This window comes from Triticum dicoccoides, chromosome 3A (genome assembly GCF_002162155.2).
Source record: "Triticum dicoccoides isolate Atlit2015 ecotype Zavitan chromosome 3A, WEW_v2.0, whole genome shotgun sequence".
NCBI classification, from domain to species: Eukaryota; Viridiplantae; Streptophyta; class Magnoliopsida; order Poales; family Poaceae; genus Triticum; species Triticum dicoccoides.
The window spans coordinates 539,941,980-540,014,068 of NC_041384.1; positions in this window are offsets into that span (position 1 = coordinate 539,941,980).

Below are 72,089 nucleotides of genomic sequence, written 5' to 3' on the forward strand. Positions count from 1 at the left end.
CAGTTCACCATCATATGTCTTCATGAAGAGAGTGGGGTCTAGGGAACCAGGTATGAAGCCTTTGCTCTTCAGGAAGTATTTGAGTGTGTCATACCAGGCCCGAGGGGCTTGTTTGAGGCCATACAGTGCCTTGTTGAGCTTGTATACCATGTCAGGATGTTTTGGATCTTCAAAGCCAAGCGGTTGTGCAACATACACTTCTTCTTCAATCTTGCCATTGAGAAAAGCACTCTTCACATCCATTTGATATAGAAGTATGTTATGATGATTTGCATAGGCCAGCAGTATGCGTATGGCTTCAAGTCTAGCCACAGGAGCAAATGTTTCATCGAAGTCAATGCCTTCCACTTGAGTATATCCTTGAGCAACCAGACGAGCTTTGTTTCTGACAACTTGACCATGCTCATCTTGGTTGTTTTGATATATCCATTTGGTGCCTATTATATTGTGCTTCCATGGATCAGGACGCTTAACTAGTTCCCATACATTATTCAGCTCAAACTGTTGAAGCTCTTCTTGCATAGCTTGAATCCATTCAGGTTCCATGAAGGCTTCTTCAACTTTCTTGGGTTCTGTTATTGAGACGAATGCGAAGTGCCCACAGAAATTTGCTAGCTGAGTTGCCCTTGAATGAGTGAGTGGACCGGGTGCATTGATGCTATCAATTATTCTTTCAATCTGCACTTCATTGGCAACACGAGGATGTACAGGGCGAAGACTTTGCTCTTGCTGATCATTGTCGTTGTTAGAAGGAATATCTTCAGGCTGAGCAATGTTGATCAGGTGCTGAGATGATAAGTTCTTCTTCAGGATGAGCTTCAGAAGGTATAATTTCTCCAGTTCCCATCAGCTTGATTGATTCACTGGATGGAACTTCATCTAGCACATTTGGCAGTTGCTCTCTTTGTGAACCATTGGTCTCATCGAACCGCACATCCACTGTTTCAACCACTTTGTAATGAAAGAGATTGAAGACTCTGTAGGAGTGCGAATCCTTTCCATATCCAAGCATAAAACCCTCATGTGCTTTTGGTGCAAACTTTGAGGTGTGATGTGGGTCCTTGACCCAGCACCTTGCGCCAAATACTCTGAAGTAACTGACATTTGGCTTCTTGCCAGTAAGGAGCTCATAGGATGTCTTGTTCAGAAGCTTGTGAAGATAAACACGATTGATTGTATGGCATGCAGTATCAATGGCTTTAGGCCAGAATTTTCTTGGGGTCTTGTATTCATCTAGCATCGTTCTGGCCATCTCAATGAGTGTTCTATTCTTGCGTTCGACAACGCCATTCTGCTGTGGCGTGTACGGGGCTGAGAATTCATGTGTGATGCCCAAGGTATCAAGATATGTATCAAGGCCAGTGTTCTTGAATTTAGTGCCATTGTCACTTCTGATGTGCTTTATCTTGGCGCCATAATTGTTCATAGCTCGATTGGAGAAGCGTCTGAAGACATCCTGCACTTCAGTCTTGTAAAGGATTATGTGCACCCAAGTGTATCTAGAGTAATCATCAACAATAATGAAGCCATAGAGGTATGCAGTAGTAGTAAGAGTTGAGTAATGAGTGGGACCGAAAAGATCCATGTGAAGCAGTTCGAAGGGTCGAGTAGTGGTCATGATTGTCTTCGAAGGATGTTTGGCCCTCGTCATCTTCCCTGCTTCACAGGCATCGCATAAGTGGTCTTTCTTGAACTTGACGCCCTCGATGCCTATGACATGCTTCTTCTTCGCAAGGGTGTGGAGGTTCCTCATGCCAGCATGCCCAAGCCTCCGATGCCAGAGCCAGCATTCTGAAGCTTTTGCTAGAAGACATACGGCAAGCTGTGGTCCTGCTGAGAAATCTACTACGTACAGATCATCTTTTCGATACCCTTCAAACACTAGAGACTTGTCAGATTCCATTAGTATAAGGCAACGATATTTTCCAAATATTACGATCATGTTCAAATCGCGAAGCATTGAGACAGACATTAAGTTGAAGCCAAGGGATTCAACAAACATGACTTTGTCCATGTGTTGATCCCTTGAAATTGCAACTCTACCTAGACCCAATACCTTACTTTTACCAGTGTCAGCAAATGTGATGTGGCTCTTGTCGGATGGACGTAAGGTTGAGTCCATAAGAAGACTTCTTTTGCCAGTCATGTGATTTGTACACCCACTATCAATAATCCATTCTGAAGATGCTGGTGTCGTACCCTACAGTGCAGTTAGGGGGATAGGCTTCACCAAGAGCATTGTGAAGCAAAAACATTTGACGAACCAATGGGTTATGAAAGCTTAGATCCAGATTAGGACTAATAGGGAGAGTAGCAAGCGATTCAGGAATGAAGTACATAGTAAGACCATTCGGGCATTTGATCTTGCGCCCTACAAGATGTTTAAGGTCCCCAGCAATGGAGTGAGACGATTTTGGTTTTCTGCTGGTCCCTACAAAAGAGAGTTAAGCTTTCTTAGCCACCCACATCTTCAAGGGTGGCTGAGAAGCAATAAGTCTAAGTGCAGCATCTGAGAATTTTGGCTTTGGAGCCCTAGCAAACAGTCTTGCAGGCGGACAATAGTACTCATAAGAGTAAGCAGAATAGTTCTTGGTCTTATGAACATGACGGTTTGATGAACCGCTCTCATATTCATATGCCTGAGTATGGTTTCCCTGCAAAACATTTGCGTTAGTGCGACTCAGGTGAGTCCTCTGTCTGTATGAAGCCTTTGGACCATATGAAGCCTTTGGTCTGAGGTTTGTCTTGTTCACGTGAGGTGTCATGATGACATTCAGAGGAAGATTCTCCAGACACCTTTTCGGAACCCAAATCTTCTGCATAGGCAGTCCATTCTTGCAGTTAGTACCAATGTACCTGGCAAACACTTCACCATTCTGATTCTTAAACAATATATAGTTTGCATCAAAGGATTCATCAATGATAATGGGGTTAGCACAAGTGAAGCCAGATAGACTGGATGGGTCTGCTGAAGGTTCCTTTGCAGCAACCCACATGGTTTTGGGGTACTGCTCAGGTTTCCAGTAAGAGCCATCAGCATTCATTTTCCTTACAAACCCAACACCCTCTTCCCTCGGGTTTCGGTTCAGAATCTGCTTTTTGAGGACATCACATAGTGTCTGATGCCCTTTAAGACTTTTGTACATCCCTGTTTCAAGCAATGTCTTCAACCTAGCATTCTCATCAGCAATAGCAGTGGTATCCTCAGCAGAGGGGTTAGTTACCACATCAACAGTTGAAGCTATTGCAACAGTAGTAGCAGTAGAACATTCAGCAACAAAAGTAGCATTATCACGCTCAATGCATTTAAGACATGGTGGTTCAAATCCTTCCTGAGCGGTACTGATCTGTTTGGAGTGAAGTAACTCGTTTTCCTTTTGAAGATCTTCATGAACCGCTCTCAATTTCTCAAGATCTTGCTTCCTTTGAAGATAATCATAGGAAAGCTTTTCATGAGTTGTTGAGAGAGTTTCATGACGACTTTCAAGTTCCTGATACTTAACGTTAAGATTTTTATGTCTTCAATTAAGGATTCAGATCGAGTCATTTCAGCACCTAATAGATCATCGCTTCTGTCTAACAGTTTTTGAATATGTTCCATAGCTTTCTGCTGTTCAGTTGCAATTTTAGCAAGTGTTTTGTAGCTGGGTTTTGAATCACAATCAGAGTCATCGTCACTAGATGTTTGATAGTGAGTAGTGCGTGTGTTTACCTTGGCACCGCGTGCCATGAAGTAGTAGGTAGAAGCAGAGTAGTCCTTGTCATTTGCGTCGGTGTCGGTGACAAGGTCATTGTCTTCAATATTGAAGATGGACTTGGCAACGTATGCTGTAGCCAGACTTGCGACGCCTGAATCGGACTCCTCCTCAGACTCCACCTCCGCCTCCTCAGAAGGGGACTCCTCCTCTGAGTCCATTTCCTTGCCAACAAACGCACGTGCCTTGCCAGATGAGCTCTTCTTGTGTGATGAAGACTTTGAGGAAGACTTGGACGAAGACTTTGAGTATTTCTTCTTCTTCTTGTCGTCAGAGTCATATTCCTTGCTCTTCTTCTTCTTTTTGTTCTCATTGTCCCACTATGGACACTCAGAGATGAAGTGGCTAGGTTTCTTACACTTGTGACATGTTTTCTTCTTGTAGTCGTGAGCAGAAGCTTCATCATTCCTTGAGCTTGATCGGGAAGACTTTCTGAAGCCTTTCTTCTTGGTGAATTTTTGGAACTTCTTCACAAGCATAGCAAGTTCTCTTCCAATGTCTTCAGGATCATCAGAACTGCTGTCAGATTCTTCTTCAGATGAGGAGACAGCTTTTGCCTTCAAGGCACGAGTTCGCCCATAGTTTGGACGGTAGATATCTCTTTTCTCAGAAAGCTGAAACTCATGTGTGTTGAGCCTCTCAAGTATGTCAGATGGATCGAGTGTCTTGAAATTAGGACGTTCTTGAATCATCAGGGCTAGGATGTCAAACGAACTATCAAGTGATCTCAGTAGTGTCTTGACGACTTCATGTTTGGTGATCTTAGTAGCGCCGAGGGCTTGAAGCTCATTTGTGATGTCAGTGAGTCGGTCAAAAGTGTGCTGGACATTCTCATTGTCATTTCGCTTGAAGCGGTTGAATAGGTTGTGAAGGACACTGATTCTCTGATCTCTCTGGGTTGAGATGCCTTCATTGACCTTGGAGAGCCAGTCCTAGACCAGCTTAGATGTCTTCAAAGCACTCACAGGCCATACTGTCCTTTGGTCAGGTGACCACAGATGATATTCTTGGCAGTAGAGTCCAGTTGAACAAATTTCTTGACATCAGCGGCAGTGACACCTTCTCCAGCCTTGGGAACGCCGTTTTCGACGACATACCATAGGTCGACATCAATGACTTCAAGATGCATGCGCATCTTATTCTTCCAGTAGGGATATTCAGTTCCATCGAAGACGGGGCACACAGCAGAGACTTTAATTATCCCTGCAGTCGACATAGCTAAAACTCCAGGTGGTTAAACCGAATCACACAGAACAAGGGAGCACCTCGCTCTGATACCAATTGAAAGTGCGTTATATCGACTAGAGGGGGGGGGGTGAATAGGCGATTTTTATGAAAGTCTTCAAAACATGGAAGTTATGAAGACAAACGATAGAAATAAACCTATTACCATGCAGCGGAAGGTAGACTACACTAGACAAGCCATAGTCAAGTATTCAATGAAGTGAAAGCACAATGACTTAATAGCAGCAATGTAGTAAGGATCAGGTAGGAAGATATTATGAAGCCATACAGAACATGCAGTCACTCAGTGAAGACAAAAGATAGTGCAAACATACAATGACTTCACAAGGAGCAACAGTAAGTAAAGGGAAGGGAAGATGAAACCAGTGACTCGTTGAAGACAATGATTTGTTGGACCAGTTCCAGTTGCTGTGACAACTGTACGTCTGGTTGGGGCGGCTAGGTATTTAAACCTTAGGACACACAGTCCCGGACACCCAGTCCTGAACACGCAGCTTAGGACACCCAGTCCTCACCGTATTCCCCTTGAGCTAAGGTCACACAGACCTCGCCCAATCACTCTGGTAAGTCTTCAAGGTAGACTCCCAAACCTTCACAGACTTTGTTCACCGGCAATCCACAATGTCTCTTGGATGCTCAGAACGCGACGCCTAACCGGCTGGAGGATGCACAGTCCTCAAGTGTAATAAGTCTTCAGATCACACAGACAAGCAGACTTAAGTGATGCCCAATTCTCTCTGGCTCTGGGTGGTTAGGGCTTTATCCTCGCAAGGAATTCTCTCTCAAAGGCTTCGAGGTGGGTTGCTCTCAAACGACAAAAGCCGTACTCTCAATCTAAGCAGCCAACCATTTATGGTTGTGGGGGGTGGGCTATTTATAGCCACTTGGCAACCCGACCTGATTTGTCCGAAATGACCCTGGGTCACTAAGGAACTGACACGTGTTCCAACGGTCAGATTTCAAACTCACACGACAACTTTACTTGGGCTACAAGCAAAGCTGACTTGTCTGACTCTGGACAAGATTCGCTCTCATAGTCTTCACTCGAAGACATAGGTTTTGGTTAGGCATCACTTCAGTCATTCTGACTGGTTCTCTTGGACCCCACTTAACAGTACGGTGGTTCCTATGACTCAACACAAAAGAAAAAGAACTACGGAAGATCTAAGTCTTCAAGCTCCATAGGCTTCATGTGGTGTCTTCTCTTGTCATAGTCTTCAATGTGAATATCTTCATATACCACCTTTGACTTCAATGTCTTCATACATTTTTAGGGGTCATCTCTGGTAGGAAAACCGAATCAATGAGGGACTTCTACCTGTGTTATCCTGCAATTCTCACAAACACATTAGTCCCTCAACTATGTTTGTCGTCAATACTCCAAAACCAACTAGGGGTGGCACTAGATGCACTTACAGGGGCGCCCCCTAGGGCGCGCCCCTGCCTCGTGGGCCCCTCGAAGTTCCACCGACGCACTTCTTCCGCCTATATATATCCACGTACCCCCAAACGATCAGGGACGGAGCCAAAAACCTAATTCCACTGCCGCATCTTTCTGTATGCACGAGATCCCATCTTGGGGCCTGTTTCCGAGCTCCGCCGGAGGAGTCATCGATCACGGAGGGCTTCTACATCATCATCCAAGCCCCTCCGATGGAGTGTGAGTAGTTTACTTTAGACCTACGGTTAAGAAGATTTACATTGAAATTATGCCAAGTAGCACTCCGCATCAAAAATTCTATTTTTATCATTTACCTACATGAGGACGAGCAGGAATTAAGCATGGGGATGCTTGATACATCTCCAATGTATCTATAATTTTTCATTGATCCATGCTATATTATCTACTGTTTTAGACATTGTTGGGCTTTATTTTCCACTTTTATATTATTTTTGGGACTAACCTATTAACCGGAGGCCCAGCCTAGAATTGTTGTTTTTTGCCTGTTTTAGGGTTTTGAAGAAAAGGAATATCAAACGGAGTCCAGACAGAATGAAACCTTCGGAAACGTGATTTTCTCATCACATAAGATCCAGGAGACTTGGACCCTCCGTCAAGAAAGCCACGAGGTGCTCACGAGGGTAGGGTGCGCGCCCCCCCTAGGGCGCGGTCCCCTGCCTCGTGGGCCCCTCGAAGCTCCACCGACGTACTTCTTCCTCCTATATATATCCACGTACCCCCAAACGATCAGGGACGGAGCCAAAAACCTAATTCCACCGCCGCAACTTTCTGTATCCACGAGATCCCATCTTGGGGCCTGTTTCGGAGCTCCGCCAGAGGAGGCATCGGTCACGGAGGGCTTCTACATCATTATCCAAGCCCCTCCGATGAAGTGTGAGTAGTTTACTTCAGACCTACGGGTCCATAGCTAGTAGCTAGATGGCTTCTTCTCTCTTTTTGAATCTCAATACAATGTTCTCCCCCTCTCTCGTGGAGATCTATTCGATGTAATCTTCTTTTTGCGGTGTGTTTGTTGAGACCGGTGAATTGTGGGTTTATGATCAAGTCTATCTATGAATAATATTTGAATCTTCTCTGAATTCTTTTATGTATGATTGGTTATCTTTGCAAGTCTCTTCGAATTATCAGTTTGGTTTGGCCTACTAGATTGCTTGTTCTTGCCATGGGAGAAGTGCTTAGCTTTGGGTTCAATCTTGCGGTGTCCTTTCCCAGTGACAGAAGGGGCAGCAAGGCACGTATTGTATTGTTGCCATCGAGGATAACAAGATGGGTTTTTTATCATATTGCATGAAACTATCCCTCTACATCATGTCATCTTGCTTAAGGTGTTACTCTGTTTTAACTTAATACTCTAGATGCATGCTGGATAGCGGTCGATGAGTGGAGTAATAGTAGTAGATGCAGAATCATTTCGGTCTACTTGTCTCGGACGTGATGCCTATATACATGATCATACCTAGATATTCTCATAACTATGCTCAATTTTGTCAATTGCTCAACAATAATTTTTTCACCCACCGTAGAATACTTATGCTCTTGAGAGAAGCCACTAGTGAAACCTATGGCCACGGGTCTCTTTCTCATCATATCAATCTCCATCACTTTACTATTGCTTTGCTTTTACTTTGCTTTTACTTTATTTACTTTGCATCTCTATACCAAAAATACCAAAAACAAATTATTTATCATCTCTATCAGATCTCACTTTCGTAAGTGACCGTGAAGGGATTGACAACCCCTAAGCACGTTGGTTGCGTTGAGCTATTGTTTTTGTGTAGGTACGAGGGACTCGAGCGTAGCCTCCTACTGGATTGATACCTTGGTTCTCAAAAACTGAGGGAAATACTTATGCTACTTTGCTGCATCATCCCTTCCTCTTCGGGGAAATCCAACGCAGTGCTCAAGAGGTAGCAAGAAGAATTTCTGGCGTCGTTGCCGGGGAGTCTGCGCAAAAGCCAACATACCAAGTACCCATCACAATCCCTATCTCCCGCATTATATTATTTGCCATTTGTCTCTCGTTTTCCTCTCCCCCAATTCACCCTTGCTGTTTTATTCACCCTCTCTCTCTATCCTCCCTCTCTATTTGCCTCTTTTACCCGTTTGCTCTTGTTTGCTCGTGTGTTAGTTTGTTTGCTTGTCGTAATGGCTAGTCTCATATCTTCTCCGTTGTCTCCCGAGAATGAAGTTCTAAATTTTAAACAAAGGGAGGGATAAAATCTAAAAGATGCTTGGTATAGAATTTGCAATGCTCAAAATAGATCTACCAGGAAGCAATCTACTTCAGTTCTTCTCCGCAATTTTTATGTAGGTGTTAATCCTTGGTATAGATATATCCTTGATACCATTACCGGAGGGAATTTCTTGGGTAGCCATACTTTTGATTCTTATAATGCTATGTTAGATTTATTTGGCTCACCACCTCTTTTGGTTAATGGAACTATGTTAACTTTGGAGCATGTTATGCAAAGACTTGAAATTATTGAAAAAAAGTTGCTACTATTGAATTAATTGTAAATCTAGATAAAATGATCCACAATCAAATTACTCAATATGGATCTAAGTTAGGAATGACTTTGAAAAATATTAAGGAAAAGGAACCCATAGTTAATGAGAAGATAAACTTAGATTCTACTAGAAATGATAAACTTGAGAGTATCATTAAAAACTTGGGAACCGCTTTTTCTTCCGTAAAGAATACTCCAAGTCCTCCTAATAAAATTTCCAAGCTTATGTATGTTCCTAAAAATAAGGGTGAATCATCTAGTAAGGAAACTGCGGATCTTAAATCTATAAGTATTCATCCCAATCTTTTTGCTATCATTAAGGAACAAATTGCTACAAATGAATTTTTCGATCTTGTGCCTAAGAGTTTGATAATTACTAGAAAGAAAGAAATTCCTAAGGGAAATAGATGCCTAATCGAAGAATTGCCTACCAAAGATGGCAATACCTAGATCTATTCTTGCTTGTTATGCCTAGCTACGGGCGTTAAACGATAGCGCTTGTTGGGAGGCAACCCAATTTTATTTTTATTCCTTTCTTTTTGCTCCTGTTTGGTAATAAATAAATTATCTAGCCTCTGTTTTGGTTGTGTTTTTTGTGTTTAATTAGTGTTTGTGCCAAGTAGAACCGTTTGGAAGACTTGGGGAAAGTCTTGATTGAACTTGCTGTAAAAAACAGAAACTTTAGCGCTCACGAGAACTGCTGTCATTTTTAATTGGAAAGTGCTATTTAGTTAATTCTTTTTGCAGATTATTAATAGATAAATTACTCACGTCCATAAATTTATTTTAGAATTTTTGGGGTTCCAGATCTTGCGCTAGCTACAGATTACTGCAGACTGTTCTATTTTTGACAGATTTTGTTTTTCGTGTGTTGTTTGCTTATTTTGATGAATCTATGGCTAGTAAAATAGTTTATAATCCATAGATAAGTTGGAATACAGTAGGTTTAACACCCATATAAATAAATAATGAGTTAATTACAGTACCTTGAAGTGGTCTTTTGTTTTCTTTCGCTAACGGAGCTCACGAGTTTTCTACCTTAAGTTTTGTGTTGTGAAGTTTTCAAGTTTTGGGTAAAGATTTGATGGATTATGGAACAAGGAGTGGCAAGAGCCTAAGCTTGGGGATTACCATGGCACACCCAAGATAATCTAAGGACACCTAAAAGCCAAAGCTTGGGGATGCCCCGGAAGGCATCCCCTCTTTCGTCTACTTCTATCGGTAACTTTACTTGGAGCTATATTTTTATTCACCACATCATATGTGTTTTGCTTGGAGCGTCTTTTATGATTTGAGTCTTTGCTTATTAGTTTACCACAATCATCCTTGCTGTACTCACCTTTTGAGAGAGCCATACATGATTTGGAATTTGATAGAATACTCTATGTACTTCACTTATATCTTTTGAGCTTTATAGTTTTGCTCTAGTGCTTCACTTTTATCTTTTAGAGCACGGTGGTGGATTTGTTTTATAGAAACTATTGATCTCTCATGCTTCACTTAGATTATTTTGAGAGTCTTAATAGCATGGTAATTTGCTTAAAATCCTAATATGCTTGGTATGCAAGATTAATAATAAAACTTTCGCATGAGTGTGTTGAATACTAAGAAGAAATTGATGCTTGATAATTGTTTTGAGATATGAGGATGGTGATATTAGAGTCATGCTAGTTAAGTAGTTGTGAATTTGAGAAATGCTTGTGTTAAAGTTTGTGATTCCCGTAGCATGAACGTATGGTGAACTGTTATGTGATGAAGTCGGAGCATGATTAATTTATGGATTGTCTTCCTTATGAGTGGCGGTCGGGGACGAGCGATGGTCTTTTCCTACCAATCTATCCCCCTAGGAGCATGCGCGTAATACTTTGCTTTGACAACTTCTAGATTTTTTCAATAAGTATATGAGTTCTTTATGACTAATGTTGAGTCCATGGATTATACGCACTTTCCTTCCTTCCACCATTGCTAGCGTCTCCAATACCGCGCACTTTTCGCCGGTATCATACACCCACCAAATACCTTCCTCAAAACAGCCACCATACCTACCTATCATGGCATTTCCATAGCCATTCCGAGATATATTGCCATGCAACTTTCCACCATTCCGTTCGCTCCATCATTGTCATATTGCTAGCATGATCATGTAGTTGACATCGTATTTGTGGCAAAGCCACCGTTCATAATTCTTTCATACATGTCACTCTTGATTCATTGCACATCCCGGTACACCGCCGGAGGCATTCATATAGAGTCATATTTTGTTCTAAGAATTGAGTTGTAATTCATGAGTTGTAAGTAAATAAAAGTGTGATGATCATCATTATTAGAGCATTGTCCCAGTGAGGAAAGGATGATGGAGACTATGATTCCCCCACAAGTCGGGATGAGACTCCGGACGAAAAAAAAGAGGCCAAAAAAAAGGAGAAAGGCCCAAATAAAAAAATGAGAGAAAAAGAGAGAAGGGACAATGTTACTATCCTTTTACCACACTTGTGCTTCAAAGTAGCACCATGATCTTCATGATAGAGAGTTTCTCATTATGTCACTTTCATATACTAGTGGGAATTTTTCATTATAGAACTTGGCTTGTATATTCCAATGATGGGCTTCCTCAAAATGCCCTAGGTCTTCGTGAGCAAGCGAGTTGGATGCACACCACTTAGTTTCTTTTGAGATTTCATATACTTATAGCTCTAGTGCATCCGTTGCATGGAAATCCCTACTCACTCACATTGATATCTATTGATGGGTGAGGGAGTCCTGGATTAGGGGGTGTTCAGATAGCCGAACTATACCTTCAGCCGGACTCCTGGACTATGAAGATACAAGATTTAAGACTTCGTCCCGTGTCCGGAAGGGACTTTCCTTGGCGTGGAAGGCAAGCTTGGCGATACAAATATTCAGATCTCTTACCATTGTAACTGACTCTATGTAAGCCTAACCCTATCCGGTGTCTATATAAACCGGAGGGTTTTAGTCCGTAGGATAACATACACATCAACAATCATACCATAGGCTAGCTTCTAGGGTTTAGCCTCTCTGATCTCGTGGTAGATCTACTCTTGTACTACCCATATCATCAATATTAATCAAGCATGACATAGGGTTTTACCTCCATCGAGAGGGCCCGAACTTGGGTAAAACTTCGTGTCCCTTGCCTCCTGTTACCATCCGGCCTAGATGCACAGTTCGGGACCCCCTACCCGAGATCCGCCGGTTTTGACACCGACATTGGTGCTTTCATTGAGAGTTCCTCTGTGTCGTCGCCATCAGGAAGGATGCCTCGCCCCGTCTTTAAAGACAGCACCGTTGCTAAGGGAGCTTTGGCTATCGGCCAAACCCTCCGGCTAGGTGGTTTTCTTATGACCGCCTGTTCGGCTTCTGCACCGATGATGACCTCTCGAGCCATCGAAAACAATCTTCATGTCAGTTCGGAACTCGCCGAGCAGTTAGATCCAATGGAGCTTTCTTCCATAAACGAGCTCTTGGATTGCTTCGCCGCCCTGGGAGTCGCTACGGATTACGACCAGATTGGGCCTAAAACCGATCTGAGAGAGATTAACTCTCCCCAAGTCACCCACCACGTTGCCGTGGTAGAGGGACAGTGCGGTGACCCTTTGTCTATCTTAAGGACTCGCTACGTCCGGATTCCCGATCCCTCCAAGCCGGATACCCGCGGAGGGGAGGATATCACTCAAGACCTGAGCTTAGAGTCAGGCGACGGGCTGGATTCATTGGACAACACCCAGGGATCCAAATTTTCGGGTTCAAAAATTCCTCGGCCTTTGAGCCTCAGACGGGGTGAGGCTTCAGATTTAACTCCACCCACCCACCCCAACATAAGCGATCTATCCAAAATCAGGCAAGAGCCCGACAAAACAGTACATCATTACTGGGCTAGATTCCTCCTGGTTAAGAACAGGCTAAGGGACTGCCGCGAGGAAGACGGAATCTTAATCTTCTGCAATAATTGCACGGACAAGGGAATACTCAATGCCATAAGTCGCCGTGATATCACACGTTTCGCTGACTTGGCGTCCATTGTACAAAAGTATTGTGCGATGGAAAGCGCCTGGAAAACCAAAATAAAATTTTGGGACAATCCGGCCCTAAATACAAACCCAGTCCGAAATAAAAGGGTGCAGCATAACCAGACACCCAGGTCAAATACCAAAAAGCAAAAATCCTCTATAGGGCATGGAGCTGTACTGGAAGGATGGCTTAACGGACCCTGTAAAATTCACAGTACAGAGGATGCCACACCAACTCACAGCCTTAGAGCATGTTGGATACTCCGGCAGGTGGCCAAAATTGGCGAAAACCTCCTAATTCCGGAGGCCACAGAAAGCCACCCCAGAGACACCCATATGGTATTAACAGTCTTCGAGACTTTCGCATCAAATAATATGCGAAAAAGGACACTCCGCGGCCTTGTCGAAGTCTACCAAGTAGCAACAATGAACCCATGGAGTGACATGGCTATTACCTTTAACGCCAGTGATGAACCTAAATTCCGAACAGCCCGAGCACCAGCCGCATTGGTCCTCAGCCCAATAGTGGACGACTTTCGTCTTACCAAGGTACTCATGGATGGCGGCAGCGGATTGAACCTCATTTACGAGGAAACCCTTCAAAAAATGGAAATAGACTGGAACCGCATTGAGCGAAGCAGCACAACCTTTAGAGGAATAATCCCCAGTCGGGAAGCGCGCTGCACAGGAAAAATCACACTAGATGTGGTGTTCGGCACGCGGGATAATTACAGGTCTGAAGAGATCACGTTCCATGTGGCTCCGTTCAGCAGCGGTTACCACGCTCTGCTAGGGCGGGAAGCGTTCGCAATCTTCCAAGCAATACCCCATTACGGGTACATAAAGCTCAAAATGCCCGGGCCTAATGGGATCATCACTCTAAGTGATCCGAACATAGCACTCCGTGCCGAAAACAAGACAGCCGCACTGGCCCTCGAGGCACTATCCGAAGCCCTAGCGGCTGAGGAACTGACTGCGCTGCACTCTACGGTGAATAGGGACGATGTGGTACTCGACAAAAGATCCAAGTCCACCTCCTTTAAACCGGCGGACAAAATAGTCAAATTCCAAGTCCATCCAACGGACCCAAATAAAACAGCTTCCATCGGGGCACAGTTAAACCCTGATGTAGACACCGCACTGCGAGAGTTCCTACGAGAAAACTGGGACATTTTCGCCTGGCACCCTTCAGACAGGAATCCCACGCAGGCTGGCCGAGCACAGCTTAAATATCCAAATAGGATTCAAACCTGTCAAACAGGCTCTTCGACATTTTTCCGAACCTAAGAGACAGGCTATGGGAGAGGAGCTAGCAAAGCTATTGGAGGCCGGATTCATCAGAGATATAAAACATCCGGACTGGCTAGCAAACCTGGTGATGGTACCAAAGAAGGACAAATCCTGGCGCCTGTGCATTGATTTTAAAGACCTTAACAAGGCTTGCCCAAAGGATCCCTTCCCCCTCCCCCGCATCGATCAAATTATCGACGCTACCGCAGGACACGATTCGTTGTGTTTCCTCGACGCATATTCCGGCTACCATCAAATCAAGATGGCAGAATCTGACCAATCCGCAACGGCATTTATCACACCATACGGCCCATTCTGCTTCAAAACAATGCCCTTCGGGCTCAAAAACGCCGGCGCAACATATCAGCGCATGATTCAGACATGTCTGGCAAGCTAGATCGGCAAAACAGTGGAGGCATATGTAGATGATGTGGTCGTCAAAACAAGACATGTCGAATCTCTAGTAGACGACTTGAGGTTCACATTTGATAACCTCCGAACATACGACATCAAGCTCAACCTGGAAAAATGCGTTTTCGGCGTTCCAGCCGGAAAGCTCTTGGGCTTCATTGTATCCGGTAGAGGAATCAAAGCAAATCTGGCCAAGATCCGAGCTCTGTCGCAACTGGATATCCCAAGGGACCTCAAACAAATACAAAAATTAACCGGATGCGTGGCGGCTCTAAGCCGCTTTATCTCCCACTTGGGAGAAAAAGCCCTACCCCTTTACCGCCTCCTTCGGCACACCGAACACTTCGAATGGACGGATGCAGCCACGGCCGGACTCGAGGAGATAAAAGCCATACTTGCAACAAACCCAGTCCTGGCCGAGCCAAATATTGGTGATCCAATGCTATTATACATTGCAGCAACACATCAGGTTGGAAGCACAGTGCTCGTCGTCGAACGAGAAATGGACGGACACAGATCCCCCCTTCAAAAGCCGGTCTATTATGTGTCCACTGTCCTCACTCCTTGCAAATCACGGTACCCGCATTATCAAAAGATCGTGTACGCGGTATTCATGGCATCCCAGAAGCTACGACACTACTTTCAAGAGTGTTCAATAACAGTAGCCTCGGAAGTACCACTCAATGATATTATAAACAACCGTGACGCAACGGGCCGGATTGCAAAATGGGCCATTGAGCTCCTCCCGTTCGACATAACTTATAAGCCATGGCGAGCCATCAAGTCGCAAGTCTTGGCCGACTTCGTCGCAGAATGGACGGAGGCCGAACTCCCTAAAGAGTACGACACATATTCAAATTGGATCATGCATTTCGACGGCTCCAAGATGTTGGCCGGACTGGGGGCTGGCGTCGTTTTGACGTCCCCCATAGGAGACACAGTTCAATGCATACTCCAGATTATGTACACGGACTCCAACAACACAACCGAATATGAGGCCCTTTTACATGGTCTCCGGATGGCAGTATCCATGGGCATTCAACGCCTAGAGGTGCGCGGGGACTCGAACCTCGCTATATCCCAAATAAATGGAGACTTCGATGCCAAGGATCCAAAAATGGTAGCTTACCGCAATGCCATCCTAAAAATGCCAGCTCGGTTCGAGGGGCTTGAATTTCACCATATAGCCCGGAAAAATAATCAGGCGGCGGATGTCCTGGCACGCATCGGCGCAAAACGCGATGTAGTCCCCCCAACATCTTCCTGGAAAGGCTGTTCAAGCCATCCGTAGTATGGGAAGGGGAGCCAAACAATAGCAACCCGGACCCAACCGCACTACCCGACACCGAACATTCTGACACAATCGAAGGCTCTGCCAATGAAATAACACCTTCAGCCCACGTAATAATGGCCGTCATCGCCCCGTGGACAGAACCATTCCTCGCCTACCTCACTAGGCAGGAACTCCCCGAGGACCAAAATGAGGCACGCTGCATAGTGCGGCGATCCAAAGCCTACAGAGTCCACGAGGGAGAGCTTTATAAGAAAAGCACTATCGGAGTCCTTCAAAGGTGCATATCCGAAGAGGAGGGGCGGAACCTCCTGGCTGAAATTCATGCCGGACTGGGCGGTCATCACGCTGCAGCTCGGTCCCTCGTAAGCAAGGCCTTCCGTACAAGCTTTTATTGGCCGACGGCCCAGGCAGACGCTCAGGACTTAGTCCAACGATGCACCGGTTGCCAGCTCTTTGCAAACCAAAGCCATATGCCACCCACCGCCCTCCAAACCATCCCCATTACTTGGCCCTTCGTGGTCTGGGGGCTGGACATGGTTGGACCCCTTAAAGGCGGAACCCACAAGCAAAAATACTTACTGGTCATGGTGGATAAATTCACCAAATGGATAGAAGCCAAGCCTGTTAAGACGGCCGAATCCGGACCGGTGATAGACTTTATATCCGGGGTCGTACACCATTACGGCATTCCCCACAGCATCATCACTGATAACGGCACAAACTTCACGGCCGACGAGGTAAAACTCTGGTGCAAAAACATGGGCATCAAGCTCGACTATGCTTCCGTCTATCACCCACAAACTAACGGCCAGGTCGAACGTGCAAATGGTCTTATCATGAGCGGCATTAAACCCAGATTAGTGCGGTCCCTCAAGGAATCTAACACGCACTGGGTAGAGGAGCTCGACTCCGTACTCTAGGGACTGTGGACCACACCGAATCGCACCACCGGATACACACCATTCTTTATGGTGTACGGCGCAGAGGCGGTTTTGCCCTGCGACATAATTCATGACTCTTGTCGTGTGCGCATGTACGAAGAAAGAGAAGCCGAGCTCGATCGACAGGACAACTTAGACGCATTGGAGGAGGAGCATGACGTGGCAAAAGCCCGTTCCGCATTCTATCAACAACAGGCTCGAAGATACCAAAGCAGAGAAGTACGGGCCAAAAATTACAACGTTGGCGAATTAGTTCTACGACTACCGGACAAGAAAAAGGACAAACTCAAGCCCAAGTGGGAAGGTCCCTTCATAATCGACCAAGTCCTGACTGGTGGAGCGTACCGCCTGCGAGATGCATCGGATAACCGACTCGAGCCGAACCAATGGAACGCAGCCCGTCTCCGAAGATTCTATGCCTAGCGCCGGACTCTATGTTTGTCTCCTTCCTCTGTCCATTTTTTATATGCTTTCTATCTTGCATTTCTCTTCTTCTTTTCTCTCTCTCTTATAGCCCTTAAAGGCTCATACAGTGACGCGCCATCCGCGCTCATTAAACCTGGGGGCTTCTTTAAACAGAAGCTTATTCATACGGGCTTCATGCCCAACACATGCGTCACACTTCCGCATGTACCTTTTATTCACCATTATATGCATCGATATGACTTAAGTTTTGGCCAAGCTAGGTTGCCTGGCTCCTGTGCTTACCCCTACGTTCCCGATTGTTCAGCTAGGTGGTAAAGGGAGCACCTCTATGATTGTTACTGCCGGGTCAGCCGGACGTGTACCTCAGACTGGGTGAAGCTGAAAGCTAGCGTTCTTAAGGGAATATTCGGTCGGTGAACTAAAGAAGATCTTTTTTATTTTTTACGCCCCCAGATGTTTTTCCTGCGTTTCTTTTCGCAGCATGGACATGAACCTTAGGGCATGCCTCCCAGGGAAAGGAACCCCTAACGGAACTATTCTCCCTGGAAGATGTTTCTTACTAACCATGTAATATAACATAACTAGTCGGGCACTTGTCTGTTCACGCACTAATGACCCCTACGCCTGGTCTTCATGCATTCCCCGGTTCCTATATAACCGCGTGGGAATTCGGACTCACTCCGGACCGTCAGGTCCCGAGGCTGAAGCGAAAAGGTCGGCCATGACAAATGATCTACAATCCGGCTAGAAGGCATTATAAATGTCAACTAAATTACATAGTCATTTTGACTGATCGTATTCCTCTTCAATACCATCTAACAGGCTGTCTAATTTACAGTCCTGCTGGGAATACTTTGCGGCCAACTCTACTTGGCCGTATACTAAGCTTACAGGGATCTCCTTCCCATCGGGCCCTATAGGACCGACCTCGGCCATGTGGTTGGGGTCAGCCTTTGCGTACCGTGTCTTCACCATGGCCCAGGCCTCCCTAGCGCCTTGACGGCAGGCTGATATCTTCCACAATCGGAAGCGCCGCCGTGCTCCTTTTAGCTTCTCCGCAATCTCTCCAAGACCTTCGGGCATGGAGACGGATGGCCACAGGGCCTGGGTGACGCCTCGCATCGCCTGCCGAACTCGATCGAGCAGTTGCGAGAGCTCGGGAAGAAGGTCACCCGTAGAACCAGGCATCTCCTCTCCAGGACGGCCTATCAACACACCTACAGACATTGCTCTGTTAGTCGACTTCCCCGCCGAACTTTCTTTTAAAAGGTTCGTTCAAGCACTTACTAAATATGCCGCGCCGAAGCCGCTGATTCTCCTTCACGGAGTCTGACAGCTGGGCACGAACATCTCTCAGCTCGACGCCCAGCTTGGTGTTGGCATCTCGGAGATCGTTCTTCTCCCCCATCACCTTCAACATCACCCTCTCACCAGCCTTTAGCTGGCGTAGGAGATGTTGCCTTTCTGGATCCAATCCGGCGCCATCTGCAATTTCATTTGTCAGATTCGCACCAAAGTCGTGCTTCGCAAAATACTTATCTTTCAAAGTGTATATTACCAGCGGGGGCCTCCTTAGGCTCCCCTGCCGCGGCTAGTGCGGCCTCAAGTTGGGCTTTGCACTCTTCCAGCTCCTTGGACAGTAGGGAATTCTTTTCTGTAAGAACCTGCATAACAAATGATCCTTAAATCAGTTATTTCAACTGTTTCAAGTCTCGGGGGCTACTGGTATATATATAATTACCAAAATTTTCTTACCCTTATGTCTTTTACATATTGCTCCGTGGCTCTGGTTAGACCATTTTGAGCGGCACGGAGGTACGCATCTCCCGACTTAAAGGCATCTAACGCCTCTTGGGAGAAACAAGCATCGCGAAGAATTGTCCGGCGACACCTGTGGTTCATGGCACTCTCCACCTCAGAGTTGGTGGCAGACAACCTGTCCACATCCTCCGTCGGAGGAGCGTCCGGTGCGCGCCTTGTGTTCGGCCCCGCTTCCGGGCCAGGCTTTGGAGCCTGGCTGGTGGAGGCGCGATTGGCGGTCTCTCCGAATATAGTTCGGCGAGGTCTCTTTGTCCTGAAGAGGGCACAAGTGTTAATATGCCCTGAAGGTACAACACCTAGGATAAGGGGGTGCGCCATACCTTTGCGCTGACGCCCTGGTCCGGACTGCACCTCTTTTCTGCCCACGGGGCCTTGCGGCCCCTCGTTGGCTTGTCGCCGCAGGTTCGGCCTCCCGTTTCTGGGAGGCCGGGATTAGCCCTGGATAATCGGCCGTAATGGCCACCAGGGCATTGTCCTTGCTCAATTGATGGAATACCCCATCAATCAGATCCACGGAAAGCTCCGGATCCTCTTGCGAGTCCGGGTCGAGGGACCGTCCTGGGTCCTCGGGTTGTGGAGGAGGGCTGTTTATTTCTTTAACAGCCTGGCGCAGTTCCTGCATCGAAATCGCTAAGATTAAATATTTAACAATGGGGATATAAAACGGATGGGCAAGATGTGATCACTCACCCAGCTTGGAGGATTGTACATGGAAAATCCACCCTTTGGGTTAACACGGAGAAAATCCTCCTCTTCTCCCTTGTACAAAGGGGACAAGGTCTTTATTAGAGTCGCAGCCGAATCCAGCCCCTTACGGCCGTAGCGGGCGGTGTCGTCCTCCCCATTGAAATCCCACATGGGGTGGCTTCTATACTTTAGCGGTTGCACCCCTCACGTGATGCATGCGGCCATGACCCTGATCATGGTTAGTTCGGAATGAGCTAACAATCTTATCTGGCCCATCAGGTAAACAACGTCCCTATCACTTTCCCTCTGAGGGCTCCGTGGGCGCCAGCTTAGGCGCTTCTTTAAGGGAGCATTGTTGAATTCAGGGAGGCCGATCCGGACAGGATCCGGCAGCGGGATGTCTTCTATGTAAACACATTCCGAGGGCCAGTCTTCGGACGCCTTCTTTGGGGTTCCGGACAGATAGCCGGTCCCGGCGACACGCCATACTTCGGCTCCGCCCACTTGATACATAGACCCCTTCTTGGAACGGGGCACGAGGCAAAATAGCTCCCTCCACAGTCCGAAATGGGCTTCAACACCCAAGAACAGCTCGCAGAGAGCTACAAAGCCCGCGATATGCAATACTGAGGCATGCGTGAGATGATGTAGCTGGAGGCCGTAGAACTCCAGCAGCCCCCGGAGAAATGGATGGATGGGAAATCCGAGCCCCCTTATTAAATAAGGGATGAGGCACACCCGCTCTCCTTTGGAGGGATTAGGGGTGCTCTCCGCTTGCCCTCCGCCGTTATAGACGGCAAGACCAGCTCGAACCGGGATCATATGGGCCGGGGGGAGAAATCCCTTGGTCTGGAGCGTCACTAACTCACTATGCGGGATGGAGCATCTTTCCCAATGTCCAGGCTTAGGGCTGGAAGGGCGGGAGGAGGAGTCGCGATGGCTGGCCATGGTGGAATGGATCTTTGTCGAATGAGCTCTGATGAACACTCGCGAAAGGGGGAAGGTGTGGTTTGGATCTAAATCCTCGTCTCTTTAAATAGGTCAACTTGTTTACGCGGCTAGGGGTGTGAATGTAAAAACACTCAGACGTTTCATATTCGTTTGACACGTGGGGAGCGGCCATTATTGGGCGCAGAAGCCCAGGAGTGCAACATCTACAAGAAACCGGACTTTATTCAACAGGAGCATGGAATTTGGAGGAGAATCCGCCTTGCAATGCCGAAGACAATCTACGCGTTGGACTCATCATCATTGAAGCCTGGTTCGGGGGCTACTGAGGGAGTCCTGGATTAGGGGGTGTTCGGATAGCCGAACTATACCTTCAGCCGGACTCCTGGACTATGAAGATACAAGATTGAAGACTTCGTCCCGTGTCCGAAAGGGACTTTCCTTGGCGTGGAAGGCAAGCTTGGCGATATGGATATTCAGATCTCTTACCATTGTAACCGACTCTATGTAACCCTAACCCTATCCAGTGTCTATATAAACCGGAGGGTTTTAGTCCGTAGGACAACATACACATCAACAATCATACCATAGGCTAGCTTCTAGGGTTTAGCCTCTCTGATCTCGTGGTAGATCTACTCTTGTACTACCCATATCATCAATATTAATCAAGCAGGACGTAGGGTTTTACCTCCATCGAGAGGGCCCGAACCTGGGTAAAACTTCGTGTCCCTTGCCTCCTGTTACCATCCGGCCTAGACGCACAGTTCGGGACCCCCTACCCGAGATCCGCCGGTTTTGACACCGACAATGGGCATCTCCATAGCCCGTTGATACGCCTAGTTGATGTGAGCTATCTTCTCCCTTTTTGTCTTCTCCACAACCACCATTCTATTCCACCTATAGTGCTATATCCATGGCTCACGCTCATGTATTGCGTGAAGATCGAAAAAGTTTTGAAAATGTCAAAAGTATGAAACAATTGCTTGGCTTGTCATCGGGGTTGTGCATGATTTAAATACTTTGTGTGGTGAAGATAGAGCATAGCCAAACTATATGATTTTGTAGGGATAGCTTTCTTTGGCCATGATATTTTGAGAAGACATAATTGCTTTGTTAGTATGCTTGAAGTATTATTATTTTTATATCTACATGAACTTTTGTCTTGAATCTTTCGAATCTGAATATTCATACCACAATTAAGAAGATTTACATTGAAATTATGCCAAGTAGCACTCCGCATCAAAAATTCTATTTTTATCATTTACCTACATGAGGACGAGCAGGAATTAAGCATGGGGATGCTTGATACATCTCCAATGTATCTATAATTTTTCATTGATCCATGCTATATTATCTACTGTTTTAGACATTGTTGGGCTTTATTTTCCACTTTTATATTATTTTTGGGACTAACCTATTAACCGGAGGCCCAGCCTAGAATTGTTGTTTTTTGCCTGTTTTAGGGTTTTGAAGAAAAGGAATATCAAACGGAGTCCAGACAGAATGAAACCTTCGGAAACGTGATTTTCTCATCACATAAGATCCAGGAGACTTGGACCCTCCGTCAAGAAAGCCACGAGGTGCTCACGAGGGTAGGGTGCGCGCCCCCCCTAGGGCGCGGTCCCCTGCCTCGTGGGCCCCTCGAAGCTCCACCGACGTACTTCTTCCTCCTATATATATCCACGTACCCCCAAACGATCAGGGACGGAGCCAAAAACCTAATTCCACCGCCGCAACTTTCTGTATCCACGAGATCCCATCTTGGGGCCTGTTTCGGAGCTCCGCCAGAGGAGGCATCGGTCACGGAGGGCTTCTACATCATTATCCAAGCCCCTCCGATGAAGTGTGAGTAGTTTACTTCAGACCTACGGGTCCATAGCTAGTAGCTAGATGGCTTCTTCTCTCTTTTTGAATCTCAATACAATGTTCTCCCCCTCTCTCGTGGAGATCTATTCGATGTAATCTTCTTTTTGCGGTGTGTTTATTGAGAACGATGAATTGTGGGTTTATGATCAAGTCTATCTATGAATAATATTTGAATCTTCTCTAAATTCTTTTATGTATGATTGGTTATCTTTGCAAGTCTCTTCGAATTATCAGTTTGGTTTGGCCTACTAGATTGGTTGTTCTTTCCATGGGAGAAGTGCTTAGCTTTGGGTTCAATCTTGCGGTGTCCTTTCCCAGTGACAAAAGGGGCAGCAAGGCACGTATTGTATTGTTCCATCGAGGATAACAAGATGGGTTTTTTATCATATTGCATGAAACTATCCCTCTACATCATGTCATCTTGCTTAAGGTGTTACTCTGTTTTTAACTTAATACTCTAGATGCATGCTGGATAGTGGTCGATGAGTGGAGTAATAGTAGTAGATGCAGAATTGTTTCGGTCTACTTGTCTCGGACGTGATGCCTATATACATGATCATACCTAGATATTCTCATAACTATGCTCAATTTTGTCAATTGCTCAACAGTAATTTGTTCACCCACCGTAGAATACTTATGCTCTTGAGAGAAGCCACTAGTGAAACCTATGGCCCCAGGTCTCTTTCTCATCATATCAATCTCCATCACTTTACTATTGCTTTGCTTTTACTTTATTTACTTTGCATCTCTATACCAAAAATACCAAAAAAAATATTATTTATCATCTCTATCAGATCTCACTTTCATAAGTGACCGTGAAGGGATTGACAACACCTAAGCGTGTTGGTTGCGTTGAGCTATTGTTTTTGTGTAGGTACGAGGGACTTGAGCGTAGCCTCCTACTAGATTGATACCTTGGTTCTCAAAAACTAAGGAAAATACTTACGCTACTTTGCTGCATCATCCCTTCCTCTTCGGGGAAATCCAACACAATTCTCAAGAGGTAGCATCGTTCCCTTCCTAGGCCTCGCCGTCGTCCACCGCCCTGGTGCTCTCGGCGCGCTGTGGTCAACGTGGTCAACGAACGACATCCATCGGACGTGTACTGTACGTGGAGAGGCTGACAGCTGGGTCCACGGCCACACACAAGGAAATGCCTCCTTATTACGCACAAAATAATGATTCCTCCACCTGACATCTGGGACCCACCGGAAGGGCCTCTGTATTTCGCGGAAAAAATGTCCCCCCCGCTGACAGGTCGGACTCACCAGCTATATCTTCGCACGCAAGGAAGTGCCTCCTTATTACACACAAAAAAATAAACACTCCCCCTGCTAGCTGGGACCCAACATAGTGGGAGGCTGACATGTGGGCCTACTAAGTTGACGGGGACGGAGGTCTTTGCCAACTTAGTCAATATGAACGATTCTAGCTCCAGTGACCGTACGATGTCCATCCAACAACCGTACTGCTTCTTCAACCTCTGGTCTTCTTGTTCCAGCCGCCCAAAGCAGCGCTGGTCGTGATGCCTGCTCCTGCCTCCCATGGCCGGTTGTGCTACCGCGGAGGCCTCACGGCCCCTACTACTCCCACCGCTGGCCAGGCCCTGCGGCGATGGCAGCCTCACACCGCAGCCGAACCAGTGAACCCTCATACTCCTCTCCGCGTGGGCATCCACTGTAGAGTCTTCCCCGGCTCCGTGTCGTCCCCTTCCTAGGCCTCGCCGTCGTCCACCGCCTTGGTGCTCTCGGCGCGGCGTGGTCAATATGGTCAACGAACGACTTCCATCGGAAGACTACTGTATGTTGAGAGGCTGACAGCTAGGTCCACGGCCGCAGCAAGGAAGTGCCTCCTTATTACGTGCAAAATAATGATTCCTCCACCTGACAGCAGGGACCCGCCGGACGGACCACCATATTTCACAAAAAAATGTTTCACCCATGACTGCTGGGACCCGCCGGACGGGCCACCGTATTTCACAAAAAAATGTTTCCCCCATGACTGCTGGGACCCACCAGCTACATATTCGCACGCAAGGAAGTGCCTGAAGTCGGGACCCAACCGGCCGAAGCGTACGTAGCATTGTCATTCTGCTCGCGAACATGTACATACATACGATTGGTCTGTCTGCAGGCTGCAGCGATGAACCGTGGCCGTGCAAGGAAGGGCACGTGTCGTAGTAAGGCGCGCACATAGCATGTACACATACGTACATCGGCCAGGGTGCAAGAAAGTAAATACGGCCACGTACGTACATACGGGCGGGGCCTCGAATGCCTACTCGCGCATACGTACGGCCAAGGCTCGTGTACATGGCTGGGTTGGAAAGGAGAAACTGCGTCGTCGTCGTGTTCATGGGGAGGCAATGGAATGTGTCGTGTTCATCGGGAGGCGACGGAACACGCGTTGTTCATCGGGAGCCAACCGGCTTGGACAGAACAACCGATGGAAACGAGGCCTGGCGTACCACAGAACGGAGGAAATGACCTTGTGTTCAACCGGCCACGGTGGAAACAAGAGCCTATTCATCGGGAGGGGTCTGGCGTACTGCAAAATGGAGGAAACGGACCTCCTATGGTGGAAAAGGGGTCTTGTTGATCGGGAGGGGTGTGGCGTATCGCAAAACGGAGGAAACAGACTTGTGTTGGAGCGCTAAGGTCGAAATGGGGGTCCTGTTCATCAGGAGGGGTGTGGCGTACCGCAAAACGGGACTCCACGGGATACTGTTCATCTCCACCATCGACCTCCTCCAGCCTCCACGGGCTACTGTTCATCCACCGTCAACCTCCTCCAGCCTCCACTTGCGACTGTTCATCCACGGGCTCCTGTTCATCCAGCCTCCACCGGCTACTATTCAACCAACCCTCTCCACGGGGTCCTGTTCAACCACCCCTCCACGGGCTACTGTTCATCCAGCCCTCCACCGGCTACTATTTAACCAGCCCTCCACCGGCTACTGTTCAACCAGCCCTCCACCTGCTATTGTTCAACCAGCCCTCCACGGGGTCCTGTTCATCCAGCCCTCCCCGGGGTCCTGTTCATCCACCGGCTCGATCGATCGAGGTACTGTTCATCCAGTGGCAACGGCCTCTACTACCACGGGTTCCTGTTCATCAAACCCCCACCGAGAACTGTTCATCCAAACCCCCCAACAACGCTCACTGTTCATCCAGAGGCAGCATCGATCAGCTTCAGTTAGCAACAGTAGCAAAGGAATCGCTCGATCGAGTTCCGTTAACAGCCATCGATCGATCGCTCGGGTTCAGTAACGCGTAGCCTGCAGTGCAATCGCTCGGGTTCAGTTAGAGCCCAACGCCTCGCTCGGGTTTAGTTAGAGCCCAATGCCTCGCGCGTACGTACGAGAGAAACGCGCATCGCTCGGCCCCCGACCACCCACCGTAACCGGGAACTCCCTGATATTTTCCTCGCCCTCGCTTCTACCACGGTTTTTTCCGTCATGGACGACCCAAAGAATGTCATGCAGCTGCGTCTCCGGCCCGCACAGGATGAAAAGCCCATTTTCTGTCATAGAAGTAGGCCCCCACAACATCTATGATGATACCGGGTTTTGTCACAATTATCATCATAGAAGTGTCACAAGTATGACAAAAAAATTTGTTCGGCCCAAAATGTCATGGATGTGTCTTTTTTGTAGTGCACCCGATTCGATGCGACAGCCGACGTACATGGAGATCTAAACCTCCGGCGACCATGCTGCAGCGACAACTCAGGGTCTCTTCTTTTCCTCCCTTCCTCCACGGCGTCGATAGATTCATCAGTCAGGACAAGACCACCAAAAACTGTCTCTTTTTTCTCAACCACGTGACGATGGCATCCCAAAGATCACAAAATTTTGATTCTACTAGGTTTGTTCGTTTTTCTCCCACTCCCCATCTGATTCCATACTATTGCTCCCTTAATTCTCCCCTAATCCCCATATTCAATATGTTTAAGAGAGTTCAAGAAGGTGGGCAGCGAAAAGGGATGGTTGGCAACCACATCCTCGTGGATGTCCAACTCTCCAAAGGCAAGGTCCCGTGGGATTTGGATTCATGTTACTAAGGCATGGTTTCATTCTTGCAACGACACCACAATACGCACATGCGACAAACCTAGTCTTGATCCTTCAGGTGCTTTTATTTCAACTTCATTTTATAATTTGCATATTGTTTGTGTCACATGTTCCATACTAAGATGCCATGTACAAAGTATATGTCTGGATACAGAAAAAATGTACTAGTTGTTCTCTTCAATTCGTCATAATAAGATGATGAGTAGTTCCCGTCTGGTTATTATATAGTATAACTAATGAGCAAATATAATATTTATATGATACGTTCAATACTATAGTTGTTACTAAAATATAAGCAAGCCTTCTAAAAATATCTATGTGGAGAGGCATCATTTTATCAAGTTGCACGTGTCAAGACTAGGCCTAGGTATACTATAGTTGAGGCCACATTGTAAAGTTTGGCACAGGGCCCCCGATTTTGCCGGCTCGGCCCTGGCAATATGCGAGACGCCGATCACCTAGCAGAAAGCGAGGCCGGACTTGAAGCTTTTGAGCTGGTATATAAATAAAAAACTCTTGGTTCTTCGTACTTTAGTGCCGGGCTGTTCGAAGAGCGAGTGATGAATCCGGTAAGAAACAAAAGGGTTTACAAGATGCGGATGTCCGAACACCATAAAGGGTATTTTTATTACTTCTCATGAGCTCAAGACGTCCAACCGTACAACTCGAATTGTCAAGGCGGTACATATAGGGAAAAACAAAAGAAAAAAGGTTACAGAGTGAAGGTTGACGCGGGGCCTTGATGCGTGAGTTGAAGCCTTCACTGTGCCCTACTGCACGTATGCGCCTTCGCTTCTGATAGGTTGGGAAAAGGACCTTCAATGAGACCTTTGCGGGTGAGAACCCTGTCGATGAAGCTTTATGCTTTAGGGTATCCGAGATATGTCTCTGGATCGTCCGAAGACGAGGAAATGCCGAAATTCGATTTGGCCGAACCTGTACTTCGGAATAGTGTATGCCTCACGGCTGCCCATGGCACTTTGAGTGCGAAGTTGTGCTGACGAGGCACGTGGAGGGCGAAGAGTGTGGGTGTGCCATGGGGCGTGTATCCCTATTTGCGGCGAACGCATGCGGGCTCCCATGACGGGGAACAGGTTCGGATCCATTTACTATTGCGACCGGCCCTTATGGTGGTTCGGCATCCAGGTCTGTACCGGCCGGTGTGGTCTTCGTCCGCTAGGGCCGCAGTGTGCTCTTCGGTTCGAAGTGAGCGCTTAGTATTGCCGTTGATGGTTATGACACCTGAAGGACCAGGCATCTTCAACTTGAGGTATGCATAATGCGAAATGATACGTCTCCAACGTATCTATAATTTTTGATTGCCCCATGCTATATTATCTACTGTTTTGGACATTATTGGGCTTTATTATACATTTTTATATTATTTTTGGGACTAACCTATTAACCGGAGGCCCAACCCAGAATTGCTGGTTTTTTGCCTGTTTTAGGGTTTCGAAGAAAAGGAATATCAAACGGAGTCCAAACGGAATGAAACCTTCAGGAACGTGATTTTCTCACCGAATACAACTCAGGAGACTTGGACCCTACGTCAAGCCAGCTAACAGGAGGCCACGAGGTAGGGGGCGCGCCTGCCCCCCAAGCGCGCCCGCCACCCTCGTGGGCCCCCTGTTGCTCCACCGACGTACTTCTTCCTCCTATATATACCCACGTACCCCGAAACGATCAGATACGGAGCCAAAACCCTAATTCCACCGCCATAACTTTCTGTATCCACGAGATCCCATCTTGGAGCCTATTCCGGAGCTCCGCCAGAGGGGGCATCGATCATGGAGGGCTTCTACATCAACACCATAGCCTCTTCGATGAAGTGTGAGTAGTTTACTTTAGACCTATGGGTCCATAGTTAGTAGCTAGATGGCTTTTTCTATCTTTTTGGATCTCAATACCATGTTCTCCCCCTCTCTTGTGGAGATCTATTCGACGTAATCTTCTTTTTGTGGTGTGTTTGTTGAGACCGATGAATTCTGGGTTTATGATCAAGTCTATCTATGAATAATATTTGAATCTTCTCTGAATTCTTTTATGTATGATTGGTTATCTTTGCAAGTCTCTTCGAATTATCAGTTTGGTTTGGCCTACTAGATTGATCTTTCTTGCAATGGGAGAAGTGCTTAGCTTTGGGTTCAATCTTGCGGTGTCCTTTCCCGGTGACAGTAAGGGCAACAAGGCACGTATTGTATTGTTGCCATCGAGGATAACAAGATGGGGTTTTCTTCAGATATCATGAGTCTATCCCTCTACATCATGTCATCTTGCTTAAGGTGTTACTCTGTTTTTAACTTAATACTCTAGATGCATGCTGGATAGCGGTCGATGAGTGGAGTAATAGTAGTAGATGCAGAATCGTTTCAGTCTACTTGTCTCGGATGTGATGCCTATATACATGATCATACCTAGATATTCTCATAACTATCCTCAATTCTGTCAATTGCTCAATAGTAATTTGTTCACCCACCGTAGAATACTTATGCTCTCGAGAGAAGCCACTAGTGAAACCTATGGCCCCCGGGTCTATCTTTATCATATCAATCTCCTACTACTTAGTTATTTACTTTGCTATTTACTTTGTCTTTATTTTACTTTGCATCTTTATCATAAAAATACCAAAAATATTATCTTATCATATCTATCAGATCTCACTCTCGTAAGTGGCCCTATAGGGATTGACAACCCCTATTTGCGTTGGTTGCGAGGATTTATTTGTTTTGTGCAGGTGTGAGGGACTCACGCGTAGCGTCCTACTGGATTGATACCTTAGTTCTAAAAAACTGAGGGAAATACTTACGCTACTTTGCTGCATCATCCCTTCCTCTTCGGGGAAAACCAACACAGTGCTAAAAGAGGTAGCAAGAAGGATTTCTGGCGCCGTTGCCGGGGAGGTCTACGCAAAAGTCAACATACCAAGTACCCATCACATACCCTTATCTCCCGCATTACATTATTTGCCATTTGCCTCTCGTTTTCCTCCCCCCAATTCACCCTTTCCGTTTTATTCGCCCTCTCTCTCTCTCTATCCTCCCTCTCTTTCTCTATTTGCCTCTTTTTGCCCGCTTGCTTTTTGTTTGCTTGTGTGTTAGATTGCTTGTTTGTCGCGATGACTCAAGATAATACTAAATTGTGTGACTTCACCAATACCAACAACAATGATTTTATTAGCACTCCGATTGCTCCTCTTACCGATGCCAAATCTTGTGAAATTAATACTGCTTTGCTGAATCTTGTCATGAAAGATCCGTTCTCCGGCCTTCCCAGTGAAGATGCCGCTACTCATCTAAATAGCTTCGTTGATTTGTGTGACATGCAAAAGAAGAATATGCCTTTATAAAAGCGTGTTCTTCTAGTTCCTATGAAAATAATGATGACGATCTAAAAGTTATTGATGTGTCCCCTATTAAATCTTTGTTTTGCAATATGAATCTTGATAATTATGGGACTGAATATGATCCACCCTTACCTAGAAGGCGTTCCAAGAATTCTGAATCTTTTGATCTTGATGCTAAATTTGATAAAAGTGGGATTGAAGAAATTAAAACTCTAGATGTTGCTAAACCCACTATTATGGATTTCAAGGAATTTAACTATGAAAATTTTCTTTGTTTGATTGTATTTCCTTGTTGCAATCCATGCTAAATTCTCCTCATGCTTATAGTCAAAATAAAGCGTTTACTAAACATATCGTTGATGCCTTGATGCAATCTTATGAAGAAAAACTTGAATTGGAAGTTTCTATCCCTAGAAAACTTTATGATGAGTGGGAACTAACTATTAAAATTAAAATTAAAGATCATGAATGCTATGCTTTATGTGATTTGGGTGCTAGTGTTTCCACGATTCCAAAGACTTTGTGTGATTTGTTAGGTTTCCGTGATTTTGATAATTCCTCTCTAAACTTGCACCTTGCGGATTCCACTATTAAGAAACCTACGGGAAGAATTAATTATGTTCTTATTGTTGCAAATAGGAATTATGTGCCTGTAGATTTTATTGTTCTTGACATAGATTGCAATCCTTCATGTCCTATTATTCTTGGTAGACCTTTCCTTAGAACGATTGGTGCAATTATTGACATGAAGGAATGAAATATTAGATTCCAATTTCTGTTAAGGAAAGGCCTGGAACACTTTCCTAGAAATAAAATTAAATTACCTTATGAATCTATTATGAGAGCCACTTATGGATTGCCTACCAAAGATGGCAATACCTAGATCTATTCTTGCTTGTTATGCCTAGCTAGAGGCGTTAAACGATAGCGCTTGTTGGGAGGCAACCCAATTTTATTTTTATTCCCTGCTTTTTGCTCCTGTTTAGTAATAAATAAATTATCTAGCGTATGTTTTGGTTGTATTTTTTGTGTTTAATTAGTGTTTGTGCCAAGTAGAACCGTTAGGAAGACTTGGGGAAAGTCTTGTTGAACTTGCTGTAAAAAACAGAAACTTTAGCGCTCACGAGAATTGCTGTAATTTTTATTTGGAAAGTGATATTTAGTTAATTATTTTTGCAGATAATTAATAGATAAATTCCTCACGTCCAGAAGTTTATTTTACAATTTTTGGGGTTCCAGATCTTGCGCTAGCTACATATTACTACAGACTGTTCTGTTTTTGACAGATTCTGTTTTGCGTGTGTTGTTTGCTTATTTTGATGAATCTATGGCTAGTAAATTAGTTTATGAACCATAGAGAAGTTGGAATATAGTAGTATAACACCCATATAAATAAATAATGAGTTCATTACAGTATCTTGAAGTGGTCTTTTGTTTTCTTTCGCTAACGGAGCTCATGAGATTTTCTACTTTAAGTTTTGTGTTGTGAAGTTTTCAAGTTTTGGGTAAAGATTTGATGGATTATGGAACAAGGAGTGGCAAGAGCCTAATCTTGGGGATGCCCATGGCACCCCCAAGATAATCTAAGGACACCTAAAAGCCAAAGCTTGGGGATGCCCCGGAAGGCATCCCCTCTTTCGTCTACTTCTATCGGTAACTTTACTTGGAGCTATATTTTTATTTACCACATGATATGTGTTTTACTTGGAGCGTCTTGTATGATTTGAGTCTTTGCTTATTAATTTACCACATGATATGTGTTTTACTTGGAGCTTCTTGTATGATTTGAGTCTTTGCTTATTAGTTTACCACAATCATCCTTGCTGTACACACCTTTTGAGAGAGCCATACATGATTTGGAATTTGTTATAATACTCTATGTGCTTCGCTTATATCTTTTGAGTTATATAATTTTGCTCTAGTGCTTCACTTATATCTTTTAGAGCACGGTGGTGGATTTGTTTTATAGAAACTATTGATCTCTCATGCTTCACTTATATTATTTTGGGAGTCTTAATAGCATGGTAATTTGCTTAAAATCCTAATATGCTTGGTATGCAAGATTAATAATAAAACTGTCTTAGGAGTGTGTTGAATACTATGATAAGTTTGATACTTGATAATTGTTTTGAGATATGGAGATGGTGATATTAAAGTCATGCTAGTTGAGTAGTTGTGAATTTGAGAAATACTTGTGTTAAAGTTTGTGATTCCCGTAGCATGCACGTATGGTGAACCGTTATGTGATGAAGTCGGAGCATGATTTATTTATTGATTGTCTTCCTTATGAGTGGCGGTCGGGGACGAGCGATGGTCTTTTCCTACCAATCTATCCCCCTAGGAGCATGCGCGTAATACTTTGCTTTGATAACTTGTAGATTTTTGCAAAAAGTACATGAGTTCTTTATGACTAATGTTGAGTCCATGGATTATACGCACTCTCATCCCTTCCACCCTTGCTAGACTCTCTAATACCGCGCACCTTTCACAGGTATCATACACCCACCATATCCTTCCTCAAAAAAGACACCATACCTACCTATTATGGCATTTCCATAGCCATTCCGAGATATATTGCCATGCAACTTTCCACCGTTTCGTTCATGACACACTCCATCATTGTCATATTGCTTAGCATGATCATGTAGTTGACATAGGACTTGTGGCAAAGCCACCGTTCATAATTCTTTCATACTTGTCACTCATGCATCATTGCATATCCCGGTACATTGCTAGAGGTATTCATATAGAATCACATTTTGTTCTAAGTATCGAGTTGTAATTGTTGAGTTGTAAGAAAAATAAAAGTGTGATGATCATCATTATTAGAGCATTGTCCCAGTGAGGAAAGGATGATGGATACTATGATTCCCCCACAAGTCGGGATGAGACTCCGGACGAAAAATAAATAAAAGAGGCCAAAGAAGCCCAAATAAAAAAAGAGAAAAAGGGGCCATAAAAAAGAGAAAAGGCCCAAATAAAAAATAAATAAAAAAATGATGAGAGAAAAAGGTGAGAAGGGACAATGTTACTATCCTTTTACCACACTTGTGCTTCACAATAGCACCATGATCTTCATAGTAGAGAGTCTCTCATGTTATCACTTTCATATACTAGTGGGAATATTTCATTATAGAACTTGGGTTGTATATTCCAATGATGGGCTTCCTTAAATTGCCCTAGGTCTTCATGAGCAAGCAAGTTGGATGCACACCCACTTAGTTTCTTTTTGAGCTTTCATATACTTATAGCACTAGTGCATCCGTTGCATGGCAATCCCTACTCACTCACATTGATATCTATTGATGGGCATCTCCATAGTCTGTTGATATGCCTAGTTGATGTGAGACTATCTTCCCCTTTTTGTATTCTCCACAACCACCACTCTATCCCACCTATAGTGTTATATCCATGGCTCACGCTCATGTATTGCGTGAAGATTGAAAAAGTTTTGAGAATGTCAAAAGTATGAAACAATTGCTAGGCTTGTCATCGGGGTTGTGCATGATTTAAATATTTTGTGTGGTGAAGATAAAGCATAGCCAGACTATATGATTTTGTAGGGATAACTTTCTTTAGCCATGTTATTTTGAGAAGACATAATTGCTCTGTTAGTTTGCTTGAAGTATTATTATTTTCTATGTCAATATAAACTCTTGTCTTGAATCTTTCGGATCTGAATATTCATACCACAATTAAGAAGAATTACATTAAAAATTATGCCAAGTAGCACTCTGCATCAAAAATTCTGTTTTTATCATTTACCTACTCGAGGACGAGCAGGAATTAAGCTTGGGGATGCTTGATAAGTCTCCAACGTATCTATAATTTTTGATTGCTCCATGCTACATTATCTACTGTTTTGGACATTATTGGGCTTTATTATCCAATTTTATACTATTTTTGGGACTAACCTATTAACCGGAGGCCCAGCCCAGAATTGCTGTTTTTTGCCTGTTTTAGGGTTTCGAAGAAAAGGAATATCAAACGGAGTCCAAACGGAATGAAACCTTCGGGAATGTGATTTTCTCACTGAATACAACTCAGGAGACTTGGACCTTATGTCAAGCCAGGTAACAGGAGGCCATGAGGTAGGGGGGCGCGCCTGCCCCCCAGGCGCGCCCTCCACCCTCGTGGGCCCCCTGTTGCTCCACCGACGTACTTCTTCCTCCTATATATACCCACGTACCCCCAAACGATCAGATACGGAGCCAAAACCCTAATTCCACCGCCGTAACTTTCTGTATCCACGAGATCCCATCTTGGGGCCTGTTCCAAAGCTCCGCCGGAGGGGGCATCGATCACGAAGGGCTTCTACATCAACACCATAGCCTCTCTGATGAAGTGTGACTAGTTTACTTCACACCTACGGGTCCATAGTTAGTAGCTAGATGGCTTTTTCTCTCTTTTTGGATCTCAATACAATGTTCTCCCCCTCTCTTGTGGAGATCTATTCGATGTAATCTTCTTTTTGCGGTGTGTTTGTTGAGACCGATGAATTGTGGGTTTATGATCAAGTCTATCTATGAATAATATTTGAATCTTCTCTAAATTCTTGTATGTATGATTGGTTATCTTTGCTTGTCTCTTCGAATTATCTGTTTGGTTTGGCCTACTAGTTTGATCTTTCTTACAATGGGAGAAGTGCTTAGCTTTGGGTTCAATCTTGTGGTGTCCTTTCCCGGTGACAGTAAGGGCAGCAAGGCACGTATTGTATTGTTGCCATCGAGGATAACAAGATGGGGTTTTATTCATATTGCATGAGTCTATCCCTCTACATCATGTCATCTTGCTTAAGGCGTTACTCTGTTTTTAACTTAATACTCTAGATGCATGCTGGATAGCGGTCGATGAGTGGAGTAATAGTAGTAGATGCAGGCAGGAGTCGTTCTACTTGTCTCGGACGTGGTGCCTATATACATGATCATACCTAGATATTCTCATAACTATGCTCAATTTTGTCAATTGCTCAACAGTAATTTGTTCACCCACCATAGAATACTTATGCTCTCGAGAGAAGCCACTAGTGAAACCTATGGCCCCCGGGTCTATCTTTATCATATCAATCTCCTACTACTTAGTTATTTACTTTGCTATTTACTTTGTCTTTATTTTACTTTGCATCTTTATCATAAAAATACCAAAAATATTATCTTACCATATCTATCAGATCTCACTCTCGTAAGTGGCCCTATAGGGATTGACAACCCCTATTTGCGTTGGTTGCGAGGATTTATTTGTTTTGTGCAGGTGCGAGGGACTCGCGTGTAGCCTCCTACTGGATTGATACCTTGGTTCTCAAAAACTGAGGGAAATACTTACGCTACTTTGCTGCATCATCCCTTCCTCTTCGGGGAAAACCAACGCAGTGCTAAAAGAGGTAGCACGGAACGACATTGAACTTGGCGAATGTTGTACGACTGAGGAGGGCGTGATAGCCACTACGAAAGGGTGCGGTATCGAACATCAAGTCCTCGCTTTGGAAATTGTCCGGAGATCCGAACACTACTTCAAGCGTTACAGTGCCCGTACAACGGGCCTCCACTCCCGAAATGACCCCTTTAAAGGTGGTATTACTGGGTTTGATCCTTGATGGATTGATCCCCATTTTCCTCATTGTATCCTCATATATAAGGTTGAGGCAGCTCCCTCCGTCCATTAGGACTCTAGTGAGGTGGAATCCATCGATGATGGGGTCTAGCACTAAGGCTGCGGACCCTCCATGGCGCATGTTGGTGGGATAATCCCTGCGATCGAATGTGATCTGGTAAGCTAACCATGGGTTGTCTTTGGTGTTGCTGGCTCGGCGGACTATATGTCACGTAGTGCTCGCTTCCTTTCCTTCTTCGATGTATGAGTTGCATAAATCATGTTTACTATCTTGACCTCAGAAGGGAAAGGTTTCTGGCTTCCACTATTCGGCCTGCGGGGCTCATCATCGTCCTCGCTTCATAAGCTTTTGCCCGAGTCTTCGGCTGTGAGTTTGCCGGCCTGTTTGATCACCCAGCAATTTCGATTGGAGTGATTGGCGGGCTTCTCTGTCCAAAATTGTGTCTAGTCTAGATGGGTCGTCGTTGTTGCCTTTAGGGGCTTTCTTTCGCGGTTCGGACTTCTGGTTTCGGAATCCGGCATTCACTACCGTATCGTCACCGTCATCGTCATTATGGTAAGGTTTATTCTTGCTTCGTCGGGGTTTTCCGTTTCCATCCCGGACTTCGGAGATACCTGGTGTGTCAGGGTTTGTGCATTTGTAGGCAAGCCAACTATCTTTGCCCATTCAAAAGCGGGTCATAAGGGAAGTAAGAGTTGCCATAGCTCTTGGTTTGTCCTGGCCGAGCTGTCCCACGAGCCATTCATCCTTGACACTACGCTTAAAGGCAGCCAAGGCTTCGGCATCCAGACAGTCAATGATCTGATTTTTCTTGGTCAGGAATCGATTCCAGAACTGTTGGGCAGATTCTCCGGGTCGTTGAGTGATGCAATTTAGGTCGTCAGCATCCGGAGGTCAGACATAGGTTCCCTGAAAGTTTGCTCGAAAAGCATCTTCAAGCTCTTCCCAGCAACCTATAGAGTCTTTGGGAAGGCTGTTTAACCAGTGTCTAGCTGGGTCTTTGAGTTTGAGCGGCAGATATTTGATGTCGTGGAGGTCGTCTCCTCGCGCCATGTGGATGTGGAGGAGGAAGTCCTCTATCCATACGGCCGGATCCATGGTTCCGTCGTACGGTTCAATGTATACAGGCTTGAAGCCTTCTGGAAAGTCATGTTGCATCACCTGTTCTGTAAAGCACAGGGGGTGTGCGGCTCCCCTAACTCGAGCTATGTCGTGTCGGAGGTCCTCGGCCATCCGAGTTCGATGCTGCTCCCGAACTCTATCGTTGCGGTTCTGCCAGTCGTAATAATCGTCCCGGTGAGCGGGCGAGTCTTCTCTTGGTCCATAGATGGACCTGGTTTGTCTTCCCTGGGCGTCCAGGTCATGGCAGAGGTCGTATTCGTAGGCTGGCCCCATTTTATCCCTGCCGGAATGGCGAGGTGGCACGATAGGGTGTTTGGCTTTGTCAGCTTCTCTGTCCCGCCCTCGAGGGGGGTGGTCCCGCTCTTCGGCGTGGGTGTACTTTGGACGCGTTGGCTCTAGGGCCTCATCGTCGAACTATGACAGTAATCGTCACTTTGGGTAACTTATGGCTGGCCGTTCATGGTTGTATCCTTCTTCGGCGGCTAGGACTTTAGTCCATCGATCATTGAGGGTTTCCTGTTCGGCCTTGATGCTATGTTTCTGTTTCTTCAAGCTACGAGCGGTGGCTAGGAGCCTTCGCCTGAACCATTCCTGATCACGCGGGTCTTTGGGGATGATGAAATATTCTTCCCCAAGACTTGCCTCTTCCTTCGAGGATGGAAGGTAATTGCTATCTTTGGCGTCCTCGAGGTCCTCCGGATTGGATGGGTCCTCATGTGTTGCAGGGTCACCCTGCTGGTGTTCATTAGTCGCGGCTTCGGCGAGGTCATCCATATTACTGGCGGTGCCGTACTCCACGGAGTCCATGTTGCTTGCATGGCTTCGACGAGGTTTTGATCGACGGTGCTGCCTTCGACATTTGGGTGGCTCATCTCCAGCTTGTCTTGGTCCTGCGTGGGAGTGCCTTCGCCGTGGTTGGGAGTGTCCACCATGTATATATCATATGTGGACATGTCCAACCAGTGGCCAGTGACGGGGGGATCATTGGTATTGGTCGTGGCCCCACTATCCTCGTCCATGTATTCGGTGTTTTTCGAATTATAGTCTAGCATGTTGGTTAAATCTTCGACAGTGGCTACCGAGTGGGTGGTGGGCGGGACGTAAAATTCCCTGACGAACACCTCGAGGGTCGGTGATCAAAAGGGGAGGGTAAGTTCTTCTGGATAGTCAGTTTCTGAATTTGGTCGAGCGCCTCATTCAACATGTCAAGGGTGACCGGACTCGGGGGCTCTAAGCCAGACACCGACTCGGGGTGTGGGCTTGAGGTTGTCAAGGAGTCGTGGGGGAGAGTCTGGTCGAGATCGAATCCTGGCCTCCGACTTCTGGGTTTGCCTCGATGGCCGGAGGAGAATTTTCCGCTGATGCGAGTTCAGTTGGTGCTGGGGTGGTGTGACACCTTGATAATTAAGCTACAGTAATACCCTCCTAATGATGCCACATCATCGTGATTACTGTTGTTAAACTCACATTGGTTCAAAACCGGTTCAAATTTCAAATTCAAATCAAAGTCCAAAATTTAAATTGCCAAACATGAAGAACAAAATGTTCAAAGTGTTGTAAATAATCCTTGGGTTTTTGTCATGTTGAAACCCATATTTTTATAAATTGTTTAAATGCCCTTAAATGAATAAACCAAGGGGTCAAAACAATATTTTAAATCACTTTTAAAGTTATAAAGATTCTAAGGCTTTTCAACTACTTTTCAAACTTCTTGAGGCAGTGCTAAATATTACATAATAATTATTGAGAGAAGCTACACTTTTTACAAAAGTCTTTTGGAGCAAAAGGAAAATGCAAAGCAGAGAAGACAAAAGAAAAGGAGAAGAGGGGAGAGAGAAGCCCCTTCCCCCCACTGGGTCGTGGCCCAGCTGGACCACCAGACCATCTGGCCGGCCCACCTCTCCCTCGCCCTTATCCCCCCACACACCCAAAATATCTGGACAGATCGCCCCACTCCCTCCCCACGTCTCCCTCTTGTTCCCCTCCTCTCGATTGGATCGGGATCGGGCCCGATCCCGTCTTCGGCGCCATCGCTCCGCACTCACGCCACCGCCGCCCGTCGCGTTCCCCCGCCACCTCGCCGAGCGCCGCCCCATCCCCGTCGCCACACCGGACACCCCGACCTCGCCGACGGACGCCGCTCGTCGGAGCCGCTCCATGTCATCTCGCCTCCTCATCGGCTCCGTCGAGCCTCGCCGGACCTCCTCATCCTCTCCGTCGTCAGACCACCCCAACCTTCCCCGAGCCCGCTGCCCTGTGCCCTATGTTCCCCTCGCGAGCGCCCTCCCTCCTCTCCGCTCTGTTCCGTCGTAGGGCCCCGTCCCCGCCTCGCGCCTCGCCCGCCGTCCCCTGCTACTACTCGGGACCGTGTCACTGCCGACCGCCACCCTCGCGTGCCCGGCACCACCCGCGCCTCTGTCCACTCCCGCCCAAGCCCAGCCGAGGCCACGGCCTCGCCCTCGATGGGCGCTCGCGCCCGATGCCCGCATCATCCGCCATTGCCCCGCCTGCCGTGCGCGCCATTGCTGGTCGTCGCCCTGCACTGCCGGCGCCCCGCCCCAGGCAGGCTGCGGCCTCCACGGGCGCCCCCCCGCTGAGTTGGCCTAGTGCCACTAACGAACGGGCCCCACAGACTCACGAAAGTTTTAAAAAAGATTTTAAAAAATAAATAATTAATCAATATAATTAATTAATTAACTTAATTAATTTGGTTAGTTAAACTACTAAATTTAATTAGCTTAATAGCCTAATTAGACCGAATTAACTAGTTAGTTAACGAAACAGTCAATGACAGGAGGACCCCACCCCGTGTTGACCAGTCAAACGTTAACTGGTCAACTCGGACCCCCTGGCCCACCTGTCAGCCACTGGGTACAATTCTATGTACCCTGTGCTGGGTGCGCTTAGCATTTTAGCAATTATTTTCGAATTAATATTAATTTTAGAAAATGTTTAAAAGTTTGAAAATTCATAATAAATAATCTGTAACTGGGATGAAAATGTTTTCTACATGAAGGTTGCTCAGAACGACGAGACGAATCCGGATGCGCGGTCCATTCGTCCGCCACACATCCCTAGCATAGAGAACCTGCAGCTTTCCCCCTTCGTTTCATCTGTCTGAAAAATGCAAACTTCGGGAAAACTTTCCCGGATGTTATCCTCCTTCGCTAGTATCGCCTAGCGCTGCGTTAGAACACCTCTAGCACCACTTATTGTCTTGTTATGCTTATGCTTGCATGTATTTATTGTTTCTTCGCCGCCTTCTTCTCCGGTAGACCTCGAGACCGCTGCTGATGCCCCTGTGATCAACTACGTCGACGACGACCCCTCCTTGCCAGAGCAACCAGGCAAGCAAACCCCCCTTGAGCATTCCGATATCGCCCATTTCTTTCCCTCTCATGCTTGCATTAGAACTGCTACTGCTTTCTGTATGATCCTACTCTGATGCATAGCCTGTTGTTGTTACCTGCTTTCATACCTTACCTGCTTGTCCTAAACTGCTTAGTATAGGTTGGTTAGTGATCCATCAGTGACCCCCACCTTGTCCTAGATGCCCCGCTTTATGTTCGATGACTCGATCAACGTGATCGACGTATCGGCCCCAACACCGCACATCACCCCCTTAGTTGTATGACTCTGTAGAGTAACCATCGAGTGCCGAGGGTGGAACCTCTTACATCACTCCTGATGAGACCTCTGTAGAGTAGCTATTTGGTCGTGGTCATCGAGGGTGATTCCGCATTAACCACTTCCGATACGACTCTATCGTGCAACCCCTCAAGTGTGAACCTCGGGGGTGGTTCCTCTTACGTTCACCTTGATGATTACATCGAGTGGAATTCACCGAGGGTGATTCCTCGGGTTTTCCCCTTGATGTTTGGACACACGGTTACTATGGTTACTATGACTTTACACTGAATCATGTTACTAAAGACGGGTCGGCCCCGAGGGGTACCCGCGCGAGCATATTTGCGAGTGATGAGGAGTCGGGTTGACCTGGAGGGTGCCTGCGAGATAATTACGAGGCGCGGCCGGGCATTCTTAGCCCTTGCCGCAAGTCCTCGAGATGGGGCAACGGGGTCACATATTTCGTGAGTCTTTGCTTGTTACCGCGTGTTCCTAATCCACTATGATTTGGATATTTGATCTGAGGGGCCTCTTGCCTGATAGCGCTAACCATCACGTGGGCATAGTATGGGCGTTCTGCGTTGTATACATCAGCCGAAGCTTAATAGACGTCAGCGACTGAGCGGCGCGCGCTGGGTTGGACTGCGTAAGCACCTGCCTTATTGAAGGAGGTAGCTAGGTCTGCTCACCGCACGCAACGTGAAGGAGTTCCCTGGGAGATGGCCCATGACCACTGGGGGCATAGGTTTAGTCCGGCGTGCTGACCTCTCTATTAAGCCTAGGTCGGGTTGCGGCGTATTGTTTGGCCGAGGCCGGGCATGACCCAGGAAAGTGTGTCCGGCCGAAGTTAATCGAGCGTGGTGGGTAAGTTGGTGCACCCCTGCAGGGAAGAAAACATCTATCGATAGCCTGTCCTACGGTAACAGACACTTGGAGTTGTATCCCGATCGATACAACTAGAACTGGATACCTGAGATGAGAGATGTATATGAGAAATGGAGATGAGAACTGGATAGTATGGCTCTGGGATTGCTTTCTCGCAGGGAGTCAAGAAAGGATCTCTAGCCGAGGTTGATAACGCTACTACTACTTTACTTTATGTTACTCTACTCCCTCCTGTTGCTGCAAGATGGTGGTTTCTAGAAGACGCTAGTCTTTGATAGGCAAGGCTTTCCCCCTTCTCTTCTGGCATTCTGTAGTTCAGTCCACAGATACAACCTTTTTCATTGATACCGATGCATATGTAGAGTAGATCCTTGCTTGCGAGTACTTTGGATGAGTACTCACGGTTGCTTTGCTCCCCCTTTTCCCCCCTTTCTTCTTCTTTCCGGTTGATGCAACCAGGTGTCGGAGCCCAGGAGCCAGATGCCACCGCCGATGCATGCTACTACGTGGAGACCGCAGATGACGAGGAGTAGTTAGGAGGCTCCCAGGCAGGAGGCCTTGCCTTTTCGATCGTTGTTGCTTTTGTGCTAGCCTTCTTAAGGCAAACTTGTATAACTTAGGTCTGTACTCAGATATTTTTGCTTCCGCTGACTCTTGTGTATTCGAGCTTATGTATTCAAGCCCTCGAGGCCCCTGGCTTGTAATATAAAGCTTGTATTATTTCAATTTGTGTCTAGAGTTGTGTTGTGATATCTTCCCGTGAGTCCTTGATCTTGATTGTACACATTTGCGTGTATGATTAGTGTACGGTCAAATCGGGGGCGTCACAAGTTGGTATCAGAGCCGACTACCTGTAGGATCCCCCTTTCCAACTCCTTGGCTGAAGTTGAGTCTAGTCTTTGAAAAACTATTTTTACTAACATGGCTGTGTGGCTTACGGGCCCACGTCGTCATTGGGTGGTATTAGGATCTTTTATTCCTCGTCTATACTCTAGGAATCTGATCTCTCTTCTATTCGGGTTAAATGATTTTGCTAACTCTAGGTTCTCGTAAATACATTCTACCGGAGAGCCCCTCACTCCATATGATCGCCTACTGCATCAGAAGATTCCGAAAATACTCTACGATATTCTTTCAAGACTTTGTGCCTGTTGCCTTTGTAATTCTTTACCACCGAAATATCCTTATGGATAACTACACACACTTACCAATCTTACTTTCTATCCCATTGATCTTGTTATTACAAGATGCCCTGAACTGCTCTCCTTTTACCAGGAATCCTTTGAGCTTACTGCCTTGCAGTTCCTTATCGACTGAATACCCCTATGGATAACTTTGTGCACCTATCGAGTATCCGCTCATCCTCAGTTGATTCTTGTACTTCACAAAAGTCTTCGTAATACCATTCGTTCTTGTGAAAATCCTCAACAGCTTATTGTTCTTGGATTTCTTGCTTGCTTGCATTATGGTTAATACCATAAGTCTAGTAATCTTATTGTTAGCCTTTGTCATTATCATTTTGAGTCCATTGATACAATATGTTGCGAATGCTCGCAATCCTCAATCAGATCCTAGAATTCATCCTTCCGGCTCAGACGTCATTCTAACATGTGCTGAATCTTGATCAATCAAATCGCCATCGATTGTACCCCTAAGGCTATTCTACCTATCCATCCCTTATCAGAGCATTGCTTCTGATCCCTTGTCTTGGAATTCATAATTCCTTTGCAATTGAGCTTTGAGTTAGTCAGTTGTTTCTATAATCTGATCTCCTTGCATTCTTTCTTCCTCTGGTTGAATATTGATGCTCACATCAGATCCCTTGTGGACCACCAGACCCCTTTTTCGGATTTTATCCGACAACGTCCTTCATATTCAATAAGCTTGTGAGCCTTTCCTCGGATACATAATGCCTTTGGTAAATTGTATCCTCTGCCTTCTCAACCATGCTCTGCCTTCGAGCTTGTGTTATATTACTCCTGAGGTTTGTGGTATATGTTCCTAAGATGCCCCTATGGGTTGAACCTATGCCTTCCCTAATCCGTGTGAACCCGAGAGTTTTCACGAGTCATACTCTTCTGGTGTTTTGCCAGATATAATTTCAACACTAGACCTTCATCGGAAGAGAGAAGTAAATGAAATGATATGCATTGAAGAAGTGGGAGTCGACCTTGAACTTTGTGTTCATGCCCGTGGACACGATGTAGATCTTATCATGGAAGCTTCTTGTGATAATAATAATCCCCTTGTTATAAGTTCATCTGGTAACTATGTTTGTTCCTTTGCAACTGTGGTTTTGACCATGATTGTTCCCCTTTGATTCCATTTCTTGGACAAGTTAAAGCACTTGTCTTCTACAGATCAATGCATCTTTGCAACCTCTATCTTGACCTTCCTTCGAGTATTACCCTTTGGCATCTCGAGAATAACAAAGAACTGTGTTGCTTCCTATGAGTCTTCATCTGGTATTGCTCCTCCGCGATTTAAGATTGCCCTGGGTTCCGAGTTATTAGTCACTCAAGAACACCGATAAGTGAATCGATTCCACACTCCGACTCAATAACTCTAAGCTATTTCCGCTGCTTACGAGTTTAATAATCCTTCAAGTCATTCATAGCCTGATCGACTATATCATTATCGAGCTAATTTTAACTGTGCTATCCGGTCCTTCTTTTCAGAGCACAACTTTCGATGACGAGCTCAACTTACGTCGATCTTCCTCGTCATATCATTTCACCTTGAACAACAAGTTTGAATTCGAGTTTGTGTCATATTCATGGTTTCGATAACCTTTTTGCTTCAAAATTCCTTTGACTTGATGTCATCGCCGATCGATTACATCTTCATGAAACCTCTCGACAAAATTATCAACATTCTGAGCTCTTCCAGGATATCAATCAAATTCATGATGAGAAATACCATCATTGCCCCTCGATGATTTGTGTTATCATTAAAGACATTCTTGCTCCCCCAAACACAAACTTGTTCATACAATTTTGGAATACATCCTTTTCTTTTTGACATGTCGATGGATTGCCGCTGAACCCATCGGCCACATCCTCATCTTTTTCCTGATAAAATTGCATGAGATGTCCTATAAATTCTTGATGGATCCTTTGTGTTCCCAAGGTCCGACCTTTACCTGATGACCATGTCAATGCTGCCCCAAAGCATGATTGTGGTACTCTAAACATCATTAAGAACATTGAGGAGCAATGCTAATTGTTTCTTGATCACTTATCCAAACACTGTGGTATGGGTAATGTCATGAACATTCCTCTCCCCTTTACCCAAATGGTAATCTACTTACTATCCTGTTGTGGATATCATCATCTGCTTGTCCTTGAAAGGATATACTCCTGATATTTGTGTTTAAACACATTTTTCCTTTCCATTGTTCTGATTAAATTAATAGTCACATTTTTCCTTTCCATTGGTTTGTTTAAACCTTTCTCGTAATCTAACTTATCCGAGCAGAGTTAATTCTCTGCTTAGGTAAACACTTCGGTGACAACTCTGTCAGTAAGACCTTGTTACTATTGTTGATGACATTCTAGTAGCCACCGATGGATGAGAACTTTGCATATTGGTCCGCCTCGTCTTAACGAGTAGGAAAATGGTTCTCTTCGTCCCTCGCCCATGGTACCAACGTTGTTGCCAACATAACTGACAGGTTGTCCTCTGACATGCCTTGCTACCTTAGCCATACAAAATGTTAGCACCCTTCCAGCTTTTAACCCACATGGTGGGCCCATAACCCATAGTTCCACAGGATCGAAACCTGACTCTCCTATGCATCCTTGTTTTTAAAGTTATCCCTCGGGCTTGGATTCATATGTAATTCGCGAGCCATCTTCCTTGTGATATGTTCTGGTATCAAATGCAATACTTATTCTCGATGCTCTGAGCCTCTTTCGCACTCTGTTGCAGACATCAAGCAATTTCCTACCCGGTTGAAACTTCTTATTGCACCTTCTTACCTTGCTCTCAATGACTTTCTTATATTTCAAACTCGAGAGATGCCTCTATGCCACGTTCACTAAGATAGCCCCCTGGTACCTACCTTGTGTTGGGATCTGTCCTTCCCGAGTCTTTCCCTCCTTACTCCCCCTTAAATCTCGGGACGAGATTTCTTGTAGTGGAGGAGAATTGTGACGCCCGGATAATTAAGCTACAGTAATACCCTCCTAATGATGCCACATCATCGTGATTACTGTTGTTAAACTCACGTTGGTTCAAAACTGGTTCAAATTTCAAATTCAAATCAAAGTCCAAAATTCAAATTGCCAAACATGAAGAACAAAATGTTCAAAGTGTTGTAAATAATCCCTGGGTATTTATCATGTTGAAACCCGTATTTTTTATAAATTGTTTAAATGCCCTTAAATGAATAAAACAAGGGGTTAAAACAATATTTTAAATCACTTTTAAAGTTATAAAGATTCTAAGGCTTTTCAACTGCTTCTCAAACTTCTTGAGGCAGTGCTAAATATTACATAATAATTATTGAAAGAAGCTACACTTTTTACAAAAGTCTTTTGGAGCAAAAGGAAAATGCAAAGCAGAGAAGACAAAAGAAAAGGAGAAGAGGGGAGAGAGAAGCCCCTTCCCCCACTGGGTCGTGGCCCAGCTGGACCACCAGACCATCTGGCCGGCCCATCTCTCCCTCTCCCTTATCCCCCATGCACCCAAAATATCTGGACAGATCGCCCCACTCCCTCCCCACGTCTCCCTCTTGTTCCCCTCCTCTCAATTGGATCGGGATCGGGCCCGATCCCGTCTTCGACGCCATCGCTCCGCGCTCCCGACGCCGCCGCCCGGCGCATTCCCCCGCCACCTCGCCGAGCGCCGCCCCATCCCGTCGCCACGCCGGACGCCCCGACCACGCCGACGAATGCCGCTTGTCGGAGCCACTCCGCGTCGCCTCGCCTCCTCATCGGCCCCGTCGAGCCTCGCCGGACCTCCTCATCCTCTCCGTCGTCGGACCACCCCAATCTTCCCCGAGCCCGCTGCCCTGTGCCCTACGTTCCCCTCATGAGCGCCTTCCCTCCTCTCCACTCTGTTTCGTTGTAGGGCCCCGTCCCCGCCTCGCGCCTCGCCCGCCGTCCCTGTCCCCTGCTACTGTTCGGGACCGTGTCGCTGTTGACCGCCGCCCTCGCGCGCCCGGCGCCGCCCACGCCTCTGTCCGCTCCCGCCCAAGCCCAGTCGAGGCCACGGCCTCGCCCTCGATGGGCGCTCGCACCCGATGCCCGCATCGTCTGCCATTGCCCCGCCTGCCGCGCGCGCCTTTGCTCGTCGCCATCCTGCACTGCTGTCCCTCGCCGCTGCTGGCAGCTGCCGGCACCCCGCCGGCCCCGCCCCGCCCCAGGCCTGCGGCCTCCATGGGCGCCCACCCCGCTTCTCTGCCCGGAGGCCTGCGCCGACCCCGGGGTTCCGCCTGTTAACCCGCCCCGCTGAGTTGGCCTAGTGCCACTAACGAACGGGCCCCACAGCCCCTGTCCTTTTAAAAATAGGTGTTTAAAAAAGATTACAAAAATAAATAATTAATCAATATAATTAATTAATTAACTCAATTAATTTGGTTAGTTAAACTATTAAAGTTAATTAGCTTAATAGCCTAATTAGACCGAATTAACTAGTTAGTTAACGGAACAGTCAATGACAGGAGGACCCACCCCGTGTTGACCAGTCAAACATTGACTGGTCAACTGGGACCCCCTGGCCCACCTGTCAGCCACTGGGTACAGTTCTGTGTACCCTGTGCTGGGTGCGCTTAGCATTTTAGCAATTATTTTCAAATTATATTAATTTCAGAAAATGTTTAAAACTTTGAAAAATCATAATAAATAATCTGTAACTCGGATAAAAAAGTTTTCTACATGAAGGTTGCTCAAAACGACGAGATGAATCCGGATACGCGGTCCGTTTGTCCGCCACACATCCCTAGCATAGAGAACCTGCAGCTTTCCCCCTTCGTTTCATCTATCTGAAAAATGCAAACTTCGGGAAAACTTTCCCGGATGTTATCCTCCTTCGCCAGTATCGCCTAGCGCTGCGTTAGAACACCTCTAGCACCGCTTATTGTCTTGTTATGCTTATGCTTGCGTGTACTTATTGTTTCTTCCCCCTCATCTTCTCCGGTAGACCTCGAGACCGCTGCTGATGCCCCTGTGATCGACTATGTCGACGACGACTCCTCCTTGCCAGAGCAACCAGGCAAGCAAACCCCCCTTGAGCATTCCGATATCGCCCATTTCTTTCCCTCTCATGCTTGCATTAGAACTGCTACTGCTTTTTGTATGATCCTACTCTGATGCATAGCCTGTTGTTGTTACCTGCTTTCATACCTTACCTGCTTGTCCTAAACTGCTTAGTATAGGTTGGTTAGTGATCCATCAGTGACCCCCACCTTGTCCTAGATGCCCCGCTTTATGTTCGATGACTCGATGAACATGATCGATGTCCAGGCCCCGACACCACACATCACCCCCCCTTAGTTGTACGACTCTGTAGAGTAACCATTGAGTGCCGAGGGTGGAACCTCTTACATCACTCCTGATGAGACCTCTGTAGAGTAGCTATTCGGTCGTGGTCACCGAGGGTGATTCCGCATTAACCACTTTCGATATGACTTTGTCATGCAACCCCTCAAGTGTGGACCTCGGGAGTGGTTCCTCTTACTTTCACCTTGATGATTACATCGAGTGGAATTCACCGGGGGTGATTCCTCGGGTTTTCCCCTTGATGTTTGGACACACGGTTACTATGGTTACTATGACTTTACACTGAACCATGTTACTAAAGATGGGTCGGCCCCGAGGGGTACCCGCGCGAGCATATTTGCGAGTGATGAGGAGTCGGGTTGACCTAGAGGGTGCCCGCGAGATAATTACGAGGCGCGCTCGGGCATTCTTAGCCCTTGCCGCAAGTCCTCGAGACGGGGCAACGGGGTCACATCTTTCGTGAGTCTCTGCTTGTTACCGCGCATTCCTAATCCACTATGATTTGGATATTTGATCCGAGGGGCCTCTGGCCTGATAGCACTAACCATCACGTGGGCATAGTATGGGCGTTCTGCGTCATATACATCAGTTGAAGCTTAATAGACGTCAACGACTGAGCGGCGCACGCCGGGTTGGACTGCGTAAGCAACTGCCTTGTTGAAGGAGGTAGCTAGGTCTGCTCACCGCACGCAACGTGTAGGAGTTCCCGGGAGACGGCCCATGACCCCTGGGGGCATAGGTTTAGTCCGGCGTGCTGACCTCTCTATTAAGCCTAGGTCGGGTTGCGGCGTATTGTTTGGCCGAGGCCGGGCATGACCCAGGAAAGTGTGTCCGGCCGGAGTTAATCGAGTGTGGTGGGTAAGTTGGTGCACCCCTGCATGGAAGAAAACATCTATCGATAGCCTGTCCTACGGTAATAGACACTTGGAGTTGTATCCCGATCGATACAACTAGAACTGGATACCTGAGATGAGAGATGGATATGAGAAATGGAGATGAGAACTGGATAGTATGGCTCTGGGATTGCTTTCTCGCAGGGAGTCGAGAAAGGATCTCTGGCCGAGGTTGATAATGATACTACTACTTTACTTTATGTTACTCTACTCCCTCCTATTGCTGCAAGATGGTGGTTTCCAGAAGATGCTAGTCTTTGATAGGCTAGGCTTTCCCCCTTCTCTTCTGGCATTCTGCAGTTTAGTCCACAAATACAACCCTTTTCATTGATACCGATGCATATGTAGAGTAGATCCTTGCTTGCGAGTACTTTGGATGAGTACTCACGGTTGCTTTGCTCCCCCTTTTCCCCCTTTCTTCTTCTTTCCGGTTGATGCAACCAGGTGTTGGAGCCCAGGAGCCAGATGCCACCGCCGATGAATGCTACTACATGGAATTTTTGGTTGCTCCATGCTATATTACCTACTGTCTTGGACTATATTGGGCTTTATTTTCCACTTCTTTATTATTTTTGGGACTAACCTATTAACCGGAGGCCCAGCCCAGAATTGCTATTTTTTTGCCTATTTCAGTGTTTCAGACAAACAGAATATCAAATGGAGTCCAAACGGAATAAAATCTTTGGGAACGTGATTTTCTCACCGAACGTGATCTAGGAGACTTGGACCCTACTCCAAGGATCCAAAGAGGCAGTCACGAGGGTGGGCCCCCCTAGGGCGTGCCCCCTGCCTCGTGGGCCCCTTGGTGCTCCTCCGACGTACTCCTTCCTCCTATATATACCTACGTACCCCAAACGATCAGAACAGGAGCCAAAAACCTAATTCCACCGCCGCAACTTTCTGTATCCACGAGATCCCATCTTGGGGCCTATTCTGGAGCTCCACCGGAAGAGGGCCATCATCACGGAGGGCTTCTACATCATCATAGCCTCTCCGATGAAGTGTGAGTAGTTTACCTCAGACCTTCGGGTCCATAGTTAGTAGCTAGATGTCTTCTTCTCTCTCTTTGAATCTCAATACAAAGTTCTCCCCCTCTCTTGTGGAGATCTATTCAATGTAATCTTGTTTTTGCGGTGTGTTTGCTGAGACCGATGAATTGTGGGTTTATGATCAAGTCTATCTATGAATAATATTTGAATCTTCTCTGAATTCTTTTATGTATGATTGGTTATCTTTGCAAGTCTCTTCGAATTATCCGTTTGGTTTGGCCAACTAGATTGGTAGTTCTTGCCATGAGAGAAGTGCTTAGCTTTGGGTTCGATCTTGCGGTGTCCTTTCCCAGTGACAGAAGGGGCAGCAAGGCATGTATTGCATCGTTGCCATCGAGGATAACAAGATGGGGTTTATTTCATATTGCATGAATTTATCTCTCTACATCATGTCATCTTGCTTAAGGCGTTACTCTGTTTTTAACTTAATACTCTAGATGCATGCTGGATAGCGGTTGATGAGTGGAGTAATAGTAGTAGATACAGAATCGTTTCGGTCTACTTGTCATAGACGTGATGCCTATATACATGATCATGCCTAGATATTCTCATAACTATGCTCAATTCTGTCAATTGCTCAACAGTAATTTGTTCACCCACCGTAGAATACTTATGCTCTTGAGAGAAGCCACTAGTGAAACCTATGGCCCCCGGGTCTATTCTCATCATATCAATCTCCATCACTTTAATCTTGCTTTGCTTTTTTACTTTGCTTTTACTTTTTACTTTGCATCTTTGTACCAAAAATACCAAAAATATTATATCTATCAGATCTCACTCTCGTAAGTGACCGTGAAGGGATTGACAACCCCTAATCGTGTTGGTTGCGAGTAGCTATCGCTTTGTGCAGGTACGAGGGACTTGAGCGTGGCCTCCTACTGGATTAATACCTTGGTTCTCAAAAATTGAGGGAAATACTTACGCTACTCTACTGCATCATCCCTTCCTCTTCAGGGAAAACCAAAGCAAGCTCAAGACGTAGCAAGAAGGATTTCTGGCACCGTTGCCGGGGAGTCTATGCAAAAAGTCAACATACCAAGTACCCATCACAATCCCTATCTCTCGCATTACATTATTTGCCATTTGCCTCTCGTTTTCCTCTCCCCCACTTCATCCTTGCCGTTTTATTCTCCCTCTCTCTCTCTATCCTCCCTTTCTATTTTCCTCTTTTGCCCGTTTCCCTCTTGTTTGCTCGTGTGCTAGTTTGCTTGCTTGTCGTTATGTCTGAATTTGGGGAAGTTATCGCCAATATGGGCGATAACAACATCATGGAAAATTCTGATGCTCCTGCTGAAGAACCCCCTACCTACCACACAAAAAGATTTTGAATCGGTAGTGGTAATATTATTGGAAAAGGAGTTATTCAAGATTTCTTTACTTGTGCCGGTGCTTTGCCCTCTATGGGCGGTTCTATTCTCCATAGAACTAGTAGTCTTGCGGACGCTATTGCCATGTTTATCATTGAACTTGAAAGGCAATTTATGCATATGCACCCATCTATACAAAGAGTTTTCCTAGAATTTTCTAATATCGAGCATTCCTCTGTTAAGCGTGCCGCTACTATCTTTTTGGCTCATGAATTCAGATTTATAATAAAAGAAGCCAAAGAAATCTTTGCGCACTATAGGGTGGACGCTGGTCGTCCTCCCATAGAATCTATCCTCTTCGATCAAGAAGAAATTATGCGCTTTCAATCTCCTGACTATGTTGCTTTTAATGAAAACCTCAGAAAAAAGGTGCCAACCAATATTTTAATTGATAGAATCTCTTAACTTAATGATGATTTGGCTATTCAAAATAATGAGCTAGGATACTCTCTTGAGTCTAGGCTCACAAAGTTCTGTCAAAACAATGCTTATAATGATGGATTGGTTGTACAATACGAAGGGCCGAAAGAGGAACCTATACCTCCTAAAATTGATCTTGGGGACTTCTGTCCTATTAAATTTAGCCCTTTTGATTACTTTTGCTTGCCTCAAAGAAAACTTGCTGCTGAACATAGAGAATATGAAATGAGCTTCACCGATCTATCTTATTACTACGGCACAACCTAGATCTATCCTCGCTTTTATGCCTAGCTAGGGGCGTTAAACGATAGCGCTTGTTGGGAAGTGGGCCAATTTTATTTTTATTACTTGCTTTTTTCTCCTGCTTAGTAATAAATAAATTATTTAGCTTCTGTTTTGGTTGTGTCTTTTTGTGTTTAATTAGTGTTTGTGCCAAGTAGAACCGTTGGGAAGACTTGGGTAAAGTCTTGTTGAACTTGCTGAAAAAAACAGAAACTTTAGCGCTCACAAGAACTTCTGTAATTTTTATTAGAAGATTGCTATTTAGTTAATTCTTTTTGCAGATGATTAATAGATAAATTTCTCACGTCCAGAAATTTATTTTATAATTTTTGGGGTTCCAGATCTTGCGCTAGCTACATATTACTACAGACTGTTCTGTTTTTGACAGATTCTGTTTTTCGTGTGTTGTTTGCTTATTTTGATGAATCTATGGCTAGTAAAATAGTTTATAATGCATAGAGAAGTTGGAATACAGTAGGTTTAACACCAATATAAATAAATAGTGAGTCCATTACAGTACCTTGAAGTGGTCTTTTGGTTTCTTTCGCTAACGGAGCTCATGAGTTTTCTATTTTGAGTTTTGTGTTGTGAAGTTTTCAAGTTTTGGGTGAATTCTTTTGATGGATCATGGAACAAGGAGTGCTAAGAGCCTAAGCTTGGGGATGCCCATGGCACCCCCAAGATAATCCAAGGACACCAAAAAGTCAAAGCTTGGGGATGCCCCGGAAGGCATCCCCTCTTTCGTCCACTTCCATCGGTAATTTACTTGGAGCTATATTTTTATTCACCGATATGATATGTGTTTTCCTTGGAGCGTCTTGTATTATTTGTGTCTTTGTGTCTTAGTATGCCACAATAATCCTTGCTGTACAAACCTTTTGAGAGAGCCATACATGAATTAAAATTTGATAGAATACTCTATGTGCTTCACTTATATCTATTGAGCTAAGTAGTTTTGCTCTATGTGCTTCACTTATATCTTTTGAGCTAAATAGTTTTGCTCTATGTGCTTCACTTATATCTTTTGAGGGTTATAATGTTGCTCTATGTGCTTCACTTAGATCCTTTAGAGCACGGTGGTGGATTTGTTTTAAAGAAACTATTGATCTCTCATGTTTCACTTAAATTATTTTGAGAGTCTCTTAATAGCATGGCAATTTGCTTAATAATAATATGCTTGGTATTCAAGATTTGTGAAACTTTCTTTTGAGTGTGTTGAATACTAAGAAAAGATTGAAGCATGATAATTGTTTTGAGATATGGAGGTGATAATATTAAAGTCATGCTAGTTGAGTAGTTATGAATTCCGAGATATATTGCCATGCAACTTTCCACCGTTCCGTTTATCATGACACATTCATCATTGTCATATTGCATATCCCGGTACACCGCCGGAGGCATTCATATAGAGTCATATTTTGTTCTAAGTATCGAGTTGTAATTGTTGAGTTGTAAGAAAAATAAAAGTGTGATGATCATCATTTTTAGAGCATTGTCCCAAGTGAGGAAAGAATGATGGAGACTATGATTCCCCCATAAGTCGGGATGAGACTCCGGACAAAAAATAAATAAAAGAGGCCAAAGAAGCCCAAATAAAAAGAGAAAGAAAAGAGGCCATAAAAAAGAGAGAAAAGGCCCAAATAAAAAAATAAAAAAATGAGAGAAAAAGAGAGAAGGGACAATGTTACTATCCTTTTACCACACTTGTGCTTCAAAGTAGCACCATGATTTTCATAGTAGAGAGTCTCTCATGTTATCACTTTCATATACTAGTGGGAATTTTACATTATAGAACTTGGCTTGTATATTCCAAAGATGGGCTTCCTCAATTGCCCTAGGTCTTCATGAGCAAGCAAGTTGGATGCACACCCACCTACTTTCTTTCTGAGCTTTCATATACTTATAGCTCTAGTGCATCCGTTGCATGGCAATCCCTACTCACTCACATTGATATCTATTGATGGGCATCTTCATAGCCCGTTGATACGCCAAGTTGATGTGAGACTATCTTCCCCTCCTTTTTGTCTTCTCCACAACCACCATTCTGTTCCACCTATAGTGCTATATCCATGGCTCATGCTCATGTATTGCGTGAAGATTGAAAAAGTTTTGAAAAAGTTAGAGTATGAAACAATTGCTTGGCTTGTCATCGGGGTTGTGCATGATTTAAATACTTTGTGTGGTGAAGATAGAGCATAGCCAGACTATATGATTTTGTAGGGATAACTTTCTTTGTCCATGTTATTTTGAGAAGACATAATTGCTTTGTTAGTATGCTTGAAGTATTATTATTTTGATGTCAATATAAACTTTTGTCTTGAATCTTTCGAATCTGAATACTCATATCACAATTAAGAAGATTTGCATTGAAATTATGCCAAGTAGCACTCCGCATCAAAAATTCTCTTTTTATCATTTACCTACTCGAGGACGAGCATGAATTAAGCTTGAGGATGCCTGATACGTCTCCAACGTATCTATAATTTTTGATTGCTCCATGCTATATTACCTACTGTTTTGGACTATATTGGGCTTTATTTTCCACTTTTATATTATTTTTGGGACTAACCTATTAACCGGAGGCCCAGCCCAGAATTGCTGTTTTTTGCCTATTTCAGTGTTTCGGAGAAACAGAATATCAAACGGAGTCCAAACAGAATAAAATCTTCGGGAACGTGATTTTCTCACCGAACCTGATCCAGGAGACTTGGACCCTACTCCAAGGAGCCAAAGAGGTGGTCACGAGGGTGGCCCCCCTAGGGCGCGCCCCCTGCCTCGTGGGCCCCTCGGTGCTCCTCCGACGTACTCCTTCCTCCTATATATACCTAGGTACCCCCAAACGATCAGAACAGGAGCCAAAAACCTAATTCCACCACCACAACTTTCTGTATCCACGAGATCCCATCTTGGGGCCTGTTCCGGAGCTCCGCCAGAATTGGGCCATCATCACGGAGGGCTTCTACATCATCATAGCCTCTCCGATGAAGTGTGAGTAGTTTACCTCAGACCTTCGGGTCCATAGTTAGTAGCTAGATGGCTTCTTCTCTCTCTTTGAATCTCAATACAAAGTTCTCCTCCTCTCTTGTGGAGATCTATTCGATGTAATCTTCTTTTTGCGGTGTGTTTGTTGAGACTGATGAATTGTGGGTTTATGATCAAGTCTATCTATGAATAATATTTGAATCTTCTCTGAATTCTTTTATGTATGCTTGGTTATCTTTGCAAGTCTCTTCGAATTATCCGTTTGGCTTGGCCAACTAGATTGGTAGTTCTTGCCATGAGAGAAGTGCTTAGCTTTGGGTTCGATCTTGCGGTGTCCTTTCCCAGTGACAGAAGGGGTAGCAAGGCACGTATTGCATCATTGCCATCGAGGATAACAAGATGGGGTTTATTTCATATTGCATGAATTTATCTCTCTATATCATGTCATCTTGCTTAAGGCGTTACTCTATTTTTAACTTAATACTCTAGATGCATGCTGGATAGCGGTCGAGGAGTGGAGCAATAGTAGTAGATGCAGAATTGTTTCGGTCTACTTGTCACGGACGTGATGCCTATATACATGATCATGCCTAGATATTCTCATAACTATGCTCAATTCTGTCAATTGCTCAACAGTAATTTGTTCACCCACCATAGAATACTTATGCTCTTGAGAGAAGCCACTAGTGAAACCTATGGCCCCCAGGTCTATTCTCATCATATCAATCTCCATCACTTTAATCTTGCTTTGTTTTTTACTTTGCTTTTCATTTTTACTTTGCATCTTTATACCAAAAATACCAAAAATATTATATCTATCAGATCTCACTCTCGTAAGTGACCATGAAGGGATTGACAACCCCTAATCACGTTGGTTGCGAGTAGCTATCGCTTTGTGTAGGTACGAGGGACTTGAGCGTGGCCTCCTACTGGATTGATACCTTGGTTCTCAAAAACTGAGGGAAATACTTACACTACTCTGCTGCATCATCCCTTCCTCTTCGGGGAAAACCAACGCAAGCTCAAGACGTAGCAAGACCGCTGACGACCAGGAGTAGTTAGAAGGCTCCCAGGCAGGAGGCCTTGCCTTTTCGATCGTTGTTGCTTTTGTGCTAGCCTTCTTAAGGCAAACTTGTCTTACTTATGTCTGTACTCAGATATTTTTGCTTCCGCCGACTCTTGTGTATTCGAGCTTATGTATTCGAGCCCTCGAGGCCCTTGGCTTGTAATATAAAGCTTGTATTATTTTAATTTGTGTCTAGAGTTGTGTTCTGATATCTTCCCGTGAGTCCTTGATCTTGATCGTACACATTTGCGTGTATGATTAGTGTACGGTCAAATCGAGGCGTCACAGGTGGTGTACCCTCTCTCAAGGAGTCCTTCCTGGATCGAAGCCATTTGGTAGATCGGGGTCGATTCATACATCGTATAGGGAGCGTGCATTAGGGAGGGCATGGCAGGGCCTGCGGGGGTGGTGAATCCGCGAAGATCAAATCCCCCCCGTGTGTTAGCGACGTACTCCAGATTGCTGAATCGAATCCCGGTGTTCAAGAGAGAAGTTGTCGACCTGGCCAAGAGGACCGGCCGAATCAGCATGCAGCACGATGCTGCCAAAAGCGAAGAGTTGTTCGGGAACAAAGAGATCTATGGGACTGGCATCCTCTCCAAGGACTAAGTGAGCCATCGACCTTTCCGGTGATCCAACAGTGGAACTCTCAATTGAAGCACCAATGTTGGTGTCAAAATCGGCAGACCTCGGGGTAGTGGGTCCCGGACCGTGGATCTAGGATCGATGGTAACAGGAGATGAGGGACACGGTATTTACCCAGGTTCGGGTCCTCTCTAAGAGGTAAAACCCTACTCCTGCTTGATTGTATTCGATATATGTGTTACAGGGTTGATCTACCTCAAGATCGGTATGAGCAAACCCTAGGCTATGGGGGATGAAGATTGCTCCCCCTAATGACTACACCCTTTGGTTTATATAAACACCGATAGGGCTAGGGCTACTAAAGATAGATTACATATCAGGAATAAAAGAGATCTTGCGCCTTCATGACTTGGAGGATACTCCACATCTTCATAGAATTCATGCCATAGTACGGCTCCACTAGTCCGGCCCGTATACAATTAGTCCGTCACACCGAGGAACCCTTAGTACATGACTCCATAAATAAGGGGATGATAGTCAAACCATTTATCCTTAGGGAGATCAACATGAGTAGCAAATGATTCACAAAAAGAGGCTAATATCTCAGAGTCAAGTCCATATTTAGTGTTGAACTTGTGAAAAGCATCGGCATTCATAAAAGATTTGACACAATCAAACTCAAGCTTAATACCCGACTATTTACCTTCATCGAGTTCCTAATCTTCAAAGTTGCATTTAATTCTTTCTAAAAGATCCCACCTGAATTCAATCGTCTTCTTCATAAAAGAACCAGTACAAGAAGTATCAAGCATGGATTGATCATCACGAGAAAGCCGAGCATAAAAATTCTGAATGATAATTTCTCTAGAGAGCATATGATTGGAGCATGAATATAACATTTACTTAAGCCTCCCCCAAGATAGAGCGATACTTTCTCCTTCACGAGGCCAAAAATTATATATATGATTTCGATCATGATGAACTAGATACATAGGAGAAATTTTTTGGTGAAATTCCAATTTCAATCGATTCTAGTTCCAAGATCCAATATCATCGCATAGCCTATACCATGCAAATGCTTTTTCCTTCAAAGATAAAGGGAAAACCTTCTTCTTAGGTTCATTTCCGGATAAACCTGCAAGCTTAAATAATTCACAAATTTCATCCACATAGATCAAGTGTGTATCAGGATGCTTGGTTTCATCTCGTCCATAAGGATTAGCTAGCAGTTGTTCTATCATACCCGAAGGAATTTCATAACCAATATTTTTAGTAGGTGCAGTAGGTTGAGGGGCAACTAATTGTGCTTCTGGTCGAGGTGAAGATACCCCGAACAAACCCCTTAAAGGATGGTTTTCCATAGTAGCAAGTGACAATAAATTTTAGCACATTGTATAAATTTTTACTTACCATGAGCGCTTCACTCCCCGACAACGGCGCCAGAAAAGAGTCTTGATGACCCACAAGTATAGAGGTTCAATCGTATTCCTTTAGATAAATAAGAGCGTCGAACCCAATGAGGAGCAGAAGGAAATGACAAGTGGTCTTCAGCAAGGTAATTTCTGTAAGCACTGAAATTGTCGGTAACAGGTAGTTTGATATCAAGATAATTTGTAATGAGCAAGTAATGGTAATGGTAAATAAAGTGCAGCAAGGTAGCCCAATCCTTTTGTGGCAAAGGATAGGCCAAACTGGTTTCTTATAATAAGCAAAGCGTTCTTGAGGGTACACGGGAATTTCATATAGTCACTTTCATCATGTTGGTTTGATTCGTGTTCGCTACTTTGATAATTTGATATGTGGGTGGACTGGTGCTTGGGTGTTGTTCTTACTTGAACAAACCACCCACTTATGATTAACCCCCTCACAAGGATCTGCAACTACAAGAAAATTATTAAGATAAAATCTAACCATAGCATTAAACATGTGCATCCAAATCGGTCCCTTACGAAGTAGCGCATAAACTAGGGTTTAAGCTTCTATCACTCTAGCAACCCATCATCTAATAACTACTCCACAATGCATTCCCTTAGGCCCAAATATGGTGACGTGCCATGTAGTTGACGTTCACATGACACCACTAAGGGAATCACAACATACATATCATCAAAATATCGAACACATATCAAGTTCACATGAGTACTTGCAACATGACTTATCCCATAACCTCAAGAACAAAAGTAACTACTCACAAATGATAATCACTCTCAAGATCATAGGGGTATTAAATAGGATAATGGATCTGAACATATAATCTTCCACCAAATAAACCATATAGTAATCAAGTACAAGATGTAATCAACACTACTAGTTACCCACAGGTACCAATCTGAGGTTACGGTACAAATATTGAGCACAAGAGATAAACCAGGGTTTGAGAGGAGATGGTGATGTTGAATATGTTGATGGAGATTGGCCTCCCAAAGATGAGAGGGTTGTTGGTGATGACAATGGCTTCGATTTCCCCCTTCGTGAGAGAAGTTCCCCCGGCGAAATCACTCTGCTGGAGGGCTAAAGTGCCCCTGCCCAAGTTCCTCCTAGAGACGGCAGCGCTCCATCCCGAAAGCCCTCCCTTTTTTTCTAGGTCAAAATGACCTATATACCAGAAGATGGGCACCGGAGGTGTGCTGGGTTGAGCACAATCCACCAGGGCACGCCTGGGGGGCCTGGTGCGCCCTGGTGTCTTATGCTCACCTGGTGGCCCCCTCCGATAGTTATTTGCTCCAGTATTTTTAATATATTCCAAAATAATTCTCCATAAATTTTCAGCCCATTTGGAGATGTGCAGAATAGGTAACTCTGACATAGTTGTTTCAGGTCCAGAATTCCAGCTGCCGGCATTCTCCCTCTTTGTGTAAAACTTGCATATTATGAGAGAAAAGGCATTAGAATTACTTCATAAAGCATTATTATGCATAAAAACCTTATAAATAACAGTAGGAAATCATGATGCAGAATGGACGTATCACCCATTGAGGGTCGAGTTATCTAGTGGCGACTTGAGGAACAAGTTGGTTATATGGGCCGCGATGACCATGATGCCCAGGGCTTAGAGGGCGACTCGTAGAGCGGGCCAGCTCATGGCACAATGCTTGGACACCGACTCGACGAAGAGGCAAAGGAAACTCCCTTACTTGGTAGGTAAGATAAGTAGAAAGTAGAATAGGACAATGGGTTGTATTACGACCCAGACTTTGTTGTAAAACCAGGGCCTCGATCTATATATAAAGGGGAGCCCTTGAGGTAGAAACACCAAGTTACAAGCTCTCGAGTACTAGGATAGCCAAGTCGCACCCTTGTAATCGAGATCCCAAGCAATAATCAATCAAGCAAGGAGTAGGCTTTTACATCCAATTAGAGGGGTTGAACCTGGGTAAACCCTTCTCTCTCGATTTCGATCAACCCCGTTCAAGCTACTACCTCACGGCGATGCCCTCACAACTAAGTATTTTCACGAGGACATCTACCGTGAAAAAACCACGATAGTTGGCATCCACCGTGGGGCTATCGTTCGGCGGTGTTGAGTTCTTGGAGGGAGCTCTCCCGGGGATCGAGGGATACGCGATCGGCCACATGAACAAGAGTCTTCGCGGAAATCTCTACATCATCGATTCAGGATGGGCCCCGAGGCCGACTCAATCGAGTACGAATACCGGGTCCCTTCGGCAAGAGCCATGTCTTCATCAGCAAAATTGGCGAGTCAGGACCCGAGCCAGACATTTGCACTGACATCGTCGAGCCGGCTTGGCGCACGCAACCCGCCCGGGCTCAAGCTGGCCGGAACCATGTCTTCATCGGGCTTAAGGCGTTACTCTATTCTTAATGAACTTAATTGTAAGTGCATCTAGTGCCCCTTAGTGATTTTGGTGTATTGAAGACTTATAGGTTAAAGGACTAATGCGTCTGTGAGTGTACACAGGTCTATAAGTCTATGAGGAGTTTGATATTTACAGAGAAAGTCGACCCCTAAAAATGAAGTTCTTCGACTGAAGACTTTGGATCTCTGAAGACTTTGTGAAGACTTTGAAAGTGAAGAAATTGGTATGACCGTGAAGACTTGGTATTCATTCGAGGAACATGAAGCGTGAAGACTTTTGTTTTCATAGTTTCATTTTCTCTTTCTTGAGTCATAGGAAACACCGTATTTTTAAAGGGGGTCGAGGAAATACTAAGGAAAAATTTCTATGTGATGCTCAACTCAAAATCCTACACCTACCAATCCCTTCGAGTGAAGCCATTGGAAATCTCATACAGTTCAGTCAATTTCTTCAGTGACAGAGACGAAGTTCTTCTGGTCTCTGAGGAATTTGTCCTGACTGAGGAGTTAGGAATTCGCCAGTGCGGATTTCCTACACAGTGAGGAACATGATAGCCCTGAGGATTTTGCTACTCAAAATTCCGACTGTTGCTGTGCTATGCGCCAGCTGTCCCAAAATATCTATCCAACTAAAGGTCATATCATTGAAGGGCATTTATGTCTTATCATGTCGGGCTGCTCCCTTGGCTATAAATAGCCGCCCCCTACAACCACTAGTTGGTTGGCTGCTCCGAGAGAAACTGACACTTGTCATTTGAGAGCAACCCATCCTTTGAGGACTTTGAGCAAAAATCATCAAGTGAGGAAAAACCCAAAACCCAAACACCTACAAACCCCAAGTGATTGAGCATCACTGAAGAGATTGATCCTGCATGGATCCGACGCCTGTTACCTTTCAAGACTGTGCTTCTTCCAGACGGTTAAGCGTCATGGTCTAGAGCATCCAAGAGGAATTGTGGATCACCGAGTGACCAAGTTTGTGAAGGTTTGGAAGTCACCTGAAGACTTACCACGAGTGATTGGACGAGGTCTGTGTGACCTTAGTTCAAGGAGAATACAGTGAGGACTGGGTGTCCTGAGCTGCGTGTTCAGGACTAGGTGTCCGGGACTGTGTGTCCTCGAGTTTAAATACTCAGCCGCTCCAACCAGACGTACAACTGAGACAGCAGTTGGAACTGGTCTACCAAATCATTGTCTTCACCAAGCTTACTGGTTCCATTTCCTCAACTCTTTCATTTCCTCATAATTGAGTTGTGTACTTGTTCATATATGTGTTTGAAGCACTACAAAAAATACACTTCCGTGATGATACATGTTTGTCACAGTAGGTCGCTTTTTTGTCATGCATGTACATCCATGACAAATTTATGACAGAATCAAGATAGTCATACCTGTGCTGTCGTAGAAGTGTTCCATGACATTACCCAAATTATCATCACGGAAGTGTCCACTTCCATGATGATAAATCGCGCGTCACAGAAGTACTTTCGTCAAGGGTGACCGACACGTGGCATCCACCATAACGGAACGCCGTTAAGCTATCGGGTCGGGTTTTGGATCCGATAACCCGTTAACAACCCCGACCAATGGGAAATTTCCACGTGTAAAATTCTTATTGGCCGGACGAAACACGTGTCAGCTCGTCAGTGGGTCAGATAGGCGCCTATGATATGTCGACACGTGGCACGGACCAACAAGTTTAAATGGGCCGGCCCAACTGAAGGCCCACAAGATTTTGCGGACCATAATGGGCCGGCCCAGCTAAAGGCCCATGAGATTTTGCGAACCGTAATGGGCTGGCCCAGCTAAAGGCCCACAAGATTTTTGTGTGCCATAATGGGCCAGCCCAGGTAAAGCCCACAAGATTCTTACGGGTCATAATGGGCCGGCCCAACTAAAGGCCCATGAGATTTCGCCGACATTAATGGGCCGGCCCAGCTGTAGGCCCACAAGATTTTGAGGACCCTAGTAGGCCGGCCCATTAACTGGCTGCCATGTTTTGGGCCAAATGACGGCCCATATTTGATCCGTCCATTAATGGCCTGCCATGCTCTGGCCTAATAGTGGCCCATATGAGATCCGACCCGTTAAAAGCCTACCACGTTCTGGGCCAAATTACGGCCCAGATCAGGTCCGGCCCTTTAAGAGGCTTTGGGCTCAATTATGGCCCATATCAGATTCGGCCCGTCAACTGGACACTATGCTTTTGGGCGCACTTGCTAAAGGCCCACTTAGTAATTCGGCCTGATATTAGTTTTGGCCTGTTAAGGGCCCGTTTAACATTTTGGCCCTATATTAATTTCGGCCTGTTAAAAGCCAGTCATATAGTTGGGCCTAACTACGGCCCTGTTTGCATCCGGCCTGCTCGCAGCCGATATCTGATTGGGCCAAACAAGGACCGAGACAATTTTGGCCTGTTAAAAGCCCGTGATTTGATTCGCACAATCATGGGTCGGGGTTCATTTCATGCTGCTGCGTAACTAGTATGAATTAAGAACAAAGCTACTCTAGACAATAAAGAAATTACGGCATAGTAACTTAGAATAAACCTACACTATACAATAAAGGGTTTAAGGTATATTACATCCACAGGGCATCGAAGTTCGCCACCAGTGATCATAAAGCGCAACGTAGAAGCAGATTACAAAAACTGGGCACCATTGCAGCGTAACAAAATAATTCTGAACAAAGACCACTTCCAAGATAGTTCAAGAAAGGTTAGCCTTGCGGGGGGAACTGCTGCGCAAGCTGCCGAGCAAGGCTGTGAGACCGGCCTAGCATGTCGGTCATAGCTTCGAGGTGTAGTTGTTTAGCGATGAGGTTCTCATTGGTGTTCTCCGCAATCTTTCTTAGAGATAGGACTTCAAGTCGAAGTTGAGTTGCAGAATGCCTTTGTGCTAGAACTTGGGACTGAAGAAGTCGAACTAATTCAGACAACGAATTCTGTGAGCTTGTCTGACTGTTAGTGTCAAGTAACTTGAACACTGCATCAAGACAAGACTTTGGGGTTGTCTCGCTATCTTCAAGATGTTTTGCCTTCTTTGCTGCAATATATGTTGGGTTTGTCTCACAGCCTTCAGCAGACTTGTGCATGCCATCAGGCATATCACCCTGAAACAAAGCAGAGAGATGACAGGTTTTCCACGTGTATAAACAAAGATGATAACTGTTCTGTCAATTCTATCCAATTTCAAATTAGAAAATAAAGAGTATGTTCAAAATATCAATAGCATAATTTGGCATTGTTCATAATGCGGGGAGCTTCACCACACTACTGGATTACCATGTCAACATAACAAGCATAGATGAAGGGCAAATAAAATCATTGTATCTATTTTGGATAATGTGCATGGCATGTTGTTCATATCATCAGCCACATCAGTAAGATAAAACAGGAGATGACAAGGTGCAAACGTGGGCTGCTTCACCACACACTGGATTATAGATCCACAAAAACAAGCATACATATAGGGAGTATTAAGTAATGTGCATGGTATGAATAAGAAATTTGGTTTTACAAGTAAAACCTAGAACTTACGGTTCTTACGAACATGCATTTTGGTAGAAACAGCAAACTAAACAGCAGTAAACGATAGGGAGTATGAGCAAATTAAACAGCAGTTGAGGATAAAGGCTTTAGAAGGACTGACTTACATTAACAGTTAACACCAGCTTTATAATGCCCTTCTCCATGTCAAGGGAAGGATAACTCTAGAATTTCAGCACAAAATCTTCTTCATAAGCATTGCCTGTACTCTACATTTTGTAGAGAGTAATTATAGATATGATAATACTGGAAGGGGTAGAGGATAATGAAGATAAGATGCAGATTGATGCTACATAATCAACTACCAATCCCTGGAAGTATAAGCGTTACAGGACAAAATGTACTGACAAGAGCAATGGGCTACACTTCTGCACTGGCATTGTCTGTGTATTCTACTTGTTGGTAAGATTAAATATAGATCTGATCTTTTTTAGTAAATGGTGGGCGACGGAGATAAGATGCAGAATGCTACAAAATGAACCAATCCCTCTTCCCATAATACAAGAGTGTTTTGAACACTGGTGTACTGTACAAAACATTCTTATATTATGGGACAGAGGGAGTAGCTGTTAATGTAAGTATAGTGATAGACCACGTTCAGTCCTTACAAGAGGACTGCAGAGCTAAACCTCTTCAAAAGCATTGGGTTGATTCTAAATTTATGTAAGAGTCCATACGGACCTTATAATGTCCACTAAATGGACGATTATGAGGCTAACATGTGCAGTGATGCTACATAATCAAACAGCTATGAAAGTAAATATGGTCATACAGGGCAAGAGGTACTCACAAGAGCAATGCAGTGTGCAGTATAGTTGCGAGATTCTGTGGTCCCTTGAGAACGAATGTTCTTCTGCTAACAGTTTTCGTACAAGTGAGATATTAAGGCAAATGCAGAAATGTAGTTCAAATTGTGATGTGATATCATAGACAGTACCTTACGCTGCAACAAGACCAATGTGTAACAAGATTATTCCAGTCACTATTGGATAAATGTAGCACCGGAGACTTTACAGAAATTTCGTTCAGAGGCTTGCCATCGAAGTGCGCTTGCCTCAGGTAGGAATGATACTTCATCAACGAGTGCTTGAAAAGCGCAACCAACCCTTGCTCGTCATCACAACCAGTTTGTGCCTCGCCTATTTAAAAGAATGAAATCTTGTGTCTTCTGTCAGTAGAAGCATATGCAGTAATGACCATGAATAACATTAGTACATTACTTACACGTAAGTTGTGGAGGAAGACTAGAAATTGTTCTATGTCTGCGGTATAATCTTTCCATGAAGGAAAGATGCGCACAAAGTTCCTGACAACAACATAAGCTTCATCTTCTAAACTGGGAAGAAATGGAATAGGGGTCCTATTTGCTGCAATTGGGGCTCTCTCTGGTTCGAAAAGGGATTTGGCAACTGGATTTGGTGTACTCTTTGCTGGAATGGGGGTTTTGCGTCGTACAGCTGGTGCTATGTCAACTGGCATAATCATACTGTTTGCTGCAGTTGGGGTCTGCTGAGTTGGGGCATCAGAAATGACCAGTGTAGTAGGGCTAGAGTCTGCTAGAGTTGGGGTATTTTATGGGTGAGGTGATATTGCAACTACACCTAATGGGCTATTTGATTTATCAGGTGCCACTACCTTTTCCAAATACTTTGCTTGTGCTCCTCCACGATCAGCAATCGCCCTCTTCCTTTTGAACGTCTGATACACAAGAACAACATTTGAATGGATAAATATGGTATGATGACAGATGGAATATGTACTGAAAATGGATAGGCATGGCGTATTCACATACACGATGCGTAAACTAAGCTAATGGCAGTTCAACAAAGTAGAAGCAATGCAAAGCATCAGTTGCAACATATGTGCGAGCAATGTAACCTTGGAAAGTTAGAGCAAGTACCTTGATGGGTGAATAAGATACGGCATCTTCCTCTGACTCCTCCACTAGGGAGCTACATTGACTTAGGTCTCCCTCTAGCTCAGAATCACTGTTAGGATCATATTCTGAGCATGAATCTGTAGGTGGAGAGTGTTTGCATTGCATTGCATCCAGACTTGATTTCAGTCCCTTAATGCCAAGTTTGACAGCCATGGCATTGTTCTGCTTTATTCTTTTCATGCGCGCAAGCTCGTACTCATTATGATGCTGTTCAAAATCTGAGATTCATGAAAACATAAAAAGTAGTCAGATTATCTATGGAATGCATTGCGGTTTCAACTCGGAGAGTGTCTCCCTATAAACCCCTGCATATGCAAAGTTCACCTCCCCAACCGTGCTGACCAGACCACACACAGAGATACACACCCGAGCGGCGAACATGCATTTTCGAAACCAATTTAGGAACATTTAGCTGACCAATTAAACAACTCCGTTTTAATAATATCAGATTCGTATTTGAACAACTAAGCTTGTTTAGCTTGATGGGTGGAGCAGTGTTATTATGAAACGAAGCACGTATTCTGGTCGTATAGTGATCATAAAAGGGGGAAACTCTAAGCATATATTTTTTAGCAAAAGAGGGTTTCCCCTCTGATTTCTATTAAAGAAACCACCACGGAACCAACATGATCAATTAAACCCTAAGCATGATCAATTAAATCGTATTATGGCTGTGCCATGGTAGATTTGAAGCTGCAAACCAGAGAAATGATATTTAGCATCCATTGTTTGCTTCGAACTAAGAACTAAATTCTAAGAGCTGAAAAGAAAGTAGAGTAACCAAGTTAAGATCTATTTTCTGGTTGAGATCAAAAAGTTGAGGAGATATAAGTACCACCTCTCTTGCGGCACCGTGTAGGCATCGGGGGTGCGATGGCTGTCGGTGGCGTTGAAGCAGATCTGCAACGGTAGATGGGTGCATCGGGGGATAAGTCCCATTCGGTGGAAGAGAAGGTCGTGTGAGCGGCCCCAACAAAGAGGACGACGACGCCGATGAAGCGAGAGGACGCGATGTAAGGCTATTGGTCCGTCGCCGTGGATGAGAAACGTCCATCTCTAGCAGTGGACGACGCGGTCTTGGTAGGCGCTCCGGCATGGTGGAGGACGGTGGCGATGGATGTGGTGGAGGACGGCGGCGATGGATGGGGTGGCGGACGGAGGCTGGTGTGGGAATGTGGTGTTCTAGCACGGACGGTGTATGAATGGGAAAATGGAGGGAGAGGTACGGGGAACCATGTTGGACGCGCCTGTTTGAAATATGGGAAAGTTATGAACTTATCCCCCGTTTCAAATTTGGATGTCTCGTCGGTTGGGGATAGGACGGTAATCTCGCATCTCCCAAATATTTGCCGGTAACTATTTCGGGCGAGGAGAGGGTGTTTTGCCGCCCACGGTTGGCACCCACGGTGTATGAACGGGGCTGACAGGTAGGGCGGTTGTGTCACGTCTGATGGAAGTTACACATCAGCCCCTATTTAAAATATTAGCCTACATCCATTTCGGATGAGGAGAGTTTGTTTTGCCACCGACCGTGTATGAATGGGGAATGGAGGGAGAAATAGAGGTCTTTTAGACGAGCTTGAATCAAATGAGTTTTGCCGCCCATGTTTGGCCCACCATGTCGGAATGGGCTCAGAGGCGGTCGTGTCATGTCTAATTGAAGTTACTAACCTACCCCTGTTTAGAGCAGTGGAAATCAGGCCGATGGATTGTCCGTGTAATGGGTAGACAGTAATTTCCATCTCCCAAACACTTGGCTTCGGGCAGCCAATGTGGGAGTGGACATTTTGCCATTTCTTTCGAATTTTGGGACAATAAGCATCCACGTTTACCCTGGCAACTAAATTCGAATCCATTTTGTATTCCTATATGAATCTTTATAAATCATTCTATGTGTTTTTATATATCTTCAAAAGGACGACAAAGATGTATTCCACTGTCATATATGAATATGGTTTACAAATGCCGATACTCAAATTCAGAAACTAGAATCCAGTTTAAGGTGAATTCGAATATTTGGAACACTTCATGTCCAACTCAAATGTCACACGCAGCATAATGTGTACTCCCATTTAGATATGTACACAAGCGATGTATCAAGATTCAAATACCGAGTCAATCAACCAAGAATGTACGGAACTAACAGACATATAAACACTTATAGAGTATATGGATCAATAATATCAACTAACATACATAAGCTAGGCCGCTGTACTTTTTTTTGGCTACAACAGCATCCTTTTTTTAGCCAGCATCTTGGCCCTTTCCGATGCGTGCCACTTATGGTCCATCTATACTAGTATTGCTGAATGCACATTCATCCCGATTGGCATATTTGTAGGTCTGGCACAGCAATCCAAATGAAATGTCTCAGAGTATTATCAATTAGTAAAGACTTGTGCTCAAATAAATTACGAACAAAAAACAAAAAAAATTATTACATGATCTCTAAAACAAATGGTTTGATTGATTACATGAACAGACAACACAAAGGTTATTCAACTATGGAAAGAACATTTCACCTATGATTTACCAAGTAGGAATTTAATTTCCTTTTTCCCTTCAGGACCTTAACAATCTTGTCAGTCTCAGCTTGCTTCGTTTTGAAATCCACCAAATATTTAATGGTTGTCTTGAGTACTGCTTGTGATTGTGCTGTTTGCTTCCTCAATATGTCAACTTTAAGTGCAGAAGCAGAATCTCTTTCTACCACTAGTTTAGCCTCTAGAGCATCAGCAGTTGGCAATTCATAATGCACGATTGGGCCGGTGCCACTACTGTGGGATGATGCAACATCCATGGGGACCTCGCTCTTTGATCTTGGGCTAACCTGTTTTGCCATTAAAGTTCCGATTGGATTCAGAAAAGTTGAAGTTAGCAAAACATCTCAACTGGGAGTTATAACAGCAAACTAGTTAAGCAAACAAGGAATTAAAGAGTTTCAATTGGATGCTGAAAAGTAGTTATTAACATCATTGTAACCCGCTGTTGCAGCAGCAAAGCAGTTAAACAAACAAGTAGATATTTAAGTTAAGGCAAACAGGTAATTCTTAACAGTAAGTATCAAACATATAGATAGGCGCAGTCTACAATATGATTAACAGGCTGTGCCATTATGTAATCAGTAGCAAACTAAATTAAGCCAAGCAACGTAATTGAACAATTTTGCAATAAGTGGTTACTAAAATTCCGAGAAGCAGGTAACTGAACTTACGCTAGTTCTTTGTACAGGCACACTGCAACTTCTTTTTCGCTTACATGGTTGTACGAAGGAGTCCATGGCATCAATTGCTTGGATACGCAGTCCCAATACTTCTTTCTTCCCACACTGCATGGGTAAGTCGAATGGTTAATCTGGTAAGATGGTGCGTCCTTGATATGTTATATAAGGACGTGTAGTCAGACTAGTTGTAGCCAAACACATCACATTGGCTTTTACTGTTTATTTCATGCGATTACTTTTGGCATATCGAGATCTAAGCAATCTACAATAGGATGAAAAGACTGGCATCCTTCACATTATTGGCGAACTCAGTTCATAGAAACAAGCAATTCAACCATTCTGTGGGTACATCAAAAGCGTCACTGGAATATTTTTCACTATCCAATCATACACACAAAAAGGGGCGACGCCACCATAGGGGCTGGTATGGGTGGCCGCCTCAGGTGGCTGGAAAGTGTGCACCTAGTTTGAGTCGTCCAGGTTGGCCCATGCTAGTTTTGTTTGTCCCAACGCACGAGCAGACAATGTAAAAAATGAAGAAAAATGTTTCAATTTGGATGGGCTAATAACATAAGTGCAAGGCAGGCCCTATAGCAGGCTCGCGGCCCAAATGAGCGCCTCCCATATCGATCGACAGTAGGAAAAATCCCAATTCATTCGCTCCAGCCTCCAGTCTGGTTCGCTCCTAACCTAGCCGCCGCTGGACAGACCGACACAGCACTTCCTCGCGCCCTTGTTGGAGGGCGGTCGCCAGGCTTCAAGCGAACGGAAGGACAAGAAGATGAAGATCCAACCCTGGGTGTAGGCTGCGTGGGAGGCAGCGGCGGCAGCACGGGCATGGCATCGAGCTTGCACAAACGGACAGTCGCTAATTGCAAGAGTAGCATGCGCAACGAGCAGGTACATCACATCCCTGATTATATCTAATTCAACTCTTCAATTTTTGGCCAATAGTTAAACCTGACTGTGTTGTAAAACTGCTTGTATGTAGGGAATCTATGAGAAAATGAAACCAATTTCTACTTATTTTATAACTTCCCCAATCAATACAGAACTGACTGAATATGATGTATCTAATCAAGTTTCCGGTGCAAACATACAAGCTCATGTTGTTCTTGAGCCTGAAGTGTCTAATGAACAGACTGCTAATGAAGGATTTGATGCAAACATTTTACATGCTCCTGGTGATGAACATATAGTGTCTAATGAGGGATCTAATGCAAGCATTTTGCAAGATCATTGAAGGATTTCGTGTCTAATGATGATCTACTATGTTGAGAGAGACAGAGATTTGTAGGCATTGATGACAAGCAAATTATGGTGCATTTTCATAGCTTGAGGAAACGTCGGGGCCATCTACCAGAAAGTCCCCGTATCATGACAACATAGCATAAATACTTTTCCAGTCTGTTGTTTGAAACTATTGGCATACTTGTGCAGGATAGATATATTCATATGCAGTTTGCGCACTGGTTATACGTGCAATTACACTTCGATATTTTCAGCCAGAGAACGAATAATTCAAGCAGGTACAGACCATGTTTGTAGTCCTTGTACACCATGTTGCATTTTGTGTTTTTTGGTGCTTGCATCATTTAGTGTTTATAATCTGAAGTACTTTGGATCATTAGCTGGTTTTCAAAGTGCATGTAGCTTCACATTTCTCAAGTTATGTTGATTTCCGGAGTGCAAGTGCCTTCGTATTTTTTAAGTTAAATGTTCGCCCCCGGTAACTTGAATTCGTGGATCAGCCACTGCACACAAATCATACATGAATGCCAGTACGAATTAAATCAAATGCAGGGACTTACGCTAGCTCATTGTACAGGCTCACTGCAGCTCTGCTTGCGCTTGGGATGTTCCATGTACAAGGCCATGTTACCACTTGCTTGGATGTGCATGCCTTGTGCTCCTTGCATCCTCCTCTGCAGTTTTGACACGGCGAATGGTTGATCAAATAAGAGGAATCGACCTTGATGTTGTACCGGAGGACAGGTACTTACAAGGTTATACGGGTGTGCAAGATGTGTACTAGATCCCGTAGCGCCATCATGCTTCGCTGAAATATGGATTTTCTTGCTTCAGATGATATCTCCAGAAGAAATAAGAGTTAAGGTCAGAGTTGCATAGGCGTGTAAGCTAAGAGAGCAATGAAAGGATATCCAAACATCGTCGGAACAGTGCACAAGGGAGTGATGTGTGGATACCTAGTTCGGGCCGGCGTTTGGGCATGCTCGCCTAGCTAGAGTGCGGGTCACTTCAGAGCCGTTGAGGGTGATGCGCTGGCGTTAGCTGGTCGCGCACAGATGCAGATCTTGAGTGGCAACGGAGCGGTACGATGCGGTGGACGAGACAGTTGGTGAAGCCCCAATGGCCTCGGGGGGCAGAGGTGCGATGATGTGCTCGGTGAAGTAGCCCCGGTGAGCTGGGAGACGGTGTCGGTGAAGCGCACCTGATGCAGTGGAACTCGGTGTCTGTGAGGCACGTCGGTTGCGGCGGTCGACGTTGTTGGTGGACCACCCAGTGCGGTGGACGAGGGCGTAGATGAGGTAGCTCCGGTGCGGTGGTGAAGCGCGACCGTCGTCTTCGTCGTCGTCGTCTGGCACAGAGGTGGGGAACGGTGGGGAAAGAGACGAGACGAGGGGCGATTCGAGGGTTGGCGGCGAATTAGGGATTTGAGCAATCTGGGCGCGGAAGGGGACGGTGGAGAAGAGAGATTTTGCATGGCTGGAATTGGGGCCGCCAGATATTTCAATCCAAAACATGGAAGCGCGAACTTATATTGTCGTCGTCCTTTTTTTGGGGGGGAGGGGGGTGGGTGGCTGGGTGCTACGCGTCCGTCCGACACACGCGACCACCCCGACAGGACTATGCTTCGGTGACTTAAGGCACCTGCCTTTGTGTCCATGACATATGGGCCCAACAGGTGGCTGGCCCACATGTCAGTGACGCAAAGGCAGTTGCCTTTAAGGCACTGAAGCAGCGTCCACAACAACACGACCCTGGTTTGCCTGGTGCGCCTACATTTGAGAATGCAAACGAATCTTCTTTCATTTGCAAACGAATCTGTAT